The 72,089-nt window shown below is 40.4% G+C and overlaps 1 protein-coding gene across 1 annotated transcript; it reads left to right on the top strand.

Annotated features, from left to right (window-relative positions):
- Positions 1-17,874: 17,874 nt before the first annotated feature.
- Positions 17,875-67,080, top strand: sh3rf2 (SH3 domain containing ring finger 2). The gene is made up of 10 exons (XM_062994657.1): positions 17,875-17,919; positions 24,791-25,057; positions 28,948-29,043; positions 31,309-31,602; positions 55,612-55,733; positions 59,982-60,152; positions 61,854-62,113; positions 63,217-63,485; positions 64,355-64,641; positions 66,570-67,080. The coding sequence occupies exons 1-10, from the start codon at positions 17,875-17,877 to the stop codon at positions 66,748-66,750; spliced, it is 1,992 nt and encodes a 663-aa protein (XP_062850727.1). The 3' UTR covers positions 66,751-67,080.
- The last annotated feature ends 5,009 nt before the right edge of the window (positions 67,081-72,089 follow it).

Here is a 72,089-nt window from a genome sequence, read left to right as displayed (position 1 = left end):
TGGCCAAAAGTATTTGCACACCTGACCATGAACTTGTACATACTATTACAAAATCAAATGGTTTTAAAACAGAGTGACCTCTATGTGATCTTTTCAGCTATAACAATAGCCACATTTCTGAGAAGGCTTATCACAAGACTTCGAAAGTATGACTGTGGGAATTTGTGCCCATTCATTCAAAAGAGCACTTGTATGGCTGGACACTGATGTTGCTCAAAAAGCCTCAATTGATGTTCCAATTCATTCCAAAGCTGTTCAGTGGGTATGAGAGTTTCTTAAAACCAAACTTTTCTTTATGTCTGTATAGACCTTGCTTAATGCATGTGATATGTTTTATATATAATTGATTTATTACATCTGTTAGCAATTGTTGTGCCTGAAACACATGAATGCAATAATTATAAGGGTTGTCCCAATACTATTGTCTATAAACAAACACTTGCACACTTACAAATTACTTATTACTTACTATCCATGTCCTATGTATGTATTTTTCTATATTGCACGTAATAATATCTGCACCTTTTATCCCACAATGTGAATTGCACATGCTAATATATAGGGAAAGGCATATATAGGAAATGGTGCTGGTCAGGGGCCACAAAGATAGTATAAGACCCCAGTCATTCAAGTAATGGACTATTTTCTCTGTTACGGTCTGAAAAGTATTTTTGTGCCTTCCAAGCCAAAAAAGAGAGGATGAGAATGACCTTTTTCCCACAAGTTACTCAGGCCCTCAACCAAAATAGCAATCAGGACTAAATTTACACTAAATATATATATATATACCGATATATATATACCGATCAGCCATAATAAAACCACCTTGTTTCTACACTCACTGTCCATTTTATCAGCTCCACTTACCATATAGAAGCACTTTGAAGTTCTTCAATTACTGACTGTAGTCCATCTGTTTCTCTGCATGCTTTGTCAGCCCAGTTTCATGCTGTTTTTCAATGGTCAGGACTCTCCCAGGACCACTACAGAGCAGGTATTATTTAGGTGGTGGATCATTCTCAGCACTGCAGTGACACTGACATGGTGGTGGTGTGTTAGTGTGTGTTGTGCTGGTATGAGTGGAGTTTTTAAATACCGTGTCCACTCACTGTCCACTCTATTAGACACTCCTACCAAGTTGGTCCACCTTGTAGTTGTAAAGTCAGAGACGATCGCTCATCTATTGCTGCTGTTTGAGTTGGTCATCTTCTAGACCTTCATCAGTGGTCACAGGACGCTGCCCATGGGGTGCTGTTGGCTGGATGTTTTTGGTTGGTGGACTATTCTCAGTCCAGCAGTGACAGTGAGGTGTTTAAAAACTCCATCGGCATTGCTGTGTCTTATCCACTCAGCTCACCGGTAGCAGAGCTGAAATTTACATTTTCGGCATTTAGCAGACACTTTTATCCAAAGCGACTTACAGTAGTGACAGTATACAATCAAAGCAATTAAGGGTTAAGGGCCTTGCTCAAGGGCCCAACAGTGGCAACCTGGCAGTGGTGGGGCTTGAACCAGCTTGAATCCTTTGATTACTAGTCCAGTACCTTAACCACTAAGATACAACTGTGCTACATCATTTATTTATCATTTATTTTTGGAAAGGACCTGGACCTAGGAATTGAACCCAGGACTTTCTAGCCACGAGGCGACAGTGCTACCCATTTAGCCACAAGGCTAGCTTAGATTCGAATTTGGGGAGATCAAAATCTTAGCACTGCTGTGCTAGCAAAATATCCTGCTGCACCACCTGGGCACGATCCTGATCTTTATGCACAGAGATTTCTCAGAAAACTCTGAATCTTCTAATAATGTTGGGGATTGTAGATTGTGAAATTCCTAAAGTCCTTTTGTATGTTGTATGTTATAAATGTTCTTAAACTGTTGAACTACACATTTTGAACTACACAGAATTGCCCTATAGGTGAATGGGTGTGTGTGTGTGTCTGCCCTGTGATGGACTGGCGGGCCGTCCAGGGTGTTACTGTGTGTTTTGCGCCTATTATGGATAGGATCCAGCAACCCACCCACCGCCCCAACCCCTGACCCTGATTGGATAAGCAGTTAAGAAAGTGAGTGAGTAAGTAATTTTAATATCATTTTTAATTTATATGTAATTTCTTCTACAGCTGTTTTTAATTAAACATTTTTATTACTTATTTAATTAATATTTAATAAATTCCTGCTTGTATTATTGATATTATTATTATTATTATTACTGTATTATTATTATTATTATTTAAATATATATATATTTAAATTTAAATAAAGTTTATTTGGGAACTTTGGGGGCGCAGCTATATCCATTATTATATTAAATTATTTTAAAGTTTAACAAACACGCTTCCAAAGTGAAATTTTTGTTCCTCTGCCCCTAGATATCTGTAAAAAAACATATTCTGCAGAAATGCAGATAAAAGATTTATGTTTGCCTTTAAAAATTTAAGTAAATGTCCTGAGGTAGTGTAGAAGGCTGAAGCAATTACAATAAATTTTTAACCAAAAGATGTTGGTGGAACTTGACAGTTGGGTATGAATAAAGATGTATAAATCTGATTTAAATATACACTATATGAACAAAATTATTGGGACACCTACACATTTAACCTACAGGAGACATCCTATTCTAAATCTATAGACATTAGTATGGAGTTTGTCTTTGGAGATATAACAGCTTCCACTGAGGTATTGATGTTGGATGAGAGGGCCTGGCTTGCAATCTCTATTATAGTTCACCGCAAAGGTGTTTGATGGGGTTAAGATCAGGGCTATGTGCGGGTCAAGTTTTTTATTTCCAAAGCCACCCAACCATGCCTTAATGGACCTTGTTTTGTGTCACTTGTCCAATTTAAAATTTACCTTCACAGGAACTAAGGTACCAAGGTCAACCCCTGAAAAACAACCCTGGAGCATTGCTCAAACTTTACAGTTGGCACAGCGCAGTCAGACAAGTAACGTTCTCCTACAATTCACCAAACCCAGACCCATCGATCAGACATGGAAGCATGATTCGTCACTCCACAGTCCAGTGGCAGTGTGTTTTACACCATTCCATCTGATGCTTGCTATTGTGCTTGGAGATGTAGGAATTGCGTGCAGCTGCAAAAACTGCATAAATAGAGAATTGTCATTGAAGTAGGAAGAGAGTTGACTGAATAATACTTCAAAATCACTGTTCAACATATAGTGAAATTATGCAGAGGTTGCCCAAAAATCTTACATAAGTTATGCTATAGTTTGTTTATTAGAATTTTTAATGTCATGTTTTACACTTTGGTTACATTCATGACAGGAACGGTAGTTACTCATTACACAAGGTTCATCAGTTCACACAAGGTTATATCGAGCACAGTCATGGACAATTTTGTATCTCCAATTTACCTCACTTTGGACTGTGGAAGGAAACCAGAGCACCCGGTGTAAATCCATGCAGACCTGGGGGAACATGCAAACTTCACACAGAAAGGACCCGGACCGCCCCACCTGGGGATCGAACCCAAGACCTTCTTGCTGTGAGGCGACAGTGCTACCCACTTAGCCACTGTGCAACTCTTATGCTTTAGTATTGTATATAGTATATATTGGACCTATACCCAAAATGTATTACAATTACACCATAATTCACCGATTCTTTTTTTAAATGAATATTTGAAGCACAACATACAAGTTCTTTTGTTTATCTTATTACAATAACTGAAATGCATAGGCATACTTTTTACATCACACTTTTGTAAAATGTCAAATCTTGTACATTGGACTTAAAATCTCTTCAATCTTCACCCCCCTCCACGTCTCACACAACTGAGCCTTCCAGTACACCCTCCCCCTGTCTGTTTGTTTCCAGCAGCCAGGTGAAGAGACAGCTGGAAAGACTACGTTGGAACAAAGCTCCTGGTCCAGATGGCATAAGCCCCAGAGTCCTGAGAACCTGCGCGGACCAGCTATGTGGGGTTCTGCAGCACATCTTTAATCTGAGCCTGCGTCTCATGAAGGTTCCGGTGCTGTGGAAGACATCGTGCCTCGTTCCAGTACCAAATAAGTCTTCTCCTTCTGCCCTCAACGACTACAGACCGATTGCCTTAACATCACACATTATGAAGGCAATGGAGAGACTTGTTCTGGCCCATCTCAGACCCCAGGTGACCACCTCCCTGGACCCACTGCAGTTCGCCTACCGCCATGAGGTTGGTGTTGAGGACGCCATCATCTACTTGCTACAACGAGCACACTCGCATTTGGATCTAGCTGGCAGCTCTGTGAGGATTATATTCTTTGATTTCTCCAGTGCTTTTAACACCATCCAGCCTTTGATGCTTAAAGAGAAGCTTCAATTAATGCAAGTGGACACCTTCACTTCCTCTTGGATTACTGACTACCTGACAGACAGATCGCAGTTTGTGCGACTGAAAGGAGGTGTTTCTGATCAGGTGGTTAGCAGCATAGGAGCACCGCAGGGGACTGTTCTCTCACCTTTTCTCTTTACCCTGTATACCTCAGATTTCCAGTACAACTCTGAGTCCTGTCATCTACAAAAGTTCTCAGATGACTCAGCAGTGGTGGGGTGTATCAGGGGTGGAGATGAGAGTGAGTACAGGGATCTGGTTGACCGCTTTGTCTCGTGGTCAAGGAACAACCACCTTCTTTTAAATGTGACCAAGACAAAAGAGATGGTCCTAGACTTCAGGAAGACCAGGGCTGCTTTGAAACCCCTCTGTATCCTGGGGGAGGATGTGGAGGTGGTGGAAAGTTACAAATACCTTGGTGTCCATCTTGACAACAGACTGGACTGGAAGTGCAACACCGAGGCTGTCTACAAAAAAGGCCAGAGCAGACTTTATTTCTTAAGGAGGCTCAGGTCCTTCAATGTATGCAGCAAGACGCTACACATTTTTTACCAGTCTGTAGTCGAAAGTGCAATATTCTATGCAGCCATCTGCTGGGGAAGCAGCATTAGAGCCAAAGACTCCAAAAAGCTTAACAAGCTTATCAGGAAGGCTGGTTCTGTGCTGGGTTTTGCTCTGGAGCCCCTAGAGCTGGTTATTGAGCAGAGAATTTTGCACAAGCTGCTCAACGTAATGGACAATACCACACACCCGCTACACGACCTGCTGATTAAACAGCAAAGTGCCTTCAGTGGAAGGTTCCGCCAACTTCGCTGCAACAAAGAGTGCTATAGGAAGTCATTTCTGCCCACAGCGGTGGCAACCTATAATAACTCTCACTGGTGCAAGAGAAGGACTCAGAACCTATAACACCCAAGAAAGACAATTAAACTTACAATTTGCACAGGGTACTGTTTTTATTAAAAAATTTCAAATTGCACAACATCTGTAACTGCACCTTTTATATCTTACTTGTATTTACATTTGTTTTACATTTACATTTTCAGCATTTAGCAGACACTTTTATCCAAAGCGACTTACACAATGAGCAATTAAGGGTTAAGGGCCTTGCTCAGGGACCCAACAGTGGCAACTTGGTGGTGGCGGGGCTTGAACCGACAACCTTCTGTTTACGAGCCCAGTACCTTAACCACTGAGCTATCACTGGCCCCTAATACTAATTTTTTTATTCTTTATTTACCTCATTGTAATGTCACTGTGTGATGTTTTTTTGTCATAATTGTTATTGCTGCTGCGACACCACAATTTCCCTTTGGGGATTAATAAAGTAATCAATCAATCAATCAATCAATCAAAAGTGCTAATTGCTTTTGCTGCTTTTGTCATTTTTAAGCTGACAAACCACTCAATGCTTTATGCAACATGGCACGTAGTGATTCTTGGGAAACCAGACCCATCGTGACCCTGACCAGGATAAACCGATGGTAAAACATGAAAATAAAATTACAGCCAAAAATAGTACTATAGTATGCCAGTGTAGCATGTGTAACGAATGGGCTAGACTTGACAAAACACACAGATGTTAACAAAACCTTTAATACACAGGTTAGACAGTTGTGGCCTAGTGGTTAAGGTACTGGACTAGTAATCCAAAGGTTGCTAGTTCAAGCACCACTACTGCCAGGTTACCACTGTTGGGCCCTTGAGCAAGGCCCTTAACCCTCAGTTGCTTAGACTGTATACTGTAAGTTTCTTTGGATAAAAAAAAAAAAGCATCTGCTAAATGCCAAAAATGTAAATGTAATAATAACAACAAGACAGGGGTTCACAAGGCACACCAACACCTGACCTATGCTAAATGCTAAGCTAACGCTAATCTAAACACACATCAACAATGCTAATGCTAAACTAAACACTACACTAATCTAAACACATTTAACATAACTAAATTATCCTAGACCCTAAGCTAAGACCAAACACTAGCACTAATGCTTACAAATGCTAAATCTACACATGAACTGACTAATAAAAAACATGAACAAGACTAATACTAAACGAAACTTCTAAAACATGAGCAATGAAACCAAACCAAAACATGAGCATGAGACCACAAAAGCATGACAGTCAAAACCAAAGAATTTACAGCTGCTCCCTTAAATGCCCTGAGTATTACCTGCAACAGGGAGCAGCTGTGGATTATTAGTATCATCGACCAATCATGACGAGAGGGGGTTGGCTTGTCACTGAACCCCTCCACCATGTGCTCCTGGAGAGAGAGGCATGGCACACAAACACACTTCAGATTCATAACAGCATGATTGTTAAAAAACTCTTTTTAGTTAAATGATTACAAACTCCAGCTAAGTACAGGGTGTCCCTAAAGTCTGGACAGAACACATAGGAAATATATCTATAACTATAACTAACTCTATGTTTATTAAAATACACACACACTTACATATTGCATCACAAACAGTGGAAAACACATTGAAGATGTTATTGATTAATGTAATGAAATGCCTGCTCAGGTGGCACAGCTGTAAAATCACACCCTGGAACCAGAGCTGGGATCTCGAATACATTGTATCGAATCTCAGCTCTGCCTGCCAGCTAGGCTAAGCGGCCACATGAACAACGATTGGCCTGTTGTTCAGATATGGGTGGGATTAAGCCGGATAGGGACTCTCTCTCATAACTAATGCAATTACGACCTCTGCTGGCTGATTGATGCCGTCTGCACAGAGATAAGAAAAGAGTGCTCTCAGGGTGTGTCTCACTGTACACAGTGCTGAGCTGCACTGCACCCGTCAAAGTGTAGGTGATAAGATGCATACGGCATGCTTCCCACTTGTCGGAGGGGGCGTGGGTTAGCTTTCTTCTCCTCAATCAGAGCAGGGATTGGCATTGGTGGAGAGGAAGCATGACGCAATCGGGCAATTGGATGCGCTAAACGAAAGAAAAAAAAGGGGAGAAAATGCATAAATAAAATGTTATTTATAACATTTATATATATATATACACACTGCCCGGCCAAAAAAAAGGTCACCACCTGGATTTAACTAAGCAAACAGGTAAGAGCCTCCCATTGGATAATTACTGCATGGGTGATTGTGTTTCAGCTGGCAACAAGTTATTTAACCCTAACTGATGCAGTGAGTAGCTTCTCATTTGTTAAACAACCATGTGGAAAGACACATCCTGTGGTCGTGGAAAAGATGTTAATCTGTTTCAGAAGGGTCAAATTATTGGCATGCATCAAGCAGAGAAAACATCTAAGGAGAAGCTGAAACTACTAAAATTATTAAATTATTAAAAATTGGAAGGACAGTGGGGAAACATCATCTTCCAGGAAGGAATGTCGTCGGAAAAAAATCTTGAATGATCGTGATCGGCGATCACTTCAACGTTTGGTGAAATCAAATGGTAGAAAAACTACAGTAGAACTCAGGGATATGTTTAATAGTGAAAGTAAGAGCATTTCCACACACACAATGTGAAGGGAACTCAAGGGATCAGGACTAAACATCTGTGTAGCCTTAAGAAAAACACTTGGACAGAAATAAATGTTGTGACATTGCAGAAGCTTGTGGAAACGATGCCACAGTGAATGCGTGCTGTAATCAAAGCTAAAGGCGGTCCAACCAAATATTAGAGTGTGTGACCTTTTTTTTTTGGCCGGGCAGTGTATATTGTAATGAAATAAAATGTTGAAAAATGTTATTGAAATTTATTGATATGTGTCCAGACTTTAGGGACACCCTGTATATCTTAATATGGCCAAAATACTTGCTATGAAACAAACTGTATTGTAACAATTTGTCTTTCCAGGTATCATTGTCAAAATACTGGTCAAATACACTTCAAATACATCATCATCATAGCATGGGATTCAGAACCACTTAAATAAAAAGGACATGAATGAAAATGATCACAGTAAAACCAATATAGTCGACTTAAATGTGATGGCAATTTAAAATTTAAAAGCTTTGACATTGTAGTGGATATGGATATTTATTCATGTTTACTAACTGCTTCATGCTGTTGAGGCTTTAGTACCAGGATTATTAAAGGGCAACACACTAGTCTATTACTTAAAAACACTTACACGTTCAGTCACCACTAGAGGGAAATCTTCTACCATTAACATGCAAACGTGTTTGTGCGCAGGCCTTTAAATCACGTGTGCATGCAATGTGTGCAACTGTTTTGCCTTTTGGAAAAACCAAACGTACTAATTAAATTAAACGACAGTTTAATCAACCCTACTGGCAATGTGTTATTTTTATTTAAACGAGGACTCTTGTTAGTTACTAGTTTTAGGTATAGTGTTATTAAATTATTTATTACTTTATGGAAGTCCCCATCCAACACATTTAATGAATTGGAATTCAGACTTTAAGAAAGCCTCATAACCACACATTAATAATGGAGTGAAAATCTAAGAGTATTTTTTAAGTATTCTTAAAAGAGTGAAGACTGAAACTGAGAGGTCAGATTACCAACTATAAATGAGCTTTCTATTAACATAATCTGTGAGAATAAATAACTGAAAACAAACAAAAAGATGCAGCAAGCCCTATTATTCAGTGGTTTCCAACCAGGGGGCTGATACCCCATAGGGGCCTTAGTGCGCCTATATGGGGGTCACGTTGCATTTAACTGAGAAGAGTAAAAAGAATAACACCTGTTGGGACAGGAAAATCAATAGGCTATTGGCATATGCAAGATTTCTTTTGATGTCATATGGATCTATTACCCAGATATATATGGAATACCTTTTGTCTATGGTGGGTCTTTGAGAATGAATACATATTTGCCCACCACAAAAGTGCAAAGTTGAACAGAATGTAACTATGCAGGATTCAGATTTAGTTGTCGATGCAGATCCTGCTGAAGTAGACCAATGTAATAAAGCTTCCACCAAAGTTAGGACAGTATGGAAAAGCAAATAAAATAAAAATGCAGTGTTCCTTACATTTACTTTGACTTTTATTTAATTGCAGACAGTATATACCAATGATATTTCATGTTTTGTCTGCTCAACTTCATTTCATTTGTTAATATACCTCCATTCCTGCATTTCAGGCTTGCAGCACATTCCAAAAAAGTTGGGATGGGGGCAATTTAGGGCTAGTAATGCGGTGAAAAAACTAAATAATTATGTGATTCCAAACAGGTGATGTCAACAGGTGATTGTAATCATGGTTTGGTACAAAAGCAGCATCCAGGAAAGGCTGAGTCTCTGATAAGCAAAGATGATCAGAGGATCTCCAGTTTGTCAACAAATGTGTGAGAAAATTATTGAAATATTTAAAAACAATGAACCTCAAAGAAATATTGGAAAGGATTTGCATATTTCTCCCTCTACAGTGCATAATATCATTAAACGATTCAAGGAATCAGAAGGAATTTCAGTGTGTAAAGGCCAAGGGCGCAAATTTAAGCTGATCCCTCAGACGGCACTCCATCAAGAACCGCCACTCAACAATAGCTGATATAACCACATGGGTGAGGGATTACTTTGGCAAACCTTTATCAAGCACTACAATACAGAGTTACATGCACAGATGTCACTTAAAACTTTGCTGTGCCACAAAAGAAGCCTTATGTAAACCATGTCCATAGTGGTGGTAAATTCGGGTTATTTGATGGACTCAGTAATGTGATCCGGTTCCCTTGAGTCACCTGAGTCACTTGAGCTGTTCAATAAATAAAATTTTAATTTGAATTCCACACACCACAAAACAAACAAACACAGCTTAAACACAAATAACAACAAATGAGTTGAATATATAAGAATAAAATACAAATAATACTAAAAAATGCTAAAAAAAAATAGCTAAAAAATGCAGTGTGCCAATGCAAGTGCTTACACCTACATGTTGGCATTTAAAAATACCAACTCACACACTTTGGATGTGCTGAGGCTGCTTTGCCCAGTTTCAGAAAAAACACACTCTGTAGCCAGTTCTGGAGTTGCTGCCTTTGTCATTGCCAGCACTAATCTTGATACAGCCTCCTCTGCATTGCGTTCAGGGTGGCACGGTGGCTAAGTGGGTAGCACTGTCGCCTCACAGCAAGAAGGTCCTGGGTTTGATCCTCAGGTGGGGCGGTTCAGGTCCTTTCTGTGTGGAGTTTGCATGTTCTCCCCATGTCCGTGTGGATTTCCTCCGGGTGCTCCGGTTTCCTCCCAAAGTTTGTTTGTTTATTAGGATTTTAACGTCATGTTTTTACACTTTTGGTTACATACATGACAGGAAATGGTAGTTTATCTTCACACAAGGTTCCTCAGTTCACAAGGTTATATCGAACACAGTCTTGGACAATTTAGTATCTCCAATTCACCTCACTTGCATGTTTTTGGACTGTGGGAGGAAACCGGAGTACCTGGAGGAAACCCACGCAGACACAGGGAGAACATGCAAACTCCACACAGAAAGGACCCAGACCGCCCCACCTGGGGATCGAACCCAGGACCTTCTTGCTGTGAGGCGACAGTGCTACCCACTTAGCCACCGTGCCGCCCCACAGTCCAAAGACATGCAAGTGAATTGGAGATACTGAATTGAGACCTCGGACTCGTGATTCCTGATTCAGTACGAACATTCGAATCATTAACCCGGGTGATTCAGAAACCGCCCAGCTCTAGTCCAGAAGCGGTGTCGACTTCTCTGGGCTCTGGGGCATTTAGGATGGACCATCACACAGTGGAAACGTGTATTGTGGTCAGATGAATCTGCATTCCAGGTCCTTTTTTGGAAAAAAAATGGATGCTGTGTGCTTTGGAACAAAGAAGAAAAGGACCATCCAGACTGTTATCAGCAACAAGTCCAAAAGCCAGGGTCTGTCATGGTATGGGGCTGTGTCAGTGCCCTTGGCAAAGGCATTTACTTTTTCCCCCAACTTTTTCTGATTTGGGGTTGTAAAATACAGGTACCTTGAAGGTCCTTATTGTTGTATATGTTCAGTTTTGTATCTGTACTGTTATTTGTATGATGTTCTTCATGTTTTTTGTTATTTCACATTTGACATTTTTATAGTGTGTACTTACGTACATTGCTGTATAATGCTATCCATCTATAATATCTATCTAAAATCAGAAAATAATAAGATAATATATCTTTTCCCACTAGCAGGAACCAATATCTTTTGTCATCCTTCCTGAAAGTGAAAGAATAATATCATAACCTGTGACAAGGGGGTCCCAGAAATATTTTTGAACACAGGGGGGTCTAAGAGCTGTAATGTACAGTGTAGTAATGTACAGGGCAGGCCGTAGCCTAGTGGTTAAGGTACCGGACTAGTAATCAAAAGGTCACTGGTTCAAGCCCCACCACTGCCAGGTTGCTGCTGTTGGGCCCTTGAGCAGGGCCCTTAACCCTCAATTGCTCAGACGGTATCTGTAATGTAAGTCGCTTTGGATAAAGGCGTCTGCTAAACGCTGTACAGTATATGTATTAAAATCTTCGAATGGCTTGGTTGCCATATCAGGTTTGTCCAGCAGGGGCCGCTAACACACACTGGTAAAACTTTGAGTAATAAACCTTTTTAATACACTTGGTTAAAAAGCCTCACTGCTTTATTTCCAATAAAATGTTATGTACATATTTTATTTCCATTGACAGATATATATTTAAAAGCCAAAGTTTGTTAATGAGCACTCGTTTTGCATGAGAAAGGCTTATGTTTTTATTAGCTTGAATACCTGTTTAGGTAATGGGAGTTACCTGTACTAAACCGGTTCGCTTACGGAAGTACACTACACACTCCTGTACGCTGTATTCAAAGCAGCGTAAACACCGCGATACTATCAAAGCGTGTCAGCTACTTTAATGCTTTAAATCAATCTGTTTATGCGGTTTATTTAGTAAAGCTCATTCTTATACCAAAACTACGGTGTGCGCCTGTGACTTCAGAATGATTACATGAAGACTGCTGCGGGATTGTGATACGACAAGGCCTGGGTTACTAAAGTAAAGAGAAGGGGGAGGATTGTTCAGTCTTACTGCTGGAGGAAATGCAGAGACTAAACCTGATCACCTTAAGTGGATATGGACACTTCAGGAGGGGTAAGGCATTCAGAAGACATTCAGAACATACTGCAATGTTTTACTATTTAAAATATATAAAACATATTCAAGGAAGATTTGATACGAACATGCATAATGTAAACAGTATGGTGGCATGATTTTACAGTATTGCAAAAGTTTGGACCATTTTAGTCAATTTGTTAACACATTAAGATTTGTTTACACATTCTTTACAGTAAATTAACCTTGCAACTAATGCAGAATTATCTGCATATTTGTTTAGTTTAACATACTGGATACGTTCCAGGAATCCAAAGCAATTTACAATGAAGAATAAATCTTGTATTCAGTCTTACTCAGGGGCCCAACAGTAGAAGCCGGGCAGTGTTGGAGCTGTGACCAGGAGCTGTGACCAAGCAAGCCATAGTGTAGTGGTTAAGGTACTGGACTAGTAATCAGAACATTACTGATTCAAGCCCCACCACTGCCAAGTTGCTGCTGTTGGGCCCTTGAGCAAGGCCCTTAACCCTCTATTGCTCAGCTCAGACTGTATACTGTAACTGTAATGCACCTTGCTTTGGACACCAAAACTGTAAATGTAGTCCAGTACACTAACCACAGAGCTATCAGTGCCCTGTACTGATGGCATGTCTAATATTTTATATACAGCATACAGCAAATAAAACTAAATAAAACTGAACTGAATAGAACAAAATTTGCACTTTTAGGATTTCTTTGAACCAGAGCCATGGCTAACATTATAACTGCTGGTCATGGTCTTATTGCTAATACCACTTGGTTTGACTGGTAGTGCCCCTGCTGCTTCAGGGGTTCAAGCCCAAGGTGTGTGCATGATGGGGTAATGTGTTGTTCAATGTGTTATTTTTATTTAAAAGAGGACTCTTGTTAGTTACTAGGTTACTAGAAGTCCCCATCCAACACATTTAAGATGAATTGGAATGCAGACTCTAAGAAAGGCTCATAACCACACATCAATGCTGGAGTGAAAAAAAAAATCAAAATCTAATAAAAAGCATTCTCAAAAAAATTAAGACTGAAACTGAGAGGTCAAATTAAAGTACCAACATTAAAGTAGCTTTCTATTCACAAGATGTGTAAAAAAAAAAAACACAAAACAAACAAAAAGATGCAGCAAGCCCTATAATGCAGTGGTTCTCAACCAAGGGGGCTGAGACCCCCTAGAGGGCCATAGTGAGCCTAGAGGCATGTCTAATATTTTATATAAATCCAGCAAATAAAAATAGACAAAACTGAACTGAATAGAATAACATTTGCACTTTTAAGATTTGAACCTTGGTTCTTTGAACCAGAACCATGGCTAACACTGTAACTGCTGGTCATGGTCTTACTGCTAATACCACATGGTTTGACTGATACTGCCCGTGCTAAAATTGGTCAGGGGTGCGAGGTGTGTGCATTATGGGGTAACGTGTTATTCAATGTGTTCTTTTTATTTAAAAGAGGACTCTTGTAAGGTTCTAGGTTTAGGTATAGTGTTATTAAATTATTTATTCCTTATAAAAGTCCCCATCCAACACATTTAAGATGAAATAGAATGCAGTCTCTAAAAAAGCCTCATAACCACACACCAATACTGGAGTGAAAAAAAATATCAAAATCTAATAGAAAGCATTCTCAAAAGAGTGAAGACTGAAACTGGGAGGTCAAATTACCAACATTAAATTAGCTTTCTTGGACAAGATATGTGGGAAAAAAAACACAAAACAAACAAGCCCAATAATGCAGTGGTTCTCAACCAAGGGGGCTGAGACCCCCTAGATGGCCTCAGTGAGCCTAGAGGCATGTCTAATATTTTTTAGAAATACAGCAAATAAAAAGAAATAAAACTGAACAGAATAACATTCACACTTTTAGGATTTGAACCTTGGTTCTTTGAACCAGAACCATGGCTAACATTGTAACTGACGGTAATGGTCTTACTGCTAATACCACTTGGTTTGACTGATAGTGCCCCTGCTGCTTCCAGCTCATGCACTCTGGTGTAAGATTGGTCAGGGTTGCGAGCCCAAGGTGTGTGCATGAAAGGGTAACGGATTGTTTAAGCTAGTCGTCGTAAAAAGCACGTGTTTCTTAGCAGAGTCAACACCTAGAGCAGTGTGTTCCCTCCAAATGGTAATAAATCTTAGAAACACAGTACAAAGTTCATGAGGATATTGTTTGCAAATTGTAGCATGAGACAAGTCACCCTGGCTAGTCTAAATCCAGGTGAAAAGTATTAACATTGTCAGGATCAGGAAGGTGCCAATAATGGGTTGGGGCACTTTTCTGATTGTTATCAAGTATGTTATCATTTTCTATATACAGTGAATCAATACCATGATAGAAATCTGTTTCTAAATAAACATTCATTTATTGTCTGTTTTACTATTGCTTCATCCTGCTCAGGGTCATAGTGGGTGCACTGGGTGAAAGCTAGAAAAGGCCAATCCATCACAGGGAAAACACTCACACACACCTAGGGCAATTTTGTAAATTGACCTGACTGCATGTCTTTGAGAAAACCCACACATACACACAGAGAGGACAAAGATCACTCCAACTGGGAATCAAACCCAGGACCTTATTGCTGTAAGGCGACGGTGCTATCTTTTGAATAAAAAATCAGGTCCTTTCAGTTTATCATGTTACATGCTTTTGCATAGACTGTCAACAAAAGCATGAATATGTTAGCCTGAAACCAAGCCTTGGTGGACTTGACACCCAAGCGTCAGCTTCCGCAGAGAAAGCATGATGTTTTCTCCTAGGATTTTCTGATACTTGATTGAATCCACCTTGTCCTTCACATGCTGCAGGTTTCCAGTGCCAGAGAAAGCAAAGCAGCCCCAGAACATCAGAGAGCCACCACCATGCTTTACTGTAGGCAGTTTTTTTCAGTGTTTGCTTCATTCTTTCTCCTCCAGACATACCATAGGCCTGAAAACTTTAATTGGTCCATGGAACAGAATCTCAAATCTTCTGGTTTTAAGCATTTTGGAGCTGACATACATCTTGGAGTTTGAGCAGTATTTTGTGTGTCTTACTGTACAAATTGAAACTCTTAGTGCCTTTAAATCTTGCCATATCTTTTGCAGTCACTTGAGGGTTTTTGACCACCTGGATTCTGGTGGCAGGTAGTGATAGCTTCCTCTTCCCACCACATTCAGGTAGCATGGTAAAGCCAGGATTCAAACCCACAATCTTCTAGTTGGTATCCCACAGCTCTACCCACTAGGCTACCAATGTCCCAAAACCCATGAAAGTAAGCAAGCAAAAATGCAAAAAAAAGGGGACTAGGACTGATATCGGGAAGAACTTGACTAAACTAAATCCTAATCCCAGTGCTAATGCTAACTCAAATACTAAACACTGAAAACTAGGGATGTAACGATACACTCTACCCACGATGCGATGCTATTCACGACACTAGGTTCACGATACGATTTTTTCCCGATTTTTTAAACAAAATGAAATTGAAGACAAATCGAATCGTGGCACATGTGCAATGGTTTTTAACTGTCTTGTGATGCATCGTTACATCCCTACTGAAAACAAGAAACAGATCTCTAAACTAAGCTATACTAAATTAGAAGAAACATGAAATGCTAATCCCTATGCTAAGCTTACAACAGAATAACCTAAAGTAACAAACTTTAGAAAACATCAAAATACAAGACAGAAACAAACACTGAGTAGTCACTTGAACAATGGAGGCAAGAAGCAAGGGCACATGGAACAGGTACCACACAAGTAGGGCTGGGCAGTATGACCAAAAATTTGTATCACAGTATTTTTTAAGATTCTGACGGTTTCACGGTATATCATGGTGTGTTTTTTTGTATGACTGGGACTTTTTATATGTCTGTGGAGCATTCTACTGTCATAAGTACATATAATATACAGGGCTCTCAAGTCTCACGCATTGAGCGTGAGACACACGCATTTCAACAAGCTCACACGCCACACATGGTATTTCTCACGCTGAGAAATGATTAACTTCGCCGCACAGAAATGACTATAACCTATCCTACACACGAGTCAAAGGCAGACTACTCTGCGCTCATACCGCTGTCTTGAATTAGCGACCTATCGGCCAATCAGAAAAATAGAATTTCTCAGCCAATCAGAAAATAGAATTAGGAACATTGTTCAAAGGAATATAATATCTAAACCCGCTGCAGTATTCTTTAGGAATAACTTATATTATGATATAGATTGGAAAATAACATGGCTTTTACCAAATAATGTTTTAATCACAAATAAGGTAAGGGAAGTAACTCTAAGGATTCTGCATAGATGTTACCCTATCAATAAAACTATTGCTGAATTTTAAAAAGATATAAATACTTAATGTTCATTTTGTCACAAATATGAAGAATCCCTTACTCACTTATTTTGGGATTGTTCATTTTGCTCAATTTTGTGGACTGATTTAAATAATTTTATTAATAGAAAAATTTGCTATAACTTTAAATTGAAAACTGAATTTATTCTGTTTGGAATAACTAAAAGTGACATTAAATTCAGACGAGACTTATATTGTCAACCTCCTCTTAATATTATCCAAATATCACATTCATTGTTGTAAACTTATGAATAATAGACCAAACTTCAACACTTTTAAGGCATCCTTTATATCGTACATCAATTCGTTAAAACTCTGTAAAAATGTGAAGGCAAGACGTACTTTAACACTGTTAGAAAACTTCTCTATCCCTTAAGGTCATTTTAGAAGATCATTAAATTGTATTATCTATAAATTCCTGCTTTAGCTAATTTTATTGATAGTTTATTTTATTTCTATTTCTATAACATCGAGCAATTTTTTGTTAATAATGGTCTAATTCAATGTCATTGTGTGTGTTACATCTTGGCTGTGATTGATGTATTCTTTTGTAATATATTTGTTGTTCAATAAAGTTCATAAACCCCCCCCCCCCCCCCGGAACATCAAATGAATAACCTCTGACAGCACCCCCCCATCTCACTCCAAGCAAACTTGAAAACTTGAGCTTTGCTTGCTTATAACATTGGTTTAGCAACTGACCTGAAGTAAGACATACCTGGAATCCAGCGTTTTAATTATTGCTCTGACAGCTTCTGTCTCGACTGTCTATAGAGGAATCGTGTCCTTGCGTATGTGGATTGTTACTGCGTACATAATGTCATTGTTTGCAACAGCTGTGGCTTGACAAACCATGCAATATATTGTGTTTTAGTCTGTTCGACACGTCTCATTTCTTTGGCAGGTTCATTCGGTGCATATTTGGTCTTCCTCTCTTCATCTTCCATCTGTTTTTGTTTATTTTTTTTCACCATATCGAGGAAACCTCTCTCATCTGTTAACACTGTCATGCTAACGCTACCTGGCTAACAAGTGAGCTGTACCTAATCTGCACAACACTCCATTGCGATTTTAGCTGTGAACAATATTATATTTTGCTGCCTACGGAAGCCTACAGCTGTTGTATTAACTGTGCTACGGTATGGCGGTATATGAAAAATCCCTACCAGACGAGAAATCAAAACTGGTATACCGAATGTACCGTCATAACGCCCAGCACTACACACAAGCAATAGCGATCGACAATGACTAACAAAGGAAACCAAAACAAAAAGGGTATTGTATACACAGATTAATCATAGACACATGGGGAACAGCTAAGTCCATGTGTTTCAACAACAGGAAAGACTGAAACTGTTACAGTACAGGGCTACCTGAAGCATTGGATTCAATTTAGGAAATTATGAGGCAATGCTGCCAAGTATGTACACTTGATTTATGTCTGTTATAGTAAATAAAACCTGAATCTCTTAGCAGTTCTTTTAAAATGACTTTCTTCTGCAAATAAAGTGCATACCTCAGTTTACCTAACACACAAAATGTATGACATGAAATGTGTACAGTTGTGAACAACTGAGTTTAAAGGTCTATAGCAGGGGTGCCCTGTACATCGATTTGACCAGTCGATCGCACAGTGCACGCTGGTATATAACGGCCCATTCAAACAGGTCAACGGGATTGACATGAAATGTGGCCACTGGTTTGTTACCGTAGCTACACCTTACCCCGCCTAAAGCACTGCTAATCTAGAAAGTTTTCATTTAGCAGTTGCCAGTTTGCGCTGTTTTTGCATTTTTCCTTTTGTAACCTACACTGTTTGTGAAGATGAATGCACATCCAAGCACAAAGAAAACAGTTAGATTCAGGCAAGAACACTGCAAAGACGGCTGTTTTGTTTATACGTGGAAGAAGCTGAAGAAGAATATTTAGATCTCATGTTACCAACAGAAATTTTAACCCTACAATCTGACATTCATATGAAGTCAAGGTCCTCTGCTGGACAATTTTGTAACTTGCTGGCTGAATAGCGGTCTAAATATCGGTCCACCCTTACTGATGAACACTTGGAAGCCTGCTTGAATTGGCATCAGCAGCTACTGTTCAGACTACACAAACCTGGCTGACACAATTCAGTGCAAATCATCAGAATTAGGTTGAGGTAAAGCTGAATATCAATATAGGCAACTGAAGTGCTTAAAAAAAAAAAAGGGTCAAAGCTTGATGATAAGGCCAACTTTTTATAAAGTAGATCGCGATGACCTGTCGACTAAAAATAGTAGATCACAAGCCTCGAAAGTGTGGTCACCCCTGGTCTAAAGCCAAGATCTATGCAAACCGTTGGCCTCAACTGTACATCTTAATAATGTCTCCAGATTTCCAGATACAAATGATGAGCACAATAAGCAAGTACGTTCCAAATGAGCCATATCCATTGTCATTCATTAATTTAAGCATGATTTTAATAGCTCATTTTTTCTGATGATGATGACAACAGGCCCAGCCTGTCCTAGAAACACTGGACTTAAGGCAGGACTACACCCTGGGTGTGACTCCAGTCCAGTGCATGGCATCACACTCCTACTTACCCATGCACAATGCAAACTGGGTTAGGCACCACATAATTACTAGGGATCACACACACAATTGTTCACACCCAGCAATTTAGCCAGGAGTAGCCCAGCCACCCACCTTGAGGTTTTTGGGATGTGAGTGGAAACCTTTGTGAACTTGAGAAGAACACAGAAACTAACTGTATATTGAGGGTTTTAACCTGTGATTTGGGAGCAATATCAGGTCTGTGACCATATAGGTGCTACCTATATGATTAATCCTGAAGGGAGTTAAGGCCTTAGTAACATGATACAAAACAATGTAAGTACACTCTGTAAAGATTCAACAGTATACACCGATCAGCCATAACATTAAAACCAGCTCCTTGTTTCTACACTCCTTTTTATCAGCTCCACTTACCATATAGAAGCACTACCTGTCCTGTCATGAATGTAACCAAAGTGTGTAAAACATGATGTTAAGTAAATAAATAAATAAACATACTAATTAGTAAGTAAGTGCACAACTGGAATCCGTCAAAACAGAATTAACCAATTCTGATCCAGAATATAGGTTTTTTTTTTTAAAGCTGGACAATCTATTACATCTATTTTTATGCCAGCATCTACTATGGCATAAAAATGTGAGCAGGTATATTGCACTCGTGCTGCTACACGCAAACCAAAATGCCAGCTGTTTGGAATTTTTGCAGTGCACTATTATTATACATTGTAATTATACAGTGTTGCCTCTTACTGTCAGTGTTTGATTTCATATCAATATCAATTAACTACCCAGGTGACTTTTGATTTAGTTGAAAGCCAGTTCACCCAGTTAAAGAACAAAGAATATCTGTTGGAACTCTGTGTTTATTTATCCTATAAAAGGAATCAATATATCTTTATTAGAAATCTACGCTCAGTGGGTAGCACTGTCGCCTCACAGCAAGAAGGTCCTGGGTTCGATCCCCAAGTGGGGCGGTCCGGGTCCTTTCTTTGTGGAGTTTGCATGTTCTCCCCGTGTCTGTGTGGGTTTCCTCCGGGGGCTCTGGTTTCCTCCCACAGTCCAAAGACATGCAAGTGAGATGAATTGGAGATACAAAATTGTCCAGGACTGTGTTTGATATAGGCTTGTGGAATGATGAACCTTGTGTAATGAGTATTTACCTGCCCTGTCATGAATGTAACCAAAGTGTAAAAAGACATTAAAATCCCAGTAAAACAAACAAACACTTTCTGCATTTAGCAGACACTTTTATCCAAAGTGACTTACAGTACTGTGACAGTATAAAGTCTAAGCTATTGAGAGTTAAGGGCCTTGCTCAAGGGAGTGACAAGCAGTGACAACCTGGCAGTGACCTTGAACCAGTGACCTTTTGCCTACTAGTCCAGTACCTTAACTGCTAGACTAGGCTACAACTGATTACTCTCAGCATAAATACACTTCTCAGCTAGGTGTGTGCAGGACAGACACAGCAATGCAAAGCATTATAACAGTCTGGCTTATGAGGCTTATGAATAATTGACATTGCACTAAGTTTGCTCAATGAAATTTAATGCATTGTTATTTTAAGATATACTTTTTCATATATATAAATAAGTCTGCCCTGTTTGCTGTAAAGTTTTAAAGGGCTAGTGTGTGAAACATAAACTGATGTTTGTAGATGTGGCACATTTTGGCATAAAGTAGGTCAGAATGAGAAGCAGTGTTTGTTACACTTGGTATGAAGTGTAGGTAATCATGAAGACAAGAGAGCTCATCTACTAAATTAATTGCAAGGTTATGTACACTATGTGGCCACAAGTATTCGGACCCCTGACCATTGGATTGTTGAACATTTAATTCCAAAACCATAGGCATTAAATATACAGAGCCCCAACCCCAGCGCTTTAACATTTTCCACTCCTCTGGCAAGGCTTTTCACAGTGTTGTGGAATTTGTGCCCATTCAGTCAAATTCAAGTCATAATTGACATTCCAGTTTACACCAAATAAAGTCAGGGCTCTGTGCAGGCCATTGAAGTGACACTACACCAAGCTCAACAAACTATTTGCTTATGGATAGGGCCCTACTAAATTCACAGGCAAATGTGTTTAATTTTACGGACCTCCTTTTTTCTTAAATCACATGATGAAAGTGCCACAATTTTTTAGCCTATCATTTTGAATGATAGAATGAATGGAAGCTACAGTACACAGCACACCCTACCTTGATGGTTGAATGTAAACCTAGAAAATTCAGTGACGGTGCGAGGCTCTGTTTCAAATATGAAAATTCTCGTCCTTGTTTTGACACCCCCCTCAGCGTTCACAGAATTGATTGATAGTTTTCCAAACCCGAGTCGTGTCTTTAGCTGCTTTACACTTTGGCTAATGATTGCTAACTGAATTGCTGTAGGATTGCTACACAGGATTGCGCCTCGCAGCGCAAATTAACCAGTAAATGTGAGGCACTTGAATGCTACATGAATGAAAAATGTTAAATCAAATTCCACAGCAAATTGCATATTCTACTGGAAACCGCTCTTTTCACAATCCATGATGTGATTTTCACAGTCATGGGCCTTACTTATTGACCTTGCTTTGTGCACAGTGGCTCAGTTTTGCTGGAACAGAAAACGCCCTTCCCCATTTTTTATAATCGACTTTATTTACCAGTTAGCAACAGGTGGGGCTAAAGCGCCTAAATTAAGGAGGAGGAGATGTCCACATACCTTTGACCATATTGTGGACATGCAAAATGTCTTTACAATCTGTAAATGGCAGGATTGTTTTGGGACAATGGCAGCTCTGTAGCTTTTTTTTTTTAATTTTTAGTTACAGTACAATGCAGTACATGTAAAAAACCAATAAGGCAGCATTTAGACACTACGCAAATCTTGGCTGATTAATTAAATAAATAAAAAAACCTGAAAAAGTTCACACTACACGACTTTCCAAGTCGTCGGGTCGCTGTACACTACACCATCTATCACCAACTGGAATCGCAGGCGAGCTTCTCTGGTCTCCCAAACTACGTTTTGTCACAAAAACAAACGCGAGAAGTGACGAGGGGTTTAATGATACCACGTACAAAAATGCACGTCAACAAGTAGCGAGCGATCAAAGTTTGTGCGCTGATGTGCAGCGTAAAAACAAGGAGAAAAAATAAATGAATCAGAGTGGATTGGGCTTCGCAACCAGCATGGATTGTTCTATAGTGAGTTGGAGGTTAATAAATAATTTTTGCAATGCAACGTTGGTATTATGTTTTGTAGAGAACGATAAGGTCAGAAATACTGTAAAACGTGTGTGTGTGCCGATGTATTCTGATATAAACTAAATTATGCCCCTGTCCCACCTTTTACACACCTCGCACCGTATCTCGTGTTCTCATTGGCTGTTCGACATAGCACTCATTTCCAGTCGGGAAACACCTATCCAGATATCTGACATGCTTGAAATCTCGATTCGGATCGAGTTGTTGAGTAGTTCACACATAGCGATCGAGAGCCAAGTTTCGATTGCCGAGCAAACGCCGAGTTTCTCCCGAGCCGACAAATCTAGTGCCGACCAGTCAAAAATCAGGGCAAGAGTCGTGTAGTGTGAACTAGGCATAACTTTGCGGTAAAGCAACATCTGAGGATGAGATATAAAGGCTAGTATTTACACACATTGATTTGTAAAGATGCTCATTGTAACAGTGTAAAAGCACAGTCTGTTCAAGGCCAGTGTCTCTCGGGTGAATGTTAACAAAGACGCACCACACAAGCTTGTAATTCAACTAAATCAGGTCAGAAGTTTTAGATTTCTCTTGATACAGAAGCCATTGCAGTAAATGAAATAATCCAGGGGCAGACTGATGGTGTCAACTTAAGCTTGACAAAATTCTGTTGTGTGCCAAAGTGACATTGGTAAAAGTGGTTGAATTATAAAATGTTTTCACCTACAGTAAGCAACAGTGAAAAACAGTAAAAGCAGTAAAAAAACACTGCTTTCAAATTTAAAAAGGGAAAAATAAAATGCCCTAATTTAGCAAATGACTAAAGTGTATCACTTCACAGTATTATATTTTAGAAAAACAAATCCACTGTGCACTACAATCAAAACACCATGCCAAATGTATAGTGTGGTGGGAGGTACATTAGGTATTAGGAGGGTTGTGGCTACCTTGTTGCCATATGGCTTGGACAGCTTAAAATAATTTAAAAATAGATGTGAACAAAAATATTGTAGGATAATAGTTCCCTGACCCAAACTATAGGATTAAAACACAGATAAATGACCAATTATATGGTTAACCAAATGGTTGTTGAATTACTGGCAGATCAACCCGATCAGGCCACAGAATCTCAGTTAGAAGAGATATACACTCCTTGTTTCTACACACATTGTTCATTGTATCTGCTTCACTTACCATATAGAAGCACTTTGTAGTTCTACAATTACTGACTGTAGTCCATCAGTTTCTCTGCATGCGTTGTTAGCCCCCTTTCATACTGTTCTTCAATGGTCAGGACCCCCACAGGACCACTACAGAGCAGGTATTATTTGGGTGGTGAATCATTCTCAGCACAGCAGTGACAATGACATGGTGGTGGTGTGTTAGTGTGTGTTGTGCTGGTATGAGTGGATCAGACACAGCAGCGCTGCTGGAGTTTTTAAACACCTCACTGTCACTGCTGGACTGAGAATAGTCCACCAACCAAAAATCTCCAGCCAACAGCACCCTGTGGGCAGCGTCCTGTGACCACTGATGAAGGTCAAGAAGATGACCAACTCAAACAGCAGCAATAGATGAGCGATCGTCTCTGACTTTACATCTACAGGGTGGACCAACTAGGTAGGAGTGTCTAATGTGGACAGTGAGTGGACATGGTAAAAACTCAAGAAGTGCTGCTGTGTCTGATTCACTCATACCAGCACAATACACACTAACACACCATCACCATGTCAGTGTCACTACAGTGCTGAGAATGATCCACCACCTAAATAATACTTGCTCTGTAGTGGTCCTGTGGGGGTCCTGACCATTGAAGAACAGGGTGAAAGCAGGCTAAAAAAGTATGAAGAGAAACCGATGGACTACAGTCAGTAATTGTAGAACTACAAAGTGCTTCTATATGGTAAGTGGAGCCGATAAAATGGACACTGAGTGTAGAAACAAGGAGGTGGTGTTAATGTTATGGCTAATCAGTGTACACTCAGACGTAACCATTCCAACAAAGGTTCCAGTTCGAAAAGGGTCAAGTAAGAGTCCAGATCGTTACCAGATTAATATGTGCCAACATGACCTACATATGTGTGTTCATACTAGTGTGGTGTAATACTTCTCCCTACTTCTATGCCAGTTTTAGTGACAGTAAAAAAATACAAAAATAAAGGTGGTCTAAATTGAATGACATTTTCCAGCCGGACTGGGAATGATTAATCAATGGGTTCAATATGATCATAAAAAATACAATGTGTTATGCTTTTATGACTTTTATGTAACCACCCTCATTAACTTTCTTCATTTCTGTGTTCCAGGTGCTAGCTAAAGCCTTGTACGACTGTCAGGGTAATGGACCTGGAGAGCTCACCATTAAATCTGGAGACATAATCGGCCTGCACTGGAAAATAGATGAAAACTGGTATTATGGAGAAATCAAGGGGAATGGTGGGCTCATACCCATCAGCGCAGTGCAGATACTGGGCGAGCAAACACAGCCTGTGCCTTTGTGCCGTGCTCTCTATGACTTTGACCTGACCAGACTGGAACCGGGAGAAAGGAGGGAGTGTCTGGCTTTTATGAAGGTCTGTGCATGACTCATTCAGTTGTATACAATACCTGTTCTACAAACCACATTCAAGAAAAGTTGGGACAGTTTGTAGAAAACAATAAGAAGAATCTGTGATTTGTTTATTTACTTGAATCTTTATTTAACTGATAAAAGTAGAAAGAAAAGATTTCCAGTGTTTTTACTGATCAACTTTACTTGTATTTTGTAAATTTAAACACATTTAGAATTTGATGCCTGCAACTCACTCCAAAAAAGTTGGGACGGACTGTGTTTTATCACCTTTCCTATTAATGAGACTTTTATTTATGCATTTTCTCCCCATTTTTCTCCCGATTTAGCACACTCAATTTGTCTTCCGCTGCTGAGGGATACCCAGTTGCATCCGAGGAGAGCATGTCGCTGTACATGCCTCTTCCGACACGTGTACAGCCCTCCTCTTCTCGCCCCTACATTCTGCACAGGCATCTCTTTTGCCAATCAGGGTCCTTACACAGCGTCCGGTCCCCACCTTGCAGATACGGTGGCCAATTAGTACCTGCTGCAGGCACTGCCAATTGTGCCCGCCAGATGGTGCCCAGCCGACCGATGGCAATGCCGAGTTTCGAACCGAGGAGTTCAGAATCTCGGCACTGGTGTGCTAGCGGAATATTCCGCTGCGCCACCTGGGCGCCATTAATGAGACTTTAATAATTTGGGAACTGAGGCTGCTAATTGTTGCAGTTTTGTGGGTGGAAGTTTTTTTCTGTGCTTTCCTGCTAGGAGACTTTAGCTGCTCAACAGTCTGTGGTAGTTGTTGTGTGATTCTCCTCTTCATGCTGCACAATACATTTTATAATAAGACAGATCTTGGCTACAGAATCAGAATTATTGGCCAAGTATGTGGATACACACAAGGAATAAGATTATATACAGGCAATATACAGATATGTAATTTAGCAGCATGTGAAATATTTACAAAACAGTAAAGTGCACAGCATGTAGGATGAGTACTACAATATTTAGTCAATTGGCAGCAGATGAATATTGTTACGCTTAGGTCTGTATTATCAGTCATTTATTTATTTAGGAGGGAGATCGCCTGTGGGAAGAAACTGCTCTTGAATCTGGTGGTTTTAATGTGGTTGATTGAAGTAATATCCAGGGTGTGAGGAGTCAGTGATAATTTTCTCTGCCCGTTTCTTGGTTCTTGAAGTATACAAGTCCTGGAGAGAGGGCAGAGGAGCACCAATGATTTTTTCAGCTGACTTCACCTGTCGCTGCAGTCTGTTCCTTTGTTGTGTTGTGGCTGCACCAAACCAGACTGTGATGGAAGTGCATAGAACTGATTCGATGGCCGCAGTGTAGAACTGTCTTAGCAACTCCTGTGGCAGTCCCAGCTTTCACATTTTCCGCAAAAAGAACATTCTCTGTTCGGTTTTCTTGATGGTGGAGTTGATGTTATACTCCCACTTCAGGTCCTGGGAAATGATAGTGCCCAAAAACTTGAAGGACTCCACAGTTGAAACAGGACTGCTTAAAATTGTGAGTGGGAGCCATGCTGGTGATTGTTTCCTGAAGTCCACTGTCATCTCTACAGTCTTGAGCGTGTTAAGCTCCAGGTTGTTCTGACTGCACCAGTGCACCAGCTGGTCGACCTCTCGCCGGTAAGCAGATTCATCTCCGTCGCGAATCAGACCAATGATTGTAGTATCATCTGCAAACTTCAAGAGTTTCACAGATGGGTCACTGGGGATGCAGTCATTGGTGTAGAGTGAAAAGAGCAGTGGTGAGATAACACTTCCCTGAGGAGTACCAGTACTGACTGTCCGAGTGTGAGAAGTGACTTCTCCTAGCTTCACCTGCTGTGTTCTGCCTGTCAGGAAGCTAATAATCCATTGACACATGGCAGAGGGCACAGTGAGCTGAGAGAGTTTGTGGGAGAGAATTCCAGGGTTGATAGTGTTGAAAGCTGAGCTGAAGTCCACAAACAGGATCCTTACATAAGTCCCAGGGCAGTCGAGGTGTTGCAGGACGTAGTGAAGGCCGATGTTGATTGCATCATCCACTGACCTGTTAGCCCTATATGCAAACTGCAGTGGGTCCAGTAGGTGTCCAGTGATTTCCTTCAGATGGGCTAACACCAATCGTTCAAATGACTTCATGACTACTGATGTCAAAGCTACCGGTCTGTAGTCATTCAGTCCAGTTATGGAGGGTTTCTTGGGGATCGGGATGATGGTGCAGCGTTTGAAACAGGAGGGAACTACAGACAGTTCCAGGATTCTGTTGAAGATGCGTGTGAAAATTGGAGCCAGTTGGTCAGCGCAGGCTTTGAGACAGGAGGGAGAGATGTTGTCCAGGCCTGACGATTTCCTGGTCTTTTGTCCCCGGAAGAGCTGGCTGACATCTTTGACACCTATCTCAAGTGTAGCCTGGGTGACTGGGGGGGGAGGGTGGTGGTGGTGTCAGAAATGAGATAACAGATGCAGTTGAGGTGGGTAGATTGAGGGGTGTGAAGTGGTCACTTTCAAACCTACAGGCAGGCCAGTCAAGCACATGCATTCTGTGTCTACGAAGCCACTCTGTTGTAGCGCATACAGAATGAGGCCTAGCATCAGCTTGCTGATATAATTATGGACCTCCTGTGCAAAGACGTCACCTTGATGGCAGCATGTGTATCTCTAAAATCCCAATATACGCCTCTGCATCAATGGTACATACACCGATCAGCCATAACATTAAAACTCACTGTCCATTTTATCAGCTCCACTTACCATATAGAAGCACTTTGTAGTTCTACAATTACTGACTGTAGTCCATCTATTTATCTGCATGCTTTGTTTCATGCTGTTCTTCAATGGTCAGGACTCTACTAGGACCTCTACAGAGCAGGCATTATTTAGGTGGTGGATCATTCTCAGCACTGCAGTGACACTGACATGGTGGTGGTGTGTTAGTGTGTGTTGTGCTGGTATGAGTGGATCAGACATAGCAGCACTGCTGGAGTTTTTAAATATCGTGTCCACTCTATTAGACACTCCTACCTTGTTAGTCAACCTTGATGTAAAGTCACACACAATCGCTCATCTATTGCTGCTGTTTGAGTTGGTCATCTTAGAGATCTTCATCAGTGGTCACAGGACGCTGCCCACGGTGCGCTGTTGGCTGGATATATTTTTGGTTGGTGGATGATTCTTAGTCCAGCAGGGACAGTGAGGTGTTTAAAAACTCCAGCAGCACTGCTGTGTCTGATCCACTCATACCAGCACAACACACTCTAACACACCACCACTATGTCAGTGTCACTGCAGTACTGAGAATGATCCACCACCCAAATAATACCTCCTGTGAGGGTCCTGACCATTTATGCGTGCCGCACACTGCTGCGTTGGGCTTGCGATTTTTGCGGTCGCCGCGGCGATCAAAGAGCAAAAAGCGTCTCATGTGAAACACCTACCACTTTGTTTACATCGCTTAGAAATTTAAGTACATTTTGAGTGAATGTGTAGGTTAGAATCTGCGCTCAATCTGTCTTTACTGTACGTTGGACTTAATGAGACGTGGCTACATCTAACTATTTTATTTCTGCTATAAGTTGAAGCACTTTGCTTTGTGTACGGAATGCCATTAACACGTGTTGAACTTTGTTTAATATGGAGCACTTGAGAATTTGATCATATGGACATAAACCCTGTTTACATTTAGTTTTGTGCCATATTATTATGCTGTACAATTTGTTGTTAAAAAAAAAGAAGCTTAATTGAGATTTTAAATTCTAGATTCGAAAAATTATTTGTTAGATTAATCGATAAAATAGTCTATAGATTAATCGATAGAAAAATCATTAGTGGCAGCCCTAGCACTAAGAAATACTTTCTCTGACTCTATCTTCTTAATTATATATATATATGTTTTTTTATCCAGGGGGATATCATCAGCGTTATTAAGCGAGTAGATGAAAACTGGGCTGAAGGAAAACTGGGAGACCAGGTTGGAATCTTTCCGTTACAGTTTACAGAGGTAAGACTGCTGCTGCTGTGTTTTTGCGTAATTCATTGGAATGCACTGGAAATATGAAGAACACATTCTTTTCGAACTTCAGGCAGTTCAGACTTGATTTGCCTGGCAAACCAAATTAATTCAGCTAAAAAAAAACCCAATATAATTAGCAAGCTTTTCATGTCACAAGTACACAGTCATGCTGGAACAAAAAAGGGCCTTCCCTAAACTGTTGGAAGCAAATATTTGTCCTTACATAATTGATTTCTTACACAAGTGTTGTGGCTGAAAAAAATAGAAGGGCTATCCCAATACTTTTGTCCATATAGTGTATATATACATCGATGAGACATAACATTATGACCACCTTCCTAATATTGTGTTGGTCCCCCTTTTGCTGCCAAAACAGCCCTAACCCCGTCGGGGCATGGACTCTACTAGACCCCTGAAGTTTTGCTGTGGCATCTGGCACCAAGATATTAGCAGCAGATCCTTTAACTCCTGTAAGTTGCGAGGTAAGGCCTCCATGGATCGGACTTGTTTGTCAAGCACGTCCCACAGATGCTCGATTGGATTGAGATCTGTGGAATTTGGAGGCCAAGTCAACACCTCAAACTCATTGTTGTGCTCCTCAAATCATTCCTGAACCATTTTTGCTTTGTGGCAGGGAGCATTATCCTGCTGAAAGAGGCCACAGCCATCAGGGAATACCGTTTCCATGAAAGGGTGTACATGGTCTGCAGCAATGCTTAGGTAGGTGGTACGTGTCAAAGTAACATCCACATGGATGGTAGGACCCAAGGTTGCCACAGAACATTGTCCAAAGCATCATTGCCTCTGCTGACTTACCTTCTTCCCATAGTGCAACCTGGTGCCATGTGTTCCCCAGGTAAGTGATGCACAAGCACCCGGATATCTACGTGATGTAAAAGAAAACCTAATTCATCAGACCAGGCCACCTTCTTCCATTGCTCCGTGTTCCAGTTCCGATGCTCACATGCCCATTTTTGGCGCTTTCGGCGGTGGACAGGGGTCAGCAGGGGCACCCTGACTGGTCTACGGCTTTGCTGCCTCATACGCACTGCATACAAACTGTGATGCACTGTGTATTCTGACACCTTTCTATCAGAACCAGCATTAACTTTTTCAGCAGTTTAGGTTACAGTAGCTCGTCTGCTGGATCAGACAGCACGGACCAGCCTTCGCTCCCCATGTGCATCAAGAGCCTTGGCTGCCCATGACCCTGTCGCCGGTTCACCACTGTTCCTTCCTTGGACGACTGTTGATAGATACTGACCACTGCAGACCGGGAACACCCCACAAGAGCTGCAGTTTTGGAGATGCTCTGACCCAGTCGTCTAGCCATCACAATTTGGCTCTTGTCAAACTCACTCAAATCCTTACGCTTGCCCATTTTTGCTGCGTAATATATCCCACCCACTAACAGGTGCCGTGATGAAGAGATAATCAGTGTTATTCACTTCACCTGTCAGTGGTCATAATGTTATGCCTGGTCGGTGTATTTACATACATACATGCATACATTTGATGTCAAGCACTAGGGTGAACTTAAATGAAACTGTCATATTGAGACATATTAGACATAATATTTTAGACATAATAAGACATGCTGGAAAGCTAATTTTAGTGGATAATAACTTAAAACTAGACATCTAGTGATACACACCACAATCATAACAGTATCAGTATCAATATGTTAATAGATCGCAATATTGGTATCATATCAGCTTAGTATGTAAAAAATAAAGCTTAAATTCTACATTATAATATCATACAAATCTGATATTTCTGTGTAGATGGTGTAGTAAAATGGAGCCAAAAGATTTTTTACTGCCCAGTTATAACAGACTACACAGCATCTGCTGTTTTTCTGATAAAAGCGTCTTCGCTCTCCTTGCACTCTCCCCTACTGGCAAACTTTGTCTCAGTGCTGTCCAGCCAGGCATGAATCCACACAGTAATGTTTCCCTTGCTTCGGTGGCATAACAGCACATCTCTATATAGGGAGAAGGAACATCAATCGTGGCTGCACAGAGCTGCAGCACTTTCTCTCTCTCTTTTTTCCTCAGCTCTAAACAACAGCAGGGCAGTCGAGAAAGAGCAGGGCACTCACCCAGACATGACTAATGGCTTTGTGCTGTCTTTTTACTTATTAAGAGAAAACTTCAGGCTGAATAGAGATTTCCGAGGTGAAACAGGCCAGACTGAAGCAAACCACTCTACTCTTTCTCTGGCACATTTTAACATCTCTTTTTTTTTCCACAGCCAAATCCAGCTGCTCTAAAACTCCTGGCGAGAGGAAAGAGTAGTGATACTGCAGAAATTCGACCCCAGAACGCGAGAGCAAGCAGTAGGAGGGCAAACATAAATGCGGCCAGCCACAGGCAAATCTCCAAAAGGCAGACGAGTACGACTCGACCTCCAGATGTCAGCGTCCTGAACACCCTGAACCACAGGCAAATCCACAGTTCTTCCACTCCGAGCGCGCCCGGAAAACTTCTTCGACACTCCTCAACGTTTAAACTGAGATCTGGAAGCACTCACAGAAGCTTCGTGAAGGTGAGCAAGATGTGAGGATTTGTGTGTGAGTGAGCCACTTGTTTCTTTTATTAGGGAACAGTTGTGCTTCAGATGTTGATACTAGACTGGGATTTTACAGATGAAATTAGCCCTGATTAATGGTTTATTCTTCTGCTTGTTGGATATTTAAGTTCAGGATTTATTATAAAGGAGTCAAAGTTACATGAAAGTTCATTATGAATGAGTCTTTATGTATTAAATTAAGGGTCTGTCTGAAAACCTAGTGAGCTGCCTTGTTGCCTACTGCCTACCTGGGCAGCTGCCTAAGTAGAGAGGATTCTAATAAGACATAGTTGTTCTGCATTCGTCCGCCATATTTGTATTTTCTTGTGAGGAAAAGTTGTGATGCACTGAATGCTGGGATTGCCTTCACCTCTAAGGAAGCATCGGATTCTCCACTGTCATTCAGTTAGTTCATAGTAATTTAAGGCACCTCAGTAGGCAGCATTTTAAGGCATCTAAGAATTTAAACAGACTTCTAGGATGATGTAAAATGCTGTCTGTGTAGAGAGCTCACTAGGTTTTCAGGCAGACCCCACGTTTTGTTAGTGATGCTCAGATAGTGCCTTTTTAATAGAAACCACTACAATAGATTAATATCAAAGTTAGCTCAGGTGGCGCAGTGGTAAATATGATAGCCCACTACCGCCGAGATCTGGGGTTCTAATCTTAGCTGTGTTATCAACCAGTTGGCCGTCTGCACAGACTTGATTGACTATGTCTAAAAGTGGAGGATGGCGGAACAGCCTAGTCATTGGGAGGTGCACTTATCAGTGCACTTTTAGCCTGTATAAAAATAAGCATAAGAACTGTGCCAATCAGGTACAGTATGCAGACCAGAATGATCTTCTGTGGTGACCCCTAATATATTAAAACAGCCGATCAAAATATTAAATTAATAATTAAATATCAGAGAGCTACAAATTTGTGGGTTGCCCTTTGCTTCTAGAACTACTAAATTTGTTTTCAAATGTTACCATACAGTTCTTAATTGTTTGTACTGGTAGAAAGTATTTTAGTGCACGAAGGCAGTGGAGATGTACATCACTGTCTTCAATGTTATAAGGGTTTTTAAGCCCATACAAGCTACTTTTTTTATTTTGGAAGTTTGAATAAAAGCATCTAAAATAAGTAGATGCACCGTAGGGTGCACCTGTTTTTGCAAAATTGCCTCATAGTTGTTGGTTGGTACAAGACCATGTAAAAAAGTAAAGAACTGAATATCATTTGGTAACAGACAGTGTGGGTTAAAAGCATCCTTTTGCCTACACCAAACATAAATGTATCCAAATGCAGGAACATGGTAAGAATTAACTTATAAGACCATATTATCATAGTTCTAGGGTCCATACACCAAGTTTTGCACCTTTGTGCAGCAATCTTTAACACAAATACATTCTCTCATTTCTCTCAAGTTTACTTAATGCAGTTTTGTTGAGATTGGGTCATAAAAAGACTCATTACAGTATTTCTGGATTTACTTTTGAGGTATCTAGCAACTGTTAGAAAATTTTTCATAAGCTGATGGAAACTCTCTAAATCTCAGACCTTTTTAATAGGGCTGTCACACAATTAAAATTTATAATTGTGATTAATTGCGATTAAAGAACCAAATGAATTTTGATTAATCAACTGCAAAAATAACTTAACACAATTTGAACAGTTCTGCACATTTTTATCGTAAGAAAATGTTTACCAATTAAAATGAAATAAAATTATGATAACATTATTAAATCTAAATTATCTTTAGAAAGCCAGCCAATGTCTATATAGAGTTGTTAACAGTTACCCATCTTTAAGCCAATTATTTAAAATGTCAAGTCTGTTCACATTATGTGGCAAAAGGGAGGATCTTTTTCTGTTCGTAACCCTGCCACTGAAAACAGCATAAACACAATGTTGCTGTGTTAAAGCAGCGCAAATTACCACAGAGACACATATTTAAAGTGGCACAAACATAGCCCAATAAAACATAGTTTAATTAAACATTTTATTATTGGTTAATGTTTTTAATCATGATAAAAATTTGAACGTGTTAATCGTTACTTAATTGTTAATTAACGCAACTACCGACAGCCCAACTTTTCAATAGTTGTTACCTACTGTTTATTAACAATCAGCCAAGTAGAACTTACTTTTTTTTTTTTTTTTTACTGGTATTCCAATTTAACATTTCTGCCACATGCGCCTCTGGAGTTTGTGGTTTCCTTTCTGTTGTGTAATGTGGCCTACCGATTTACAGCTGAGCTGCTGTTTCTCCAACAGGTTTACACTTCATAGTAACAGCACGTTAGGGACAGTGGTAGCCTAGTAGGTAGGGCTTTGGGCTATAAACTGAAAGGTTCGAATCCCAGCTGTGCCATGCAGCTGCTGTTGGGTTCTTGAGCAAGGCCCTTAACCCTCTCTGCTTCAGGGGCGCCGTACCCTGCGCTCTGACCCCAGTTTCCAAACAAGCTGGGATATGAGAAGAAAGAGTTTCATTGTACTGTACATCTGTATATGTATATATGACAAATAAAGGCATTCTATCATTCTTCTACGGTTGACCGGGGCAGGCCGGACAGAAATCTGACAGACTGATCGGAAAGGTAGCATCTCGTGACTATGCCATGTTGAAAGTCAATTCAAGCATGACTGTGACAGTAATTACAGTAAGACATGTGAATATATAAAATATTTTAAAGAAAATATAAAACAACAGGTCCATCAGGGTTGTGCCTGTGTTTTAGTGTATAAGTCATTGTCTCTCAGACTGTTACAGTCAGTTACATACTGTGTTGCCACAGTGCTGCCCTTCCTCTTTTTCCTCCAACAGGAAGGGTAGTTTCTGGGCGTTGGTGAGAGTGTGGAATTCAGGATGATGGTTCTAAAAAATTCAAAGTAGATTTCCTGCTTGTGAGTGTATTTTGGACACTGTTAAGAAGTCCAGCTCGGTCTCCGTACTGTTGTTGTTGCACTGTTGGAGGCCAGGTTTTCTTATAGCGTCCTGTCCCGATGGCCAGCTTGAGTCTGTATTTTGTCTGTTTGGTTATGTGTTTAATATTAGTGCAACTCGGTCTCTGTGGTGTTGTTGTTGCACTGTTGCACACTCTTTGCCAGGCTTTCTTATAGCGTCTCAATGGCTAGCTTGTGTGCATAGTTTGTATTTTGTCCATATGGTTATGTGTTTTATAATAGTCACTGTACTCAAGTTATCTGCTAGTGTACTGTCACTTAAGGACAGAATAACACTGCATTTTACTGTGATTGGGTTTGGATTCTCCAATGGAAATTGTATTGCTATATTTTTGATTTAATGTGTCTATTGCAACAAGTGTGGCTGAAAAAGCTAAATGAACATATACCATAACTCTGTGTGTATTGTCCCCTTGCACAGTAGATTTCTTGTTCAAGATACACCGATCAGCCATAACATTAAAACCACCTCCTTGTTTCTACACACTGTTCATTTTATCAGCTCCACTTACCATATAGAAGCACTTTGTAGTTCTACAATTACTGACTGTAGTCCATCTGTTTCTCTACATACCTTTTTAGCCTGCTTTCACCCTGTTCTTCAATAGTCAATGGATCATTCTCAGCCCTGCAGTGACAATGACATGGTGGTGGTGTGTTAGTGTGTGTTGTGCTGGTAGGAGTGGATCAGACACAGCAGCGCTGCTGGAGTTTTTAAATACCATGTCCACTCACTGTCCACTCTATTAGACACTCCTGCCTAGTTGGTCCACCTTGTAGATGTAAAGTCAGAGACGATCGCTCATCTATTGCTGCTGTTTGAGTTGGTCATCTTCTAGACCATCAGTGGTCACAGGACGCTGTTGGCTGGATATTTTTGGTTGGTGGACTATTCTCAGTCCAGCATCGACAGTGAGGTGTTTAAAAACTCAATTAGCATTGCTGTGTCTTATCCACTCATACCAGCACAACACACACTAACACATCACCACCATGTCAGTGTCACTACAGTTCTGAGAATGATCCACCACCTAAATAATACCTACTCTGTGGTGGTCCTGTGGGGGTCCTGACCATTGAAGAACAGCATGAAAGGGGGCTAACAAAGTATGTAGAGAAATATATGGACTAAAGTGCTTCTATATGGTAAGTAGAGCTGATAAAATGGACAGTAAGTGTAGAAACAAGGAGGTGGTCATAATGTTATGTTAATTAATAAAAAAAATATTACTGCCTGCGTACAATTATCAGCTACAAAAATCAAAGTATCATATATTTTGGCAAGGTAATTGTATGTAATTATCATTATTTATGAGACACTCTTGGTTCGACCTTTTAAATGTAGAGAACTAAAATGTTCTCTTTCTCGGTTGTTACTCATAGTAAGCTCATGACTCATGTAGTTACGTAACAGCCCCTTATCTGCTTGGAAGGCTTATTCATCCCTGCTGAGCACTGACTCCTCACCCTCCTCTCCTTATTCCTCTACTACTTTTTTTTCTTTCATCCATCCCTCCTGCTCCTTCCTCTGCGCAGGCTATTCCATTAATAGATAAGCATACAATTAAAGAGCATATCATCACATGCAGACGACTCACTCTCTGCCTCCGCTTCTGACCTGCCCATAGGGTAAATAATGCTAGGTTTATCTTTCCACTTCTCCAGATTGAAACTGCCGCCGACTTCTTTCTGTTCCTGCACCACCAAAATGTATTTGATTTTTAGTATAAGAAAACAGTCTTAGCTTTTTGTTAGATTATTTACACTGATCAGCCAAAACATTAAAACCACCGCCATGATTCTACACTCACTGTCCATTTTATCAGCTACACTTACCATATAGAACCACTTTGTAGTTCTACAATTACTGACTGTAGTCCACCTGTTTCTCTTTTCTCGCTTTCATGCTGTTCTTTAATGGTCAGGACTCTCCCAGGACCACTACAGAGCAGGTATTATTTAGGTGGTGGATCATTCTCAGCACTGCAGTGACACTGACATGGTGGTGGTGTGTTAGTGTGTGTTGTGCTGGTATGAGACACAGCAACACTGATGGAGTTACTATCTAGTCTAAACTCATCACTGTCACTGCTGCACTGAGAATAGTCCACCAATCAAAAATATATCCAGCCAACAGTGCCCCGTGGGCAGCGTCCTGTGACCACTGATGAAGGTCTAGAAGATGACCAACTCAAACAGCAGCAATAGATGAGCGATCGTCTCTGACTTTACATCTACAAGGTGGACCAACTTGGTAGGAGTGTCTTATAGAGTGGACAGTGAGTGGTCACGGTATTTAAAAACACCAGCAGCATTGCTGTGTCTGATTCACTCATACCAGCACAACACACACTAACACACCACCACCATGTCAGTGTCACTGCAGTGCTGAGAATGATCCACCACCTAAATAATACCTGCTCTGTAGTGGTTCTGTGGGGGTGCTGACCATTGAAGAACAGGGTGAAAGCAGGTTAAAAAGGTATGTAAAGAAACAGATGGACTACAGTCAGTAATAGTAGAACTACAAAGTGCTTCTATATGGTAAGTGGAGCTGATTAAATGGACAAGGAGTGTAGAAACACTAAGAGATGCAAAATGTAATTTTGCTTTTGTGGAACTTTATTATTATTTAGTCCATAGAGAAAAAAAATCACAAAAACAGTTTGATTTTGATTAGTTTTTCATATTTATGTCAATATGGATTCCTCTTAATGTGTTGACTTCCTATTTCAAGTCATCAGATAAATGTGATGAAAAGAGCTGAGCCTAGCACAAGTGATGTTGCAAAAGTTTTAAAAAGATTAATGTGCTAGCGAAATCATATTAGATTAGATTTTGAAAACATGCAAGTTACCATGCCATGCATGTTACTAAATCCACAATTATTTCCACCCATAACCAGTGTTAGCCATTTCACTAGCATTTAATTTGCCATTTTTTTATTTGACAATGTTTTTACCACCCAATAACTAAATCATAAATTCATAAATCGTTTTATTTCATTGCAGTCACTATGAACCCAATATATTTCATGTTTGTCTGGTCAACTTCATTTCATTTGTTAATATACCTCCATTCCTGTATTTCAGGGCTGCAACATATTCCGAAAAAAGTTGGGATGGGGGCAATTTAGGGCTAAATAGTGATATGATTTCAAACAGGCAATGTCAACAGGTGATTGTAATCATGGTTTGATACAAAAGAAGTATGCACGGAAAGCTAAGACTTTGAGGAGCAAAGATGGCCAGTGTGCTTGGCGAAGGTAATTTACTCCTCTGTAATAGCATCATTATTATAAAAAAAAAGTACATTGGGATCTTAGAGCAACACATGCTACCTTCAAGACGACATCTTTTATTTTCAACAAGACAATGCAAAACCACACACTGCACACATTACAGAAGCATGGCTGCAGAAAAAGAGGTTACGGGTACTAGACTGGCCTGCCTGTAGTCCAGTAATTTGAAACCAAAATGTGACTATGAAAACCCTGTACTACATCACAGCTTAAGACGTGTTTGCATAAAGAATGTGAAAAAAAATGTGACAAAATCCAGGTTGGATATACTTAATTTCTGGCTGGTTGCACAACACTCTTGCTGACCAAGGAGAGTCACCTCCTCTGATATGTGTGAAGCCTCTGGAAGCGTCATTACACCAGCCATCAGCGGATTAATACAGAGTCTAAGCATGTGTACTCCTCTTTCCATATTCTATATACACCCCATCCAACGAGCACTTACTCAGACACGGCTAATTGTGTGTGTTGAGCGAAATCGATACAGTTGTTTATTTAGTATCAAGCTGTGGGCGTCGACTCCTTCGGGTGAACTTCATCCTCACCCACCCTTTATCTCCCTGATGGGTCATGTGAATGTGACGGGGTGTGAAAAACAGGGCTATCTCTGTCTGTTTGGATCAGGCTGCCCCCGTGCACTCTTGTCACATCGGCTTGTGAAGGCAGTAATGCTTTATTAATAAATGTTGGCTGAAGGGCCAGGACGAATCTGAAGGACTATCTACTAACACGTCATTGTTAGTTTGTCCTTGATATTAATGCACTTCTGCCTTTAGTCTCTTTTAAAAGGAATTAAAAAGAAACTAAATTAATTACCCCCCCCCCCCCCCCCCCCCCCCCATAATGATCTTGAATTTTAATGTGATTATAACTTCACCTTCAAATAACATGGCTTCACAGCACAATACAGTTCTATTACAGACCAAAATAACTGCACAGTGCTTTGTGCTTTGCTCATTAACTGTTTTAATGAACCTTATTTATTTATTTTCACTGACTGTTTCATTCTCGAAACCCTGGGCGTAAGGCTGAGAACACGTCCCGTACAAGACATCAATCTAACTCAGGGTGACAAGCACACTTACAGCCAAATCAGAAACATTTCCATGTTGCATATTCATCTACAAGACAGTGACTCAAAACAGGGACCGAACCCAGGACCTCAGGACCCATTCCAATGTGCAGGACCCACTCTACCAGCTGCACGATCAAGACTTTTTGTGTAGTTAATGATCTCACTGGGCTGCGCAGTGGTTTGAGTAGTGGCAACATTGCGTTACAGTGAGAAGGTCCTGGATTCGATTTCCAGGTGGAGCGGTCTGGGTCCTTTCTGTGTGGAGTTTGCATGTTCTCCCCGTGTCTGTGTGAGTTTCCTTAAAGCCAGATCAGCTTCTGTATGTGTTTGTGAATCATCTACAAGACAGTGACTCAAAACGGGGATCGAATCCAGGACTTCAGGACCCATTCTGATGTGCGACACCCACTCCATCAACTGCACGATCAAGACTTTTTGTGTAGTTAATAATCTCACTGAGTGGCTCAATGAGTAGCAATGTTGCCTTACAGTAAGAAGATCGAGGGTTTGATTCCCAGGTAGAGCGGTCCAGGTAGTTTCTGTGTGGAGTTTGCATGTTCTCTCTGTTTCTGCGTGAGTTTCCTTAAAGCCAAATTAGCTTCTGTATGTGTTTGTGAATCATCTACAAGACAGTGACTCAAAACAGGGAGAGAACCCAGGACCTCAGGACCCATTCCAATGTGTGACACCCACTCTACCAGCTGCACGATCAAGACTTTTTGTGTAGTTAACATTCTCACTGGGCGGCATGTTGGCTCAGTGGGTGGCACTGCCGCCTTACTGCGAGAAGGTCCTGGGTTCCATTTCCAGGTGAAGTGATCCAGGTTTTTTCTGTGTTAAGTTTGAATGTTCTCCCAGTTTCTGTGTGGGTTGTCTCCCACAGTCCAAAACCATGAAGTCAGGTTAATTGTAGCTACTAAAGTTACCCTAGATTTGTGTGTGTGTTTGCCCTGTGATGGACTGGCAACCTGGCCGAGGTATTTCTTACCTTTTGCCTGGTAAATTGTACCCACCGCAACCCTGAATAGTACAAAGTGGTAGTAAAACAGAAAATAAGTGAATAATCGCATTTTAAACAGAGACTTACTGTCAGACGTACATGTAAGCCAGTGATCTCTGAGAGAACAGAACTCAAGTTGCTTTAAAAAGCTCATTTTTATGCAAACATGAGTAACTGGTAGGTAAAACACCTTCTTGTGCTGATTGCCTGTGACCTGGATTTGTTTTTTCTGCCTCTGTTTATGGAGCCTGAGGCAGTTGGAAGGACTTTGTTTCCTAAATACATGTATTTTCCTTCACATGCTTTGGTTCATTGTTGAGACACGGGGGTTTGCGTGTATCAGGGATGCAGAGAGACCTGTCAGGTCCTGTCAGGATTTTGCATTGCACAAAGATCTTAGCAGAGGTGCCAGACTAAACCTACCACCTACACTATATGGACAATAGAATAGGAACACCATTTCTAATTTTTGAAATCCTGTGTTTTAATCCTAACAATTGCTTACAACTTTGCAGCAATAGTTTAGGGAAGGCCCTTTTCTTGTTTTAGCGCAACTGTCCCTGTGCACAAAGCAAGCTCTATAAAGACATGAAGAAAAGCTTGGTTTAAGTTTAAACAAACTTCAGTGACCTGCACAGAGCCCTGAACTCAACCCTACTGAACAGCTTTGGAGTTAACTGAAACATCAACTGAGGCTTTATTGAGCAACATAATACAAATGCAACCTCCACGCAACCTCCAAGCCTCTAGTCTTGCTTGACTTGATCCTCCACCCAGAACTCGAGGAAGACAAGCATCAAGGCTCTTCTCTGTACTAGCGCCCATACACTGATCAGCCATAACATTGAAACCACCACCTTGTTTATCAGCTCCACTTACCATATAGAAGCACTTTGTAGTTCTACAATTACTGACTGTAGTCCATCTGTTTCTCTACATACTTTTTAGCTTGCTTTTACCCTGTTCTTCAATGGTCTTATTTAGGTGGTGAATGATTCTCAGCACTGCAGTGACACTGACACTGGTGGTGGTGTGTTAGTGTGTGTTGTGCTGGTATGAGTGGATCAGACACAGCTGCACTGCTGGAGTAAATACCGTGTCCACTCACTGTCCACCCTATTACAGACATCCCAAGTTGCAAAAACTCATTTCAGGGAGGTACCCCCGGACCCCGGACTTTCTCTCACTCTCCCTCTCTTTCCCACACGCAATCGGGAAAAAAGTCTTTGTCACCTGCGTGCGCGTTTTTGTCGCTCTTGGCCGCTCGTTCTAGATTCTGGGAGATTCTGGGGCATCAGGGAGCCGCTATGTATATGCGGGAGACTCCCGGAACTTCCGGGAGACTTAGGATGTCTGCTATTACACACTCCTACCTAGTTGGTTCACTGTGTAGATGTAAAGTCGGAGACGATCACTCATCTATTGCTGCTGTTTGAGTTGGTCATCTTCTAGACCTTCATCAGTGGTCACAGGACGCTGCCTACAGGGCGCTGTTAGCTGGATATTTTTGGTTGGTGGACTATTCTCAGTCTAGCAGTGACAGTGACGTGTTTAAAAACTCCAGCAGCATTGTTGTGTCTTATCCACTCATACCAGCACAACACACACTAACACACCACCACCATGTCAGTGTCACTGCAGTGCTGAGAATGATCCACCACCCAAATAATACCTACTCTGTAGTGGTCCTGGGAGAGTCCTGACCATTGAAGAACAGCATGAAAGGGGTCTAACAAAGCATGCAGAGAAACAGGTGGACTACAGTCAGTAATTGTAGAACTACAAAGTTCTTCTATATGGTAAGTGGAGCTAATAACATTCACAGTGAGTGTAGAAACAAGAAGTTGGTTTTAATGTTATGGTTGATCGTTTGGCAGACACTTTTATCCAAAGCGACTTTCAGTACTGTGACAGTATACAGTCTAAGCAGTTGAGGGTTAAGGGCCTTGCTCAAGGGCCCAACAGTGACAACCTGGTAGTGGTGGGGCTTGAACCAGCGACCTTTTGATTATAAGTCCAGTACCTTAACCGCTAGGCCACATAAAGGTCACTTTATTTTAATGCTATTTGTTAAAATGGGATGTCCAGCAAGCTCATGGGCAGGTGTCCAAATACTTTTGGCCATATAGTGTATGGGGCAGCAGCAATATAGGATGGTGACAACTGCATGATATAAGGCGGAGGTAAACCATTTCTGTACTCTACCAGGAAAATCAAAAGGAAAGACCTTTAACAGAATGACTGTCTGTATAGTGCCAAATGATGCAGTAGTGCCAAACATACTTTTTTTAAATGTTTGGGGTGGCCTGCATTAGCCATACTTAATCTGGGTGAGACATGTTTGCCTACCCGCACTGCTTGTGGTCTGTCAGTCAGGAAGTTAGAGATCCAGTGACACAAGGATGGATGAAGTCCCAGGTTCTCCAAGTTGATAGGTAGTTTAGAGGGGATAATCATGTTAAATGCTGAGCTGTAGTCAACAAACAGCATTTTAACATAATTACCCCTCCTAGCGTCCAGGTGTGTTATTGTTGTGTGAATTGTATTGTTGTATTCTACACAATTATTTAAATATTTCAAAATTATCTGTTAAGACGTGAGTTTGAATTATACAGGCAGTTTAAGATAAGAACATGATGCAAGACTTTGTGAAGGTCACTGGCTTTATCAGTGAAAATTGCATGTTTTAGCATGTTTTAGCATGTTTTAGCATGTTTTATGCAGTAAGCTAGCCATTAGCCTGTTAGCTATGTGCTAGCATTACCTACATTAAGCTGTGATTTTTTTTTTCTTATATTTTACTACTTTTTAAACACATTGCCCAAAATAATATTAAGCACTTACTCAATTGCACTTTCATATATGTGTTTATCTGTGACAAATGCAAGCAAACACAGTCAATTAGTGTAGTACAGTGGACCCTTGATGTTCGTTAGTTAAACCTGTTTTTCCCATAAGAAATAATGTAAATAGAATTAATCAATAATTTAACATACATTTGAGCCAATCTCATCAAATAACTGACCATCGCTGATTGGCTAATGACACCATTTTTTATTTATTATTATTTTTGCTTCATGTGCTACCCACAGTAAGCAATCACTGGAAAAAAGAATCACTTTAATAAAGCCAGCAGGACAGAAATAATGCTTTGCTAAAACATTTGTCTGTATAGAAAACTGTCAGCATGCAGGCACAGCTGGTAGAGTTTGGTCCGCACAGCAACAAGAAAATGTTAAATGTGCCGGAACCTTTTGTTTTTATTGTTATTCAGTGTTAAATTCAGCACACACACACACACACACACACACACACACACACACACACACATATATACAGTATATATATATACTGATCAGCCTTAACGCTAAAACCACCTCCTTTCTACACTCACTTTGTAGTTCTACAATTACTGACTGTAGTCCATGCTTTGTTAGCCCCCTTTCATGCTGTTCTTCAATGGTCAGGACTCTCCCAGGACCACAGAGTAGGTATTATAGATTAGGTATTGTAGAACTACAAAGTGCTTCTATATGGTAAGTGGAGCTGATAAAATGGACAGAGAGTGTAGAAACCAGGAGGTGGTTTTAATGTTATGGCTGATTAGTGTATACATATATATATATATATATATATATACAGTGTATCACAAAAGTGAGTACACCCCTCACATTTCTGCAGATATTTAAGTATATCTTTTCATGGGACAACACTGACAAAATGACACTTTGACACAATGAAAAGTAGTCTGTGTGCAGCTTATGTAACAGTGTAAATTTATTCTTCCCTCAAAATAACTCAATATACAGCCATTAATGTCTAAACCACCGGCAACAAAAGTGAGTACACCCCTTAGTGAAAGTTCCTGAAGTGTCAATATTTTGTGTGGCCACCATTATTTCCCAGAACTGCCTTAACTCTCATGGGCATGGAGTTTACCAGAGCTTCACAGGTTGCCACTGGAATGCTTTTCCACTCCTCCATGACGACGTCACGGAGCTGGCGGATATTCGAGACTTTGCGCTCCTCCACCTTCCGCTTGAGGATGCCCCAAAGATGTTCTATTGGGTTTAGGTCTGGAGACATGCTTGGCCAGTCCATCACCTGTACCCTCAGCCTCTTCAATAAAGCAGTGGTCGTCTTAGAGGTGTGTTTGGGGTCATTATCATGCTGGAACACTGCCCTGCGACCCAGTTTCCGGAGGGAGGGGATCATGCTCTGCTTCAGTATTTCACAGTACATATTGGAGTTCATGTGTCCCTCAATGAAATGTAACTCCCCAACACCTGCTGCACTCATGCAGCCCCAGACCATGGCATTCCCACCACCATGCTTGACTGTAGGCATGACACACTTATCTTTGTACTCCTCACCTGATTGCTGCCACACATGCTTGAGACCATCTGAACCAAACAAATTAATCTTGGTCTCATCAGACCATAGGACATGGTTCCAGTAATCCATGTCCTTTGTTGACATGTCTTCAGCAAACTGTTTGCGGGCTTTCTTGTGTAGAGACTTCAGAAGAGGCTTCCTTCTGGGGTGACAGCCATGCAGACCAATTTGATGTAGTGTGCGGCGTATGGTCTGAGCACTGACAGGCTGACCCCCCACCTTTTCAATCTCTGCAGCAATGCTGACAGCACTCCTGCGCCTATCTTTCAAAGACAGCAGTTGGATGTGACGCTGAGCACGTGCACTCAGCTTCTTTGGACGACCAACGCGAGGTCTGTTCTGAGTGGACCCTGCTCTTTTAAAACGCTGGATGATCTTGGCCACTGTGCTGCAGCCCAGTTTCAGGGTGTTGGCAATCTTCTTGTAGCCTTGGCCATCTTCATGTAGCGCAACAATTCGTCTTTTAAGATCCTCAGAGAGTTCTTTGCCATGAGGTGCCATGTTGGAACTTTCAGTGACCAGTATGAGAGAGTGTGAGAGCTGTACTACTAAATTGAACACACCTGCTCCCTATGCACACCTGAGACCTAGTAACACTAACAAATCACATGACATTTTGGAGGGAAAATGACAAGCAGTGCTCAATTTGGACATTTAGGGGTGTAGTCTCTTAGGGGTGTACTCACTTTTGTTGCCGGTGGTTTAGACATTAATGGCTGTATATTGAGTTATTTTGAGGGAAGAATAAATTTACACTGTTATATAAGCTGCACACAGACTACTTTTCATTGTGTCAAAGTGTCATTTTGTCAGTGTTGTCCCATGAAAAGATATACTTAAATATTTGCAGAAATGTGAGGGGTGTACTCACTTTTGTGATACACTGTATATATATATATATATATATATATATATATATATACAGTGTATCACAAAAGTGAGTACACCCCTCACATTTCTGCAGATATTTAAGTATATCTTTTCATGGGACAACACTGACAAAATGACACTTTGACACAATGATAAGTAGTCTGTGTGCAGCTTATATAACAGTGTAAATTTATTCTTGCCTCAAAATAACTCAATATACAGCCATTAATGTCTAAACCACCGGCAACAAAAGTGAGTACACCCCTAAGAGACTACACCCCTAAATGTCCAAATTGAGCACTGCTTGTCATTTTCCCTCCAAAATGTCATGTGACTCGTTAGTGTTACTAGGTCTCAGGTGTGCATAGGGAGCAGGTGTGTTGAATTTAGTAGTACAGCTCTCACACTCTCTCATACTGGTCACTGAAAGTTCCAACATGGCACCTCATGGCAAAGAACTCTCTGAGGATCTTAAAAGACGAATTGTTGCGCTACATGAAGATGGCCAAGGCTACAAGAAGATTGCCAACACCCTGAAACTGAGCTGCAGCACAGTGGCCAAGATCATCCAGCGTTTTAAAAGAGCAGGGTCCACTCAGAACAGACCTCGCGTTGGTCGTCCAAAGAAGCTGAGTGCACGTGCTCAGCGTCACATCCAACTGCTGTCTTTGAAAGATAGGCGCAGGAGTGCTGTCAGCATTGCTGCAGAGATTGAAAAGGTGGGGGGTCAGCCTGTCAGTGCTCAGACCATACGCCGCACACTACATCAAATTGGTCTGCATGGCTGTCACCCCAGAAGGAAGCCTCTTCTGAAGTCTCTACACAAGAAAGCCCGCAAACAGTTTGCTGAAGACATGTCAACAAAGGACATGGATTACTGGAACCATGTCCTATGGTCTGATGAGACCAAGATTAATTTGTTTGGTTCAGATGGTCTCAAGCATGTGTGGCGGCAATCAGGTGAGGAGTACAAAGATAAGTGTGTCATGCCTACAGTCAAGCATGGTGGTGGGAATGCCATGGTCTGGGGCTGCATGAGTGCAGCAGGTGTTGGGGAGTTACATTTCATTGAGGGACACATGAACTCCAATATGTACTGTGAAATACTGAAGCAGAGCATGATCCCCTCCCTCCGGAAACTGGGTCGCAGGGCAGTGTTCCAGCATGATAATGACCCCAAACACGCCTCTAAGACGACCACTGCTTTATTGAAGAAGCTGAGGGTAAAGGTGATGGACTGGCCAAGCATGTCTCCAGACCTAAACCCAATAGAACATCTTTGGGGCATCCTCAAGCGGAAGGTGGAGGAGCGCAAAGTCTCGAATATCCGCCAGCTCCGTGATGTCGTCATGGAGGAGTGGAAAAGCATTCCAGTGGCAACCTGTGAAGCTCTGGTAAACTCCATGCCCAGGAGAGTTAAGGCAGTTCTGGGAAATAATGGTGGCCACACAAAATATTGACACTTCAGGAACTTTCACTAAGGGGTGTACTCACTTTTGTTGCCGGTGGTTTAGACATTAATGGCTGTATATTGAGTTATTTTGAGGGAAGAATAAATTTACACTGTTATATAAGCTGCACACAGACTACTTTTCATTGTGTCAAAGTGTCATTTTGTCAGTGTTGTCCCATGAAAAGATATACTTAAATATCTGCAGAAATGTGAGGGGTGTACTCACTTTTATCACCCCTCACATTTCTGCAGATATTTAAGTATATCTTTTCATGGGACAACACTGACAAAATGACACTTTGACACAATGAAAAGTAGTCTGTGTGCAGCTTATATAACAGTGTAAATTTATTCTTCCCTCAAAATAACTCAATATACAGCCATTAATGTCTAAACCACCGGCAACAAAAGTGAGTACACCCCTAAGAGACTACACCCCTAAATGTCCAAATTGAGCACTGCTTGTCATTTTCCCTCCAAAATGTTATGTGATTTGTTAGTGTTACTAGGTCTCAGGTGTGCATAGGGAGCAGGTGTGTTCAATTTAGTAGTACAGCTCTCACACTCTCTCATACTGGTCACTGAAAGTTCCAACATGGCACCTCATGGCAAAGAACTCTCTGAGGATCTTAAAAGACGAATTGTTGCGCTACATGAAGATGGCCAAGGCTACAAGAAGATTGCCAACACCCTGAAACTGAGCTGCAGCACAGTGGCCAAGATCATCCAGCGTTTTAAAAGAGCAGGGTCCACTCAGAACAGACCTCGCGTTGGTCGTCCAAAGAAGCTGAGTGCACGTGCTCAGCGTCACATCCAACTGCTGTCTTTGAAAGATAGGCGCAGGAGTGCTGTCAGCATTGCTGCAGAGATTGAAAAGGTGGGGGGTCAGCCTGTCAGTGCTCAGACCATACGCCGCACACTACATCAAATTGGTCTGCATGGCTGTCACCCCAGAAGGAAGCCTCTTCTGAAGTCTCTACACAAGAAAGCCCGCAAACAGTTTGCTGAAGACATGTCAACAAAGGACATGGATTACTGGAACCATGTCCTATGGTCTGATGAGACCAAGATTAATTTGTTTGGTTCAGATGGTCTCAAGCATGTGTGGCGGCAATCAGGTAAGGAGTACAAAGATAAGTGTGTCATGCCTACAGTCAAGCATGGTGGTGGGAATGCCATGGTCTGGGGCTGCATGAGTGCAGCAGGGGTTGGGGAGTTACATTTCATTGAGGGACACATGAACTCCAATATGTACTGTGAAATACTGAAGCAGAGCATGATCCCCTCCCTCTGGAAACTGGGTCGCAGGGCAGTGTTCCAGCATGATAATGACCCCAAACACACCTCTAAGACGACCACTGCTTTATTGAAGAGGCTGAGGGTAAAGGTGATGGACTGGCCAAGCATGTCTCCAGACCTAAACCCAATAGAACATCTTTGGGGCATCCTCAAGCGGAAGGTGGAGGAGCGCAAAGTCTCGAATATCCGCCAGCTCCGTGATGCCGTCATGGAGGAGTGGAAAAGCATTCCAGTGGCAACCTGTGAAGCTCTGGTAAACTCCATGCCCAGGAGAGTTAAGGCAGTTCTGGGAAATAATGGTGGCCACACAAAATATTTACACTTCAGGAACTTTCACTAAGGGGTGTACTTACTTTTGTTGCCGGTGGTTTAGACATTAATGGCTGTATATTGAGTTATTTTGAGGGAAGAATACATTTACACTGTTATATAAGCTGCACACAGACTACTTTTCATTGTGTCAAAGTGTCATTTTGTCAGTGTTGTCCCATGAAAAGATATACTTAAATATCTGCAGAAATGTGAGGGGTGTACTCACTTTTGTGATACACTGTATATATATATATATTATTTTTTTAAATTGATGAAACGTTGAATTTCATCAGGGGGTGCAAGTCTTTGAATCATAGGGTCTGTTTGAAAACCTAGTGAGCTGCCTTGCTGTCTACTGCCTACACAGTACAGAGCCAAGTACAGAGGGTTCTAAAAAGTCAGACTAAACATACCACCTACACTATATGGACTAAAGTATACGGACACCCTTTCTAAGTTTTGAAAATGTGTTTCAGTCACAACAATTGCTAACATATAAAAACCAGTTATATAATTGAAATTAAGTGCTTCTAACTTTGCAGCAACAGTATAAGGAAGGCCCTTTTCTTGTTTTAGCATACTAGTGCTCCTGTGCACAAAGCAAGCTCTATAAACTCAAGAAGAAAAGCTTGGTTTAAGTTTAAACAAACTCCAGTGACCTGCACAGAGCCCTGAACTCAACCCTACTGAACAGCTTTGGAATGAACTGGAACATCAACTGAGGCTTTATTGAGCAAGATAATACAAATGCTCTTTTGACTGAATGGGCACAAATTCCCACATACATACTTTAAAGTCTTGTAAGAAAACTGTTAGAAAAGTGGCTGTTGTAATAGCTGAAAACATCACATAGAGGTCACACTATTTTTTTACAGTTTATTTTTTTGAAATGAGATGTCCAACAAGTTCATGGTCAGTTGTCCAAATACTTTTGGCCATTTAGTGTATACTGGGCAGCAGGAATATAGGATAATGTCACATTGAAGTTTGTTCCCTTTTTAACTGTATACAGTGCCTTGCAAAAGTATTCAGCCCCCTTGAACTTTTCAACCTTTTGCCACATTTCAGGCTTCAAACATAACGATATGAAATTGTAATTTTTTGTGAAGAATCAACAACAAGTGGGACACAATCGTGACGTGGAACGAAATTTATTGGATATTTTAAACTTTTTTTAGAAATAAAAAACTAAAAAGTGGGGCGTGCAATATTATTCAGCCCCTTTACTTTCAGTGCAGCAAACTCACTCCAGAAGTTCAGTGAGGATCTCTGAATGATCCAATGTTGACCTAAATGACTGATGGTGATAAATAGAATCCACCTGTGTGTAATCAAGTCTCCGTATAAATGCACCTGCTCTGTGACAGTCTCAGAGTTCTGTTTAAAGCGCAGAGAGCATCATGAAGACCAAGGAACACACCAGGCAGGTCCGAGATACTGTTGTGGAGAAGTTTAAAGCCGGATTTGGATACAAAAAGATTTCCCAAGCTTTAAACATCTCAAGGAGCACTGTGCAAGCGATCATATTGAAATGGAAGGAGTATCAGACCACTGCAAATCTACCAAGACCCGGCCGTCCCTCTAAACTTTCAGCTCAAACAAGGAGAAGACTGATCAGAGATGCAGCCAAGAGGCCCATGATCACTCTGAATGAACTGCAGAGATCTACAGCTGAGGTGGGAGACTCTGTCCATAGGACACAATCAGTCGTACACTGCACAAATCTGGCCTTTATGGAAGAGTGGCAAGAAGAAAGCCATTTCTCAAAGATATCTATAAAAAGTCACCTGGGAGACACACCAAACATGTGGAAGAAGGTGCTCTGGTCAGATGAAACCAAAATCGAACTTTTTGGCCACAATGCAAAACGTTATGTTTGGCGTAAAAGCAACACAGCTCATCACCCTGAACACACCATCCCCACTGTCAAACATGGTGGTGGCAGCATCATGGTTTGGGCCTGCTTTTCTTCAGCAGGGACAGGGAAGATGGTTAAAATTGATGGGAAGATGGATGGAGCCAAATACAGGACCATTCTGGAAGAAAACCTGTTGCAGTCTGCAAAAGACCTGAGACTGGGACGGAGATTTATCTTCCAACAAGACAATGATCCAAAACATAAAGCAAAATCTACAATGGAATGGTTCACAAATAAACGTATCCAGGTGTTAGAATGGCCAAGTCAAAGTCCAGACCTGAATCCCATCGAGAATCTGTGGAAAGAGCTGAAAACTGCTGTTCACAAACGCTCTCCATCCAACCTCACTGAGCTCGAGCTGTTTTGCAAGGAAGAATGGGCAAAAATTTCTGTCTCTCGATGTGCAAAACTGATAGAGACATACCCCAAGCGACTTGCAGCTGTAATCGCAGCAAAAGGTGGCGCTACAAAGTATTAACGCAAGGGGGCTGAATAATATTGCACGCCCCACTTTTCAGTTTTTTATTTCTAAAAAAAGTTTAAAATATCCAATAAATTTCGTTCCACTTCACGATTGTGTCCCACTTGTTGTTGATTCTTCACAAAAAATTACAATTTCATATCGTTATGTTTGAAGCCTGAAATGTGGCAAAAGGTTGAAAAGTTCAAGGGGGCTGAATACTTTTGCAAGGCACTGTATGTTGTGCTAACTTGAATTGATGAAACGTATTTTATCAGGGGATGCAAGTATGTGGATCATAGGGTCTGTTTGAAAACTTAGTGAGCTGCCTTGCTGTCTACTGCCTACATAGGCAGCTGCCTCAGTAGAGAGGATTCTAATAAGTCATTGACTTATTAGTCAGGTTATTCGAACACACTACTTAGACAGTGATTCCAGCATTTGCATTAGTTTTCACTTACTAAGGTAACACGGTTTGCCTCAGGCCAATCAAACCAATGGGATGAGGTGGCACAATGCACTAGCATGTCAACTAACATCTCCGTCCGTGTACCAAAAACGGTTAAATTGTCACTGACAAGCCTGAATTTGCACATAGATGACATTTGTGCACGTTTATACAAATTAAAAATCAATGAGAATTTATTTACGTTTGAAAATAACTTCGCATTTGAAATCGTTGGCAAGAAAAGTTGTGCCACATGGAATGCTGGGATTGTCTTCAACCATAAGGAAGCATTGGATGCTCCCTCATTATTCAGTCAAAATACAAATTTAAGGTACCCTACTAGGCAGCATTTTAAGGCATCTAAGAATTCGAACAGCCTCCTTTAGATAGGTAGATAGATAGATAGACAGATAGACAGACAGACAGACAGACAGCTTTATTAATCCCATAGGGAAAGTCAGTTATTACAGCAGCTAAAGATACATTAAAGCAAAAAGTACACAAGCATTAAAGTATTAAAATACAAAAATAATGTTGTACAGACTATGTAATTAAATAAATAGAATAAAAATTTAGTATGTAATATAAAAAATTATAAAAGTATCCTGGCAGTAAATATTGTTAGATGGAAGCGTGTGTAGGATGATGTAAAATGCGTCCATGTAGAGAGCTCACTAGGCTTTCGAACACACACATACAATTTTTATTGTGCGAGGGTAAAGATGTAAAGATCTTTCTTGGCTATTTTTGTGTTTTCCAGGGTATTAAACGAATAAAAAAACATATCACTCAATTATTTAAATATTTCAAAATTATCTGTTAAGTCACAAGTTTGAATTACACAGGCAGTTTAAGATAAGAACATGATGCAAGACTTTGTGAAGGTCACAGGCTTTTGATTATATCTGGTTACATTAGTAACACAGTAACACAGCACTAACATGCAGAAATAAAACACCAGATCTGAGTCATTAAAAATTTCCCATGACTCAGTCATTAACCACACCTCAGGAGAGATCATACCCATGCACTGTTTCATCGTTGTGTGTTTCATTATGTGACTGAGGAGAAAATGTGATTCTTAAATCTGCATTGATGACTTCTTATTAAGGAAGGATAATTCACGTGTGGTTTGTTGTGAAAATACAATGTAACATGGAAAAACAACTTGTGATTTTGACATTTTTAAGCCACATGCAGTTAAATTCAAATTATTTACATACACCTGACTACCCATCTAACGAGATCTAGTTTGAATGCGCTCATTAAAAGTATATAGAACATTAGTATCTTGCTAAGGCTTAGAAAACACAAAACACAAAAAGGTCACCTTATACTGAGAGATTTGTCTGAATGGTCAGAATAGTCCAGGAGCCAGCAAAAAGCTGCTGGAATATAGGTGACACTGTCCAAGGTCAAGCAAGCTTCACATCAGCACCTTTAAGCTTAATGTATTTAGAAGCACTTTGTAGTTCTACTTTGTTGTGCTGGTATGAGTGGATCAGACACAGCAGCGCTGCTGGAGTTTTTGAAACCCGTGTCTACTCACTGTCCACTCTATTACACACCCCTACCTAGTTGGTCCACCTTGTAGACGTAAAGTCAAAGACGATCGCTCATCTATTGCTGCTGTTTGAGTTGGTCATCATCTAGACCTTCATCAGTGGTCACAGGATGCTGCCCATGGGGCGCTGTTGGCTGGATATTTTTGGTTGGTGGACTATTCTCAGTTCAGCAGTGAGAGTGAGGTGTTTAAAAACTCCAGCAGCATTGCTGTGTCTTATACACTCATACCAGCACAACACATACTAGCACACCACCACCATGTCAGTGTCACTGCAGTGCTGAGAATGATCCACCACCTAAATAATACCTGCTCTGTAGTGGTCCTGGGAGGGTTCTGACCATTTAAGAACAGCATAAAAGGGGGCTAACAAAGCATGCAGAGAAACAGATGGACTACAGTCAGTAATTGTAGAACTACAAAGTGCTTCTATATGGTAAGTGGAGCTGATAAAATGGACAGTGTGTGTAGAAACAAGGAGGTGGTTTTAATGTTATGGCTGATCGGTGTATATCCCTCGTTGCTGTCAAAGTACCATGGGTGAAATTGTCTACCCTTTGGCGGATGGGATCTTCCAGCAAGACAATGCAACATGTCACACAGCTAGAAATGTCAGACATGGGTTAGAAGAGCATGACCAAGACTTCCAAGTACCACCCTGGCCCCCTAATTCCCCAGACTTGAACATGAATATCTGTGGCACCTCGATTGTCGTGATGCATTGTAGTCAGCATGGCTCCAGATACCTGTGACAACCTACCTTATTGAGTAACTCTGAGCCCGTTTAGCTGCTGTCACATGTTGGTTACTCTGGATATTAGCTGGTGGTCATAATAATGTGACTTGACTGTGTAACTCATTGCACTGACAAAGCAAAGGCTTGAGCATGGGCCTCCTTTCTTAGATGATTGCCTTCAAGCCTATATTAAGGCTACTACTACATTACTACTACATACACTTCTACTACTGTTACTACAAGTCATTGCAGACCTGTTTTTGGTGTTTTTTTATTCCATCCTACCATTCAGACAACATAAGGTAACAGTTTGAGTTGCCTTTTGTGTGTTTTGTTATGGGTGCAAGTTGCTGTATGTATATGACCCAGCAGATGCTTATAAAAGAACTCAAATTCATGAAACTAACTTCACTTATAGATTTGTAAAATAAAACCTTCAACATTTTTACAAATTTACAGCTGAGAAATACCCTGTAGCATGATGCTGCCACCACCATGTTTCACTGTAGGTATAGTATATGCCAGTGCTGTATGTCTTTTACTCAGCAATGGCTTTTGTCTTGCCTCTCTGTCATAAAGGCCTGATTTATGCAGTGCTGCAGTCATAGTTTGTCTATCCAACAGGTTTGCCCATCTCTGCACAGGATTTTAGTGCTTTTACAGTGAGCATTATGTCTGACCTCCCTGACCCAGGCCTTGCTTGTCTAAATTTTTAATTTATCTGGATGGCCAACTCTAGCATGAGTCAAGGTTGTGCTTTAACCGTTTCAGATTTTATGAGGCCGGTGTGGCCTGGGGAACACTTAAAGCCCTAGATATTATTGTTTAACCTTGCCTTGATAAATGCTTTGCCAAAATTTGATGGGAGAGGTTTATAGACAGTTCCTTGGACTTCATGGCTTGTTTTTGTCTTGACAATGCAGTGTAAATAGTGCGCCCTTATAAACTCAGGTGTGTGTCTTTACGAACTATGTCCATTACAAATTATTGACTGAATACACTGATCAGCCATAACATTAAAACCACCTCCTTGTTTCTACACTCACTGTTCATTTTTTCAGCTCCACTTACCATATAGAAGCACTTTGTAGTTCTACAATTACTGACTGTAGTCCATCTGTTTTTCTGCATGCTTTGTTAGCCCTCTGTCATGCTGTTCTTCAGTGGTCAGGACTCCCAGGACCACTACAGAGCAGGTATTATTTGGGTGGTGGATCATTCTTAGCACTGCAGTGACACTGACATGGTGGTGGTGTGTTAGTGTGTGTTGTGCTGATATGACTGGACCAGAGTTTTTAAATACCGTGTCCACTCACTGTCCACTCTATTAGACACTCCTACCTAGTTGGTCCACCTTGTAGATGTAAAGTCAGAGACGATCACTCATCTATTGCTGCTGTTCGAGTTGGTCATCTTCTAGACCTTCATCAGTGGTCACAGGACGCTGCCCACAGGGTGCTGTTGGCTGGATATTTTTGGTTGGTGGACTATTCTCAATCCAGCAGTGACAGTGAGGTGTTTAAAAACTGCTGAGAATGATCTACCACCCAAATAATACCTACTCTGTGGTGGTCCTGGGAGAGTCCTGACCATTGAAAAACAGCATGAAAGGGGGCTAACAAAGTATTTAGATAAACAGATGGACTACAGTCAGTAATTGTAGAACTACAAAGTGCTTCTATATGGTAAGTGAAGCTGATAAAATGGACAGTGAGGGTACAAACAAGGAGGGGGTTTTAATGTTATGGTTGATCGGTGTACATACTGATGATGTAGAGGTCTCTAAAACTCATGTATCAAATATGATACGTTTGGCAAAATAAGGTTAATTTACTGAAAATCACCTGGTAATTGATGGGGAGTGCTTAAAGGACCAACAGTGTTGTTTGTACCACATCTTCAGAATTACTTTCATTCCAAACTTTTATTCCTATTCAAGACTTTCATTCCTGTATTACCACTGAAGCCTCGGTACAAAAGTAAATATGCTTTTAAACACCCATCTAAAAACATGTCATAGCTAATTGACTGCATTATGTGCAAAAGAAACATTTGTGCAATTAGATCCTTGGTAAAATATTCCTCTAATGAGGGAAGGTAAATTATGAAATATAAATCTAGACAGCTGGAATGAAGACATTCAAGAAGAGAAAATCAATGCCAGACATTGCCAACACTAAAGTGATACTGTTTCTCTCACAGGTTGAAAGGAAGATGAATGGTGAAGTACCTCCGACCATCACCATGGCTCTGATTAACCCCCAGGTTCCTCCACCGCTCACTGAGAGTAAACAGTCGTCCACCCAGCAGCTTTCTATCAGTGTGTAAGTACCTCTAAGTCTCTTGCCTGCGTCGTCTTCTTACATCAGTTACTTGTATACAATTCAGTGTCTAAAAAGGTGTCAATCTTTGAGAACTTCAGGGTTTTGCAAATAGAATAAATAAATAAATTAATTAAAAGAGGTCGGCTATGCACCCAGGTGGCGCAGCGGGATATTCTGCTAACACACCAGCATCAATATTCTAAACTCCTTGGTTCAAAACGCCGGTTGGCTGGGTGCCATCCAGCGGGCATTATTGGCAGTGCCTGCAGCAGACACTAATTGGCCACCGTGTCTGCTAGGACGGGATGACCGGACTATGTGGGTGGATTCCTCAAACGCTGTGTAAGGACCCTGGTTGACGGATAGAGGCGCCTGTGCAGTAAGCATGGGTGAAAAGAAGGGGTCCACTAGGACTGCGCATGGGTCGGCGGAGGCGTGAGCAGCAATATACCCTCCTCAAATGCAATCAGGGATCCCCAGCAGCGGAGGACAAATTGACTACGCTAAATCGGGAGAAAATTGGGATAAAATGCATAAATAAATAGAAAAAAAAGAAGTCGGCTTGGTGGGTAGCACTGTCACCTCACAGCAAGAAGGTCCTGGGTTTGATTCCCGGATGAAGAAGTCTGGGTCCGTTCTGTTTGGAATTTGCATGTTCTCTCCATGTCTGTGTGGGTTTACTCCGGGTGCTCCAGTTTTCTCCCACAGTCAATTGGAGATACTAAATTCCACCTAGGTATGAGTTTGTGTGTGTGCATGCCCTGTGATAGATTGGCAACCTGTCTGGAGTGTTTCCTGCCTTTTTCCCAGTAAATCAAATCCATCACGACCCTGAATAGGATAAAGCAGTGGTGAATATATTAAAAGAATCCAAATCTGACTACTAAAACTGATGCTTTTCTCATTCTTGGGGTCATGACCACCTGTAGGGTTATGTGAGATGGGGTCAGGGAGAATACTTTCTATTTTTTTCTATTTATTTATGCATCTCTCCCTTTTTCTCCTGATTTAGTGTAGCCATTTAGCCTTCCGCTGCTGGGGAGTGGAGGGTATGTTGCGTTTAAGAAGGGTATATATTTGCCTGCTCCACGCCCCTTCCGACACGTCTCTCAACCCCTTCTTTGTCGCCCATGTTTCGATGGATTTGCCCATGAGGCTTATCCACTTCTGCACAGGCGCCTTGGTCTGCTAACCAGGGTCCTTGCACAGCGTTTGAGAACCCTACCCTGATCATAGTCTGATCTTTTCCCACCCAGCAGACTCGGTGGCCAATTTTAGTGTGCTTCAGGCACTGCCAGTTGTGCCATCTAGATGGTGCCCAGCAGAGCCGAGACACGAACTGGGAATATTTCGCAGTGCCAACTGGGCACCCAGTGCTTGATTTTTAAGCCGTTCGCTTACATTCTCTCTGCCCCCACAAAGCTGCACCACCTATCTCTAGTTACTGTTGGTAGGTGTGTCTGTGTGCTTTAGCATGGTTTTGGGATGCCAGTACCTAACTGGCTTAATGCTCTACAGCAGCTGTGCTAATATGCATAAGTGCACCTAAGGGGTGTTTAAAGTAATTAATGTACTGGACTGTCAGAGGGTCGAGGGTTCAAGCACTAACACTTAGCGCTAAGTTGCCAAGGCTTAGACTTTAGAGCAGGACGTTTAATCCTCAGTTGCTTAATTTATATATTGGATTATATGCTGTCAGCTTTCTTACTTTAGTAAAACATTGAGGGGGGAAAAGCCTGATGTAGCTTCACTGGCTATAAAAGGTTGAGTCTGTCTGTGTTTCTGTGAGAAAAATATATCCAGACAACAGCGCCCCGTCGGCAGCGTCCTGTGACCACTGATGAAGGTCTATAGGATGACCAACTCAAACAGCAGCAATAGATGAGCGATCGTCTCTGACTTTACATCTACAAGGTGGACCAACTAGGTAGGAGTGTCTAATAGAGTGGACAGTGAGTGGACACAGTATTTAAAAACTCCAGCAGTGCTGCTGTGTCTGATTCACTCATACCAGCACAACACACACTAACACAGCAGCACCAGATTACAGACTACAGTCAGTAATTGTAGAACTACAAAGTGCTTCTATATGGTAAGTGGAGCTGATAACATGGACAGTGAGTGTAGAAACAAGGAGGTGGTTTTAATGTTATGGCTGATCGGTATACATCTTTTAATGTTATGCTGTATTGCAAATCCTCCCAATGACCATCTAGTGGCTGGATTAAGTTCTAATCCTAATAAAGATCAAGTGACCACAGGGTTGTGGCTACGAGCCTTGTCTGGAAATACAATCCCAAATCAGAAAAAGCTGGGACAGCCTGAGATTTTTCATGTTTTGTCAGATCAACGTCATTTCATTTGTTAACAAACCTCCATTCCTGCATTTCAGGCCTGCAGCACATTCCAAAAACATTTGTGACATAAAGCATTTACCACCTTGTAATACTGCCTTTCCTTCTCAAAAAAAAAGATGATGTCTTGAAGGCAGCAGATGTGGATTTGAAATCTCAATGTACCTTTCTGCGTTAATGCTGCATCACAGAAGTGTAAATTACCTTTGCCAAGGGAACTGACACAGTCCCATACCATGACAGACCTCAGCTTTTTGACTTGTTGCTGAATGGTCTTTTTCGTCAGTGGTCTGTTCATTTGGCCTATTGATGAATGACCGTTCTTGATGCAGTGCCATCTGAGGGATTGAAGATCATGGGTGTTGAACTCAAGCTTGTGCCCTTGTTCTTTACACACTAAAATTCCTCTTAATTCCTTGAATCATTTAATGATATTATGCTCTGTGGGTGAAATCAGCAAATCCCTTCCAATCTTTTTTTAAGGAGCATTGCTTTTCAATAATTTTCTACTGTTAATTATTTGCCCATCTTTGCTCCTCAAAGACTCAGCCCTTTGTGGAAACTGCTTTTGTACCTAATCATCAACTGCTTGAAATCACATTATTATTATTTTTATTATTTTTACCTCATTACTAGCCATACATTGCCCCTGGAATGTGTTAAAGGCCTGTAATGCAGGAATAAACTATTATCTATTGATATCATTGTGTAATATAAAATGATCAGAGGTGGAAAGAGTACTAAAATATTGTACTCAAGTAAAAGTGCTATTACTTTAATGAATTTTTACTTAAGTACGAGTAAAATTACTAGTCTAAAAATCTACTCAAGTAAAAAGTAACTCATTTAAAATGTACTCAGAGTAAGCGTTACTTAGTTACTTTTTTAACAGAAGGAGGGCGTGTCTCTTCTGTGTAATACAAACAAGACAAGTGGATATATCTCACAATAGTTGTTTTTAATTAAAATATGATAGAAAAAAAACATGTTGATACAACATTTAAAACATGTGGGATGTGTAATGTGTTATTTTCGTACAGACCATCCCATAAAACTTTTTCAAACTGTATAAACACTGAAGTTGGCATTAATTGTGGATTCTACAGACCAGCCTTCTTTTCATTACCAACAAATACCAAACAACAGTCATACTGCAAATCTCATAACTCAAAACAAGTCAAGGTTACAGGTGTTGTGACTTCCACTAAATGACTCAAAGAAAACCTTCAAGATGTAAGACAAAACTTTGCCATTCTTTGGCATCAGACTATGTTATCAAATAACGAAACATCAAACTCCAAACTTTTAAAAATCACCCTTCCCTACTCTATATCTAGATTACAGCTCCTTTATTTTAGCACCAGTTTATTTTCCATCGCAGAATTCACTGCAGCAGTTTCCCAGACGCGATTTTTTTTTAGCGTTTTTTTTTTACTCAGTAACGGATGTTATTTAAAATGTAGCGAATTACAATTCCTAATACAAAACATACTTAAGTAAAAGTAAAATTTCTGGTTGTAAAATCTTTAAAAAGTACAAGCACACAAAAAAACTACTCAATTACAGTAACACGAGTAAATGTAATTCGTTACTTTCCACCTCTGAAAATGATCATACAAACAGGTCTTTTAATGCTTACTCATAAAATATTGCAGTACTAAGAGCTGCATTTCACTAGCAGGGTTTCCTGTCTTCTGTCCTATCTTCTTTTTGTCATTTTGTACACTAAGCAGATATTTAAATACTGTGGTACGCCTTGGATCACGGGTCTGCTGTCACTTATTGGAAATCCGCTATCTTTATCTGCAATCTGTATCGTAAACGTTCACCATTGTGGCATTTCCTGTGGGGGGAGCAACAAAACGCTGTAATGCAAAAGCTACTCTTTCTCTAGGTGTGCAGCACTGTACTCGTACACTCCCCATCACGCCGAAGAGCTGGAACTGAACAAGGGGGAAATGGTGGGGGTTTACGGGAAGTTTAAGGAGGGCTGGTTACGCGGCCTCTCTCTCAGAACCGGTAAAGTGGGCATCCTGCCTGCCAACTATGTGACACCTGTGCTCAGGTAGGATAATGTTTGCCCACCGTTATGTGCATGTACTGTGTATACAGCTCAGTTTGACAAATATTACACCCCTTTCAGATATTCAGTCAACAGCCAGCAATATTGTAGATGAAAAAGCATTCACCATTTGTGACAGTGTCTCACTGTTTGATTAATAAACAGGAAGGTCAGAGATCATGTTGAGGTTGTTTTGACATAGACTAACAGTGTGAAATTACACAAATGAGTTACAGATAAGTAAATATGTCAATATAAAACGGGTCAAGTAAGTCTTCAACACATCACCCCTCCTCCCCCATGCGCGTGTGCTTCATTGATCCTTTGTTATCAGTTAGATCACAGCATAAATAAGTCAGTGAACCAAATAAGTAAAATAACCAAGCAAGCATTATAAAGCATGAAACTATTTTACAAACAGTGCAAGCTGGCACATGTAGTGTCTTATGCTAAATCCCAAATAGCTTTATAAACACTGGATAAGCCATTCCACAGAATGGCTGCCATTTGCGTGTAGTAACTCGATAAAATTAAACTTTTTTTTAATCTTTGTTCAACACTGAATCTAGTAACACACATACTCAACTATGTAAAATGTGTTTTGGTCAATCTCAGGCAATTTTGTATAATATTTACAAGGTTTCTAAGTGGAAGATGGTTGTATATGAGTAACATGACTTAAAGTAACGGGACTGAGTTATTAACATACATGAAAATATAGATGAAATATAGCAGCATGGAGTTCATGTTAAAAGCATGAGAACACTGGGTACAGTCTAGTGATTTATCAAAAAAAATTATTGTTAAAATAAACAAATAACAACTAAGAAAAAATAGGTAACAAGTAGTTCAAATATTTCAGAAGGAGGAATATATAGAAAATATATTAAAAACACAGATGTGATATGGAGTCACTGAATATTGCATGAAAAAAGGATTTCTTTTTCCTTCTTTTTATATAAAATGTATCTACCAGAAACAAGAATAACTCATATTTCTCTATTATTTTCTTCTTTATTTCAATAATGTTGTATTTTGTAGGTGTAATTACACGAAAGAAAGAATACTTTACTGAGCCAAATTCCTTCTTCTCTCTCACTCACTGTCCCCTCTGTCTGATACACAGTGACAGCTACTGGCAGGAGTAATTATACAACAAATAGTGATTTTTTTTTCATGTTTTCACCACTATGCTTCCTCTGCACATTCTTTGGGGACATTTTAATATAGAATTTTACAAAATATAAAGAAAACACCGGAAAAACACCATCATCTGTCCGAATGTCCGAGTCAACTTGTTTGTGACGTCACGTGTTTCGCGAATTTCTGTTCGTAATCCGAAAATCCGAATCATTTAGCCAAGGTTTATGCATACATTAGATGCTCAAATACAACTTTGGATCTTTAGCTTCAAAATTTTAATGTTTGCCCACCCATTTGCATTTTTATTATAAAAGCAGAAACAGTAAAATTGGTTAAGACAGATCTATTTAACTATATTGTTGGTAGAAGCTGACTTCTTATCATGCTACCACAAGGTTGCTGATTAGGATGTAGACTTGACAAATCTCAGCAATTGTCTTTTATTATTTTCTAATAAAGTTTTACTTAAGTAAAACTCTGATTTTAGCACTTAGCATTGGTCCATTTGCTTCAATAAATAATGTGTATGTGTTCGAATGCTGTATCAATTGTTTTTCACAGAACTTCAGCTAGATTTCTCGGGCAGCCAAAGCCCTCAGTTTCCAATGCAAGCGCCATGACTTCAAGGCGATACCCACCCCAAAATCTCCAGACAGTGCAGACTCTGGACAAAGTTAAGGCTGAAGGAACTTCTGCTGCTGCAGTTGGTGCCATGTCCTCTCAGCCTGCTGTAACATCTATTGGTGCGGTGAGAGGTCCACAGGCAGGAGGAAAGCAGGGTTGGGACACGGTCAGGCGAGCCTTCCCGACCTCACACAGAGGTGAGAACCAACAAGCAGCAACATAATGCATCTGTTTAGGTCACAGCCTTTTAATCAGGCAATAATCAGATATGCTCATATTGACCCAACTCAGTATACAGATGTAAAAATGATAGATAAACATATTCCACTCACTTGAATAAGGACCCCCCCCTTCCCCCCCCTTCCTGATTTCCAAATCATGGCTACAGTCTTGGTTTAGGTCTAACACCAATTCGCTTTAAAACTTGCTGTTTATCAGCAGCAGTTGCATGGAAGAATAAAAATGTGTTCAGTTGAATAGGAGTGTTAAGCCCAAGAACAGAGGTGGACTTTTGTCCAAAACAGGATCAGCAACAGCACGGAACAGTGGTCTTAGGTAAAACATCAGTGACAGAATTATAGCAGCACTTTACTAAGGTCCAAGGTGTACAGCCAGAAACCATTGATTTTAATAACAACATCCTTAAGACCACCTCAACTGACTTACAAAAGTGAAGTATATGGCAGGACTCTGTACATTGCCCTGTACATTTTTGATGTTTGAACATTCATTAAGAAGATAATATTCTATTTTTCTGCTGGCTGAATGAGGTGAAGCTCTACTTCCACAACTGGAACTTTAATGTGTAAAGTGTCCTTGTGTATCCTGAAAGGCGCTTATAAATACAATTCTATTATTATTATTATTATTTAAAAGGCTCTCTGTTAATGCAGAGACAGCATTGAAGATGCTTGATTTCATCTTGGTGTTCATCAAACCACTTTTGTGGCAGTGTTAGCAGTGGATGTGGATGAACCATCTGAACCTAACGTTTGGGAGGGGTGACAACATACAGTACTTATGCCCATAATTTGGCCATAATTTTGTAAAAGTCACATTGCATAGATGTGCACTCTGTGTCACTCATGTGAAGTGTGCACATGCAGTGAGACCTTTTGCAGTAAAGTCAGTCTGAGCAATAGCACTCAGTTTGACCTGTAATAAAACAGCTTTTGATAGTGAATACATCATTTTGGACAGTGTACATTAAAGTTATAGATAATCAGTATTTTATATCCATTACAACTTGAGGCAGTTTATTTTATTTTTGATTACCTGTTTCTGTAATGTAATGTTTTAGGCTCACCCCGCCGTCATTTGAGTCTTCAGCCCCCGGCTCAGGATTTGGGACAGATCTACGGATTTGGACGTTCTCCTGTTCTTCCTAGAAAAAGAAATGGTTTGTTCACAAATCCAATCAGGCCACAGCTCTGGACTTCTGAGGGAACGACACCCTCTGGTGGCACATACCACACAATGGATGCCAAATATTCTGCTACAAAAGACACTTGCACAGCTCCTCAGTCCATTCTGGTCAAACCAGATCCTTATAGGCTGATCGCAGAAAAGGTACATATACATATGTACACACACACACATTTTTAAACATGTTTGGGCCCCATTATATATTTATTTATATGTATGTATGTATGACATCAATAAATGAATATGTCATTTTATACAGTATAACACATCATCATGATTTAATTCAACTTTGAAAAAGTCAATAGATATCATGTGTTAAAGTGTATATATAACATAACATTAAAACCACCTCATTGTTTCTACACTCACTGTCTATTTTATCAGCTCCACTTACCATATAGAAGCACTTTAAAGTTCTACAATTACTGACTGTAGTCCATCTGTTTCTGTACATACTTTTTTTTAGCCTGCTTTTATCCTGTTCTTTAATGGTCAGGACTCCCCCAGGACCACCACAGAGCAGATATTATTTGGGTGGTAAATGATTCTCAGCACTGCAGTGACACTGACATGGTGGTGGTGTGTTAGTGTGTGTTGTGCTGGTATGAGTGGATAAGACACAGCAGCGCTGCTGGAGTTTTTAAATACCATGTCCACTCTCTGTCCACTCTATTAGACACTCCTACCTAGTTGGTCCACCTTGTAGATGTAAAGTCAGAGACGGTCGCACTTCTATTGATGTTGTTTTAGTTGGTCATGTTCTATATATATATATATATATATATATATATATATATATATATATATATATATATATATAATGATCTTTATGATAATTTGATTCACTTATTGATTTTAAGCAAACAACATTGGCCTAAAATATAGAGCTGCAGGTTAAGAAGCCATCATTTTATGATTCTATTTGTTAAGAAACACTAAAATAATTGTCCCTTTTTTTCAGGTCACTTTACTATAATTATTTGGATTCACTCCTGACCCTTTTGTTTCTCTAGCCTGTAAAGTCGGTGAGGTTCTCTCATGAAGAAACTCCCCAAACCACAACGAGGACAACATGTCTGTCTTCTGAAGCTCAGATTACCGGGAGCTCTCCTAGCAGTTCCACGGCTTTGGAGCACTGGAACCCATCAGCAATTATCGGTCGAGATGGAAACATCTCAGTCCTTAAAGACACGAAGACGACCCCGCAAAGAAAAGGACCTGTTCAGAGTTATTCTATCGTTGACTGTCTGCCTTTAGGTGCAAAATCAGCTACACTTAACAGCCAGTCCAGTCCTATCAGGTGAGTGGTTATTATTAGAGGTATTAGAGCCTGTTTAACTAATGATTTAAAGAGGGGGAAACATATCAATAACTACATAAATAACAGAGAAAAAGTATGGGGCTGTAAAAAAAAGTAGCTGATACCCAGAAAACATCCTACACACATTCCACTGTTATTGATAAAAGTGGAACAATTAGTTATTCAGACTGGGGAAAACATTCAGATGATGCAATCAGTGACTTTGGTGTTTTTTCCTTTTTATAAATGGGACTATTATTTAAAAACTATAGGATTTTAAACCGTTTAGAACAGGGGTGTCAGACTCATTTCAACAAGGGCCACATCTGCATTATGGTGGCCCTCAAAGGGCCGACTGTAACGTATCCTGCTGTGATTGCAGTCTGCCTTTGTTGTTTTTCTTGAAGGCTAAATTCTGTGTTTGGTGTCAAAATGCCAAACTTGAATCACAAACTTGTATTCACTTGTAATTTAATTCATTAAATTACCTCATTCTGCTTCAATTTTCTCTTCTTGTACATTTTGGGATTATTTGTAAATATTTCTGAACATCATCTAGTGGCGGGTTGCGATCATTTTGCGGGTCACAAAATCGGCATGCATTGTGAGAGATGCAGTTTATGTATGATTTTACAATGTATTTTAAGACAATTGTTCTGCCCTCGCTAAGTTTTTCCCCTTTCTCAGCTAGACAGACAGACAGCACCCTCTAAAATACAGTTACGTTGGTTTTATTTGCTTCTCAGCTGTACACCGTGTGCATCAGAATGGAGTAAAACTACAAAATACAAACAATAAAAACAATAAAAAACGTAATACAGTACATGCACATAGCTGTAGTTAAGTGTTACATCTAGCACAATATGAAATTTAACCAAATGTAAAATAGCGCTAACAAGTTAGCATCTTGTGTAAAAATACTAATTGCTGTAGTAAGTGTAATAACCGCATTTAATTACGGAATTACGTTAAATTCGTAACTGAAACGCTGTAACATACTCGCTAAACATTTACAAACAACTGAGAATATAAATGTCTACTACTAGCAAATTATGCTTCTGTATTGGATTGCAAGAGAATTAACTTCTATTTATTATTGTTTACGCTACTGACTACGCTACCCTGCGTTCTTTTGCCGCTAAAACGTAAAAGTGACATGGCTTCTTAGCGAAGTCAGAGTTAGTTGCCATGACAACAATGTCAACGGTTGCCGCTTACTGCCGCAAGTGTCGCATTAAATTATAAATACGTCTCTGTAACTACTCAAACCATCACAACAATCATACGTCTTTTATGCTCTCGCGGGCCACAAAAAATGACGTGGCGGGCCGGATTTGGCCCGCGGGCCTTGAGTTTGACACCCCTGGTTTAGAATGACATATGGAAACATAGAGGAATTCATCCATTCATTATCTGTTTTACCACTGCTTTATCTTATTTAGGGTCGCGGTGAGTCCAATTCACTGGGTGAATGGTAGGAAACACCCCAGAGAGGTCACCAGTCCATTACAGGGCAGACAGACATTCACACATTCACACCTTTTAGAATCTCCAATGAAGCTGACTGCAATGTCTTTGGACTGTGGGAGGAAACCGGAGCACCTGGAGGAAACCCACATGGACATGGGGAGAGCATGCAAACTCCACACAGAAAGGACCTGGACCACTTTACCTGGGAATTGGACCTACGACCTTCTTGCTTTGAGGCAATAGTGCTACCCCCCGAGCCACCATGCTGTCCTAGAGAAATTCAGAGAGGGGGCACGTCACTGTATCCAGTTGAAAGCTAAAATGCATTGGAAAAATTAACTTAACTAAACGTCCCCTCTTTAAATCTAAATATGTTAAATTAATGTTATCATATACATTATTTTATTACATGCTATTAATCTGATGTCGGATGTTAATGATATTGTCTGTTTTATCAGACACAAAGTCCTGAAGGGATACAATGCACGGACTAATGCTGAGCTTAACCTGCTGGAGGGCGAAGTGGTCCTGGTTCGAAAGCCTCGGCCGGATGGAAGGGTGCTGGTGACACATGAGCTTACCGGAATAACGGGGATTTTTCAAAGCAGTATTCTGGACATACTGGACAAAGTGGTCTGAGTGGCACTTAGCGATGTGTGTGTGTATGCACTTGTGTGAGAGTGTGTATGTGCTTGTGTGTGAGTGAGTCTGCAACCAGTGCTGCCCTGGGAACCATGTGGCAGACTTCTGTTGCATGAGAAACTAAGTAACAAAGCAATACATTGTGTGTTGTTGATGTAATTCTGTACACAGCATGCATCTCGGTCAACACAGACACAAACCAACCCTACATACTAATGTAATTTTACTGTCATAGACCACTACTACTGTCTTTTCTTTTGGGTTCTGACGGACATGTGCACTTCGGGATAGGGATGTAGTCACTCACATTTGTCTCTCAATATAAACTGTGGATATTCTGAAAGACCATGTTCTTTGATGCAGTCATTATGTGAGCTACTTTTGCCATTCGGTATGTAAAACTTGTTAAACAGGTACAAACTGACTCAATGTTCAATACCCTTGTAACTGAATCAAAGGCCAAGGAATTAAGGATTCAAAATTCTAATACAGTGGTACCTTGTAACTCAACGTCCCCTAAACTCAAAATCTTTGAAACTCAACACCCTTACCTTAAATTTGTACCCTTAAACTCAACGTTTCCCTTAAACTCAACGTATGTGTGACTGCTGCTTTGCTCAGCGCTCTGTTTGAGTGGTGCGGTAAAACATCACACGAACATGAGACGAATCTGCATTTGTGTGGAATAACCATCATATTCACTCTGAAAGCATGTAGCTGGATTTTTCTCCTGTTTCACTTTTAAACTTGTGTTATAGCTCGAGGTTCTGAGAAATTGTAAGAATCAGCTTTTCCGAGAGAGTCTAAAACACTTATTATAAAAAAAGGCTTAATGTGACTTAATGTATTAAAAGAACGACACAGAAACACTAAACCTCTCTTAATTATTACTGCTCATAGGTTCTCTCCACTAATTAAGAAGCATAAGGAAACAATAAAGAAGTTAAGGTAAAGTGCAGGTTTTATTGTATTTTTGATTGATTTTTATCTGTTTTTTTTTTTATTGTATTTCAGTGTTTTTTCATATTATACTTTTACTGTTATTTTCAGTGTAAAAGTGTCAAAAACAACCCCATTATTTTACATTAGTCTAAAATATATGCAGTTCCACAGGACCATGGAACGCATTAACAGGTTTTCCATACATCCTTATACAAAAAATACCTTAAAACTCAACGCCTTTTAAACTCAACGCCACTCCCAGAACCTATTGACTTTGATTTTCAAGGTACCACTGTACTAAGTATTGGTATTAGGACCAATTTTGACCTGAAACACAGGATTGTTATAGAATCAGACAAATCATATATTTGATCATGGAACCCAAGTCATCTTACTATCTTATCATTGTCTGAATTAAAAGTTTTCTTTATTTTATACTAACCAGTCACAGCTGGGATCAGAATTATCAAAGGCACAATTTTATATATTTTTATTTTACTGTCCGGTACATTTAAAGCAGTAAAGCTTCTTTCACCAGCTCGTTCTGAATGAATGACCTATAGACTGGTTTGTTATATTGCCACTCTATCAATGTTTATGTAGAGGGATGTCAGTATCAAATCAATGTCAGATATCTTATGATACTCAGCTCTAATATATGATTTGTATGAAAAATTTTGAACGTTGTTGGAGCATTCCTATTAATCCAGTAGACTAGAGATTGTCTCTGAGGTCTTGTTCAGAATATGTATTACAATAAGTCCTAGTTAATCTCATCAAAAGTTAAAAATGCCTGTATGGAGTAAGACCTAGTAGATTAGGGACAGCCACATTTATACGATGAACACCAACTCATCCTGATGTATTCATTGACATAGGAGGAGCCCTGTGCATTTATAGCTTAAAGATTTATAGCTTTCTATTATTTAATTGTCATTCATTTAAAAGTTGTTTTCACTGCTGTTCTCTAATTGATCTACACATTTAAATACATTTCCACTGGTTTCAAAAATACTTGGGTGCTATAAGTTGTGGTGGGGTTTGGGGGGAGGTGGTATTTTTTTGTTGTTTTGAGGGGTTTCATTTACATTTTGGTCTGATAACTAGGTCTGGGGTTTCAAATCAAATTCATTTTCAGTCTATTAACTAGGCAAAATATATTTACATACAAGACTTTATGCCCTACTTATTCATCTTCAATAACTGTTTCCTGATCAGAGACTCTGAAAACAGTGTCAATTTATTAGACGGCATCACTTATCCATTTACTCAGTCACACCTAAAGCCTGTTTTGATACAAATACATCTGTTACTCTGTACAATTTGTCACCCTCTATATGCTATCCATCAATATAAACTGACAGAATCGATGGTAGCCATTATTTAACCATTCTCAGCACTGCATTGCCACTAACATGGTAGTAACATGGTTATGTGTGTGTTGTAGATCTACGTTTTTGGAAAGGATAATATTAGATCTTATTTAGCTTTTTATCAGTGAACAGATGCTGTTGGCTTTGTATGTTGATGTTCTCTTTAAAAATCTCTGCTGCATCATATACAGGGGTTGGACAAAATAACTGAAACACCTGTCATTTTAGTGTGGGAGGTTTCATGGCTAAATTGGACCAGTCTGGTGGCCAATCTTCATTAATTGCACATTGCACCAGTGAGAGCAGAGTGTGAAGGTTCAATTAGCAGGGTAAGAGCACAGTTTTGCTCAAAATATTGCAATGCACACAACATTATGGGTGACATACCAGAGTTCAAAAGAGGACAAATTGTTGGTGCACGTCTTGCTGGTGCATCTGTGACCAAGACAGCAAGTCTTTGTGATGTATCGAGAGACACGGTATCCAGGGTAATGTCAGCATACCACCAAGAAGGACAGACCACATCCGACAGGATTAACTGTGGACGCAAGAGGAAGCTGTCCGAAAGGGATGTTCGGGTGCTAACCCGGATTGTATCCAAAAAACATAAAACCACGGCTGCCCAAATCACGGCAGAATTAAATGTGCACCTCGACTCTCCTGTTTCCACCAGAACTGTCCGTCGGGAGCTCCACAGGGTCGATATACACGGCCGGGCTGCTATAGCCAAACCTTTGGTCACTCGTGCCGATGCCAAACGTCGGTTTCAATGGTGCAAGGAGCGCAAATCTTGGGCTGTGGACAATGTGAAACATGTATTGTTCTCTGATGAGTCCACCTTTACTGTTTTCCCCACATCCGGGAGAGTTACGGTGTGGAGAAGCCCCAAAGAAGCGTACCACCCAGACTGTTGCATGCCCAGAGTGAAGCATGGGGGTGGATCAGTGATGGTTTGGGCTGCCATATCATGGCATTCCCTTGGCCCGATACTTGTGCTAGATGGGCGCGTCACTGCCACGGACTACCGAACCATTCTGGAGGACCATGTGCATCCAATGGTTCAAACATTGTATCCTGAAGGCGGTGCCGTGTATCAGGATGACAATGCACCGATACACACAGCAAGACTGGTGAAAGATTGGTTTGATGAACATGAAAGTGAAGTTGAACATCTCCCATGGCCTGCACAGTCACCAGATCTAAATATTATTGAGCCACTTTGGGGTGTTTTGGAGAAGCGAGTCAGGAAACGTTTTCCTCCACTAGCATCACGTAGTGACCTGGCCACTATCCTGCAAGAAGAATGGCTTAAAATCCCTCTGACCACTGTGCAGGACTTGTATATGTCATTTCCAAGACGAATTGACGCTGTATTGGCCGCAAAAGGAGGCCCTACACCATACTAAAAAATTATTGTGGTCTAAAACCAGGTGTTTGTTATTTTGTCCAACCCCTGTACACTCATACTACGTATATAAATATGATGTTAGTGTTATTGCAGTGATATGAATGGCCACGCCCTAAAGTAATACCTGTTCTGTTAGGTCTTATGGGCTAGTGGGAAAGACAAAGTGTACAGAGCAATAGATGGGGTACAGTTTGTAATTATATACCCACAAAGTGCTCCTATACAGTACAATAAAATGGATTTTGAGTGAACATTAAACGTATTTACATGTTTTATTTATTAGACCTTTGTTTACTCTGCAGTGTCTGTTGGCACATGTCCTTACTATAAATTGCTGTATTTGCTGTTTGATGGTTAAGTGAAGTACTTAAACACTTAATGGCTCTGTTATTTTTCCAGGCTGATATATTTGAACCGCTTTTATTCTAAGCTCTTCTGGAATGTATTTAGAGCATGGCAGTGTGTTCCTGTAAAACTTATGATTGCTTGACTTTGGTGGAATGATTTAAGAAGAAGGCTATTTATATTCTACAGAGCTAGATACAATTAAGCCTGGATGTTTTAAAAATGTTAAATTGACAGGGTGATTAATAATCAAGGTAGCAATCTGTTTTTACAGGGGTGATAATAGTGATGTGTATAGTAATGCTTGTATAATGATCTAAAACTCAACACATGTAACAAATGTAATAATATGCAATAATAATAATAATAATAATAATAATAATATGTGGTGCCTCTAACCTGAGAAGCATTTAACACAGACAAATTGGAGTCAAAGCACATTATATTATTATGATTTGTTTTACTTCATTATGTCATTTACAATTTTGGATTAATTAAAAAAACTAAACTTTTTAAAGTTGGGTTTAAATGCACTTAGAACACATTGTTATACCATGGTTCACCGCCAAAGCAAAACACTGTACAAGCCAATTCATGTAGAATGTGCATGCCATTGTTTCATAGCTAAAGGAGTCTGAAGACATGAACATGTCAGGTAAAACATGCTCATCTGTCCACTTGTGATTAGATCAATTGAGATGAAGGGTAATACTGGGTTTGAATATGGCCTAAGAGCACATCATGTTGTTTAAATGCACTAATTGTGGGGTACTTTTGTCTTCCATGTGTAAATCCTGTAAACAGAAATTAACAGATTATGTCACTAATCCTTAATTAAAATCTGAATATTTTGCACTTAAAATAAATTGTGCTATTACCGTTGTGTCCATTGATTCAATTCAGTAAAACTGTGGAATGGATTCTTCTTCTATCATACAGTATCAGTGCTCACAAATGGGTGCTAAACGAATAGTAAAGTGAACCAGGTATTTCACAACGTTTCAGGTATTGAATATACTTCAGTGCATCTGTAGTATATACAATGTTATTTTTTGTTTAGTTTGCTCAAATGTGAATCTGTTCTTAGGTGGGGCAGCAGTAAAACATGCTAGCACACCAGAGCTGACATTGTCAGTTCGAAAATTATCTCTGCCATCCGGCAGGCTGGGCGCCTACGTGAACAACTATTGGCTGTTGTTCATACATGGCAGGAGGGCAGCACGGTGGCTAAGTGGGTAGCACTGTCGCCTCACAGCAAGAAAGGACCC

The sequence above is a fragment of the Trichomycterus rosablanca genome, chromosome 1, assembly GCF_030014385.1.
Source record: "Trichomycterus rosablanca isolate fTriRos1 chromosome 1, fTriRos1.hap1, whole genome shotgun sequence".
Classification (NCBI taxonomy): Eukaryota; Metazoa; Chordata; class Actinopteri; order Siluriformes; family Trichomycteridae; genus Trichomycterus; species Trichomycterus rosablanca.
This window is presented reverse-complemented; position numbering and strand designations above follow the sequence as displayed.

Excerpts from the sequence above, each read along its gene's own strand:
- sh3rf2 (XM_062994657.1), top strand. The coding sequence starts at position 17,875 with ATGGCGGTATATGAAAAATCCCTACCAGACGAGAAATCAAAACTG. Across the intron at positions 29,044-31,308 it reads TTCCGTTACAGTTTACAGAG|CCAAATCCAGCTGCTCTAAA; the intron begins GTAAGACTGCTG and ends TTTTTTCCACAG. Across the intron at positions 63,486-64,354 it reads ATAGGCTGATCGCAGAAAAG|CCTGTAAAGTCGGTGAGGTT; the intron begins GTACATATACAT and ends TTGTTTCTCTAG.